We start from the raw sequence: 71410 nt of genomic DNA on the forward strand, positions 1-71410 counted from the left end.
CCTTTGTGAAGACAGAGACAAAGAACTCATTAAGGACCCTGTCACATCATCTTCATTTATGAATAACTTATCTTGATTATTTCTGGTAGGTCCTGATCTTTCCTTCAATATTCTGGTTTTCATGCGCTGATAGAAGACCTTTGGATTTCTTTTCATTTTAACATTCAATATTTTATTTTATCTTCATTCTGTATTCCTAATTTCCTTTCTTGTTTCACTTTTTATACTTGTCCAGGCTTTCTGCACAAAGAACTTCATGTGATAGTCATAAGCTTTCTTTTCTTGCCTTATCTTATCCTGTATATATCTGAAGAGCGGGGGGGGGGGGGGTGAGGTCTCTAGATTTGGCAGTACCACCTTTTTTATTTTGATATGTCTGCACAGGACCAACAGAATCTTGTTTTTGAATATCGCTATTGATTTTGTTTCAAGTAGCTATATCCAGTTCACCTTTGGCAGATTTCTCTGAACGCCATAAAATTTGGAACTTGAGTTTTTTTTTCCCCCATAACAATGCTAAATATAACTTTATCACGGTCTCTAGCCCTAAATGACCACTTACTGCAACTTCATTCACTTGCTCAGTGTCATTTCCGACTGTGTTGCGGCAATACAGGACATTGGTTAGACCACTATTGGAATACTGTGTACAATTCTGGTCTCCCTGTGATAGGAAGGATATTGTGAAACTTGAAAGGGTGCAGAAAAGATTTACAAGGATGTTGCGAGGGTTGGAGGGTTTGAGCTACATGGAGAGGCTGAAGGGAGTGGGGATGTTTTCCTTGTAGCGTCAGAGGCTGAGGGGTGACCTTATAGAGGTTTATAAAATCATGAGGAGCATGGATAGGATAAATAGACAAAGATCTTATGCCCAGGGTAGAGGGCATAGGTTTAAGGTGAAAGGGGAAAGATTTAAAAGGGACCTGAGGGGCAACTGTTGTCTGCAAAGGTGGTGCATGTATGGATTAAGCTACAGAGAAAGTGGAGGATGCTGGTGCAATAACATTTAAAAGGCACCTGGACGGGTATATGAATAGGAAGAGTTTAGAGGTATACGGGCCAAGTGCTGAAAAACGAGACAAGTTTAATTTAAGACATCTGGTTGGCAAGGACACATTGGACTGAAAGGTTTGTTTCTGTGCTGAACATGTCAAAATGTTACATGCCAGTAAAAAAAAATCCCTTGAAAGCAGTTTGACAATATTCTGCCTCCATGTCTTGCATACTGCTTGTATCACAGTTCATTTTAAGGTAGTTAAATCAGCCAGTTGTGACAGCTGAATTGCTTTTGCGGTCATCAATTTGCCTACATACTTGCTTCCCAATGTTCTGTTCATTATTTGGAGGTCTCCAATATGCTCCTAGTTGTGTGACTGCCCTGTTTTAATTTGAATTCAACTTACATTTGAGGATTCATTGAGGGTATCATGCCTCCTGACAGCTGAAATTGATTGTTCAGTCAATAATGCAACACCACCCCATTTTTAAAAAAAAATTAGTATATTCTTTGCGTTTATATACATATTAACACTGTCAAACTCCTCACTGCACATGTTCTAACCTTCGCTTTTCTTGTCTGTCATGGTCACCCAATAATTATCTGTCTCCCAGCCTGGACTCAAAAATTTGTCACAGGGATGTGTCCTCTACACTGCCAACCTAGTTTAAACCCGCTAGCTTGTGAGGATATTCATCCTAGTCCCGCTCTGGGGATAGAATATCCAGGCCATCTTCCCTAGAACACGTCCCAGAACTTGAAAAATCTTGATGCCCTCCTTCTTATATCAGCTTTCCAGCTTGGAATTCAACTGTCCAATTCTCCTATTTCTAGGCTCACGAGCACGTGAAAGTGACAGCAATTCTGAGATTACTGCTTTAGAGGTCTGTTTTTGATTCTCGTGCCTCGCTTCCTAAAACCTGCTTTCAGAACCACTGTGCCCTTTCCTACCTAAATCACTGAGGACCATGATCTCCGGCTGTTCACGTTACCCCAGAAGCAGCTGGGGAAATTAACGAATGACTCTGAAAGACAGAAAAAAGCAAAGGTTAAAAAGTGTACAGCACAGGTGTTTGACAGCATTGAAAGGTGTATACAGGGGGTCCCTAATTTACAAATGCAATCTCATACGAGGCTGAAACTTCAAAGCTCTGACGTACAACCATTTCCTCTATTTATGAATGGCTCCTTTACATCGTTCTGCATTAAGTTCCGACTTGCATACAAACGAACTTGTGAACAGCCTCAAGATTGGAATCCACTCGCAACCCGGGGATTTGTATATATTTATACTCTGCTATTCTGCAGCATCTTTGAGCCTGGCACTATGGAGGCAATATACCATTCTGGAGTTACATCTACAGATACCTGTTTCCACAACCACAAATCCCCTTATCACTACTGCTCTTCTTTTCATCATCTTCTCTGCTGTACAGCAAAGCTGCCACAACCTTGGGTGTGACTACACTTCTCTGAGCAACCAATTCCCTCAATGAAATCCAAAACAGGAAACCAATTAGCAAGCAGGACCTAAGAGAACTCCTACAAGACCTCCCTGATGTTCCCCACTGGTCACCCATTCCCTTTCAACCACCAAGCCACTAAACTCTTGACAATGACTAATTCTCTTAACTTCCTTCCCACATGGCTCCCAGTTTGGTTTATTTTAATAACTCCATTTTGTTTGGTCTTAGCTTAACAATCCTTACAAAAATCAGTAAATCTTACTAAATCCAACTGATAATTAACACACTACACTTGTTGCAATAATCCTTACTCAAAGCAGCTCTTTCCTCCATCCATCAAATTCTCTCATTAACCTAATTCGTTGTTATTCAGGCCTGTGATCTCACTCAGGCCTAGTCTCCTGACCATGTGATTTGAAAAACATCCCCCTTCCTTAAAGCTTAGATGAATCGCCAGTTAGTTTATGTTCCTGCTTCAATAAAAAGCATCGAATGAACAAAATGCTTTCAGCTGATTGACAGGTATCTGCCACTACCAAGCAGTTCCCTATTTAAACAACATATTCCACCTGATTTGAAGGTCATTAGTTTTAAGTCAAGAAAATCCATATTTAATCACTTAAAAGACTTACCTGGACTTATTGGTAAAGAGAGGAAATTGAAATAATGGTTAAACTCAAAATATGATTTGAGAATTACTTTGAGGATAACAAGGTCACACATGCTGAATGAGTTGATCCTGGGTTATGGAGAGAAGGGTGGAAATTGCAGAATGATCACAATCATTCAGTGTTTTTTTACAAATGTGATTAGTGTTATATATATTAAAAGATTGTTATCATGTCTACTGAAAAACAAGAGGTGAGAAGGGATAAACCCTTCTGAGCGGGGCAGTGAAAATAACTCGGGAACATTCTCAAGGTCAAGGTCAATTCTGACTTGGAGAATATGAAGTCCAGGTTTGTTGAGCAATAATCACGTCTGACTCACTTCAGTTGAGATCAAGTAACAGAGTTGACGGAGCAAGTGGGGTAGATACACATGTGGAAGTCACTCAACAGGTGACACTGTGGATTATGGGGTTGGATTACAGATATAATACAACAGAATGGTAGAACAGTACCGTGAAGTTACCTGCCTCCTCCTACTATTTTCACCCATTTCAAGAACTCAATAAAGTTAAAAAACTGAAGATGACTTGGAAGAGTAAACCTCCAATGCTGAACAAAGTACTACAGTTCGAGGTGGGTAACCAGACTTTAACTACATCCTTCCCAAGAACGGATTGCCATACTGGACTTCAGGAATTGCTTACATTGTTTTGAAGTGGTACCTATGCTCCAATTTCAGTCGATTACAGCAGCAATTAATTCAGTTGCACTAGCATTTGATACTGTCATAATTTGTTGTTTGAATGCAAGACACAGCAGACCTATGGTAAATGAGAAATAAAACTGCATCTATACAAATCACCTTTTACAACCTCAGAACATTCCAAAGTCAAATGCAAAACCCACTGCAAAGATCGAGAAAGAGGGAAAGTAGGAGCGGATTGGAAAGTGGCCGGTAACTGACTGCCTTAGAGGTGTGCAGCAAGGGTGGTAGCGTTTAACAATGTATACTTGTGAAAGATGAGCCCCTTCATGACATGTGGAATGAGTGAGAGAGCAGAAAGTCTGCGCAGTATGCAGATTCAAGTATCACTGCCTCCAGAGATCCAACAAAGACCTGGTACAGATATCCCACCCTTAGTAGTCAAACAGATATCCAAGGACAAAATATCTACATCTTAACTGTGCCAACTTACCTTAACTGGCAACAGTGAGATCTACTGCTTGGGTAAGGTGGTCGGAGATCAACCTGCATTTCCATTACTCACTGCTTCTCCCCCCTTCCCCTCCCAAAAGGAAGCAAATTGGTGAACATTCAATATACTCAGTTGTAACAGATGATTTGCCAAATATGGTCAAGTAAATCTGCCTACACATAGGTGTACTCAGATGAGGAAGTAAGAAGCTGCAGTGCTGACACCCATGAAGGCAAGAAATAGGCAAAAACAAGTTAAAAATTATACAATATGCATGCGTGTACATTCAATTCTTAAATGCACCCTTTGACAGCACACAACACAAAGGGCTGGACATAAAAGGATTAAAGAATAAAGCTTCAAACATCAGCCTCAAGAGAAGACAAACTCTCAATCATCGTGCAGTTTTTGAGGGAGGTGAATTCAGACAGCAAGCTGGTGCCGCTGCAGTATACACTGCACTCACTTGGAGGTTTTTAAAAATTTATTAAACTGACCTGCAATCTAACGCAACAGCTCCATCAGTACAATACAACACAATACAGACCCATTTCTCTTAAATATATATCTGCAATATTACAATATAAATGTACATACAAATGAGAGGTACCTTTTAATTGCAATGATTAAAAAATATTTACCTGGAATGTGATTAAAAATATGTACCAGAAGCTACACAATTTTAATACATTTGTTTGTATATAAAACACAAGTGCACAAAGTAACCCTCAAAATCATTTGTCTGAAACCTGATGATTGCTTCTAGATTCAGAACCTCATAGATATACTGGGAAAACAACCGTGTTTTGAACAAGCACAAGTCTGATTTTGGCTGAATTATTGGCACTTACATTTCTTGCTAGACTCTTTGGTAAAACAGAGTTTTTATAAATTACTTCTGATGTAGTTTTAGACAGTGTGCTTTTAAATGCAAGCAACAGTGAAACACTGCAGACTAACAGAAGAGGGAAGGATCAGCAAGAAACAGACAGAATCAGATCAAAAGCAAAGGTGAGATAAGAAAGTAACTGGATGTGCCTCATCACATTCTAGTTCTACTTTCATCTGTGAGAGTCGTGATAGGCTATCATGCAGGATTTGCATTTTTGCATTTTCTTGGTTTCCATCCTTCCTGTCAGTTGCTGAACTCAGCTTCTTGCACCCCATCTGGCTGGCCATTCTTTAGTGAGCGTGGGACTTTACTGCAGAGGTATATCGCATCCTCACACTCACTCAAAGCAGTCAGGAGATGAAACACCCGGGTGAATTTCTGATTCCCCTTCCCAGAGAATTGAGGCTGATTGTAGCAATCCCACCACATAGCCCACCTGAAGCCAGCTTGCACAGGACAAAGTGGAGATGGAACATGCAACTTCTCGGTTTGTGTCAGAACTTCTCTTGGTTGTACCAACACCCACGAAAGACAAGGAGAGCAGGTATGCATGTTTACAATTTGCGTGCTGCAGGTGGACTTGGCACATGCTGCAGAAAATCTGATTAAAAAGATGCAAGATTTGATCATGGTCTACACACCTGCCCTCACCAAGGAGTACACTGCATGCATGACGAAAAGATGGCAAAAGTCTTCAGAGAAACATATCAGACAGCAAGTGACCATCCAAGGTGATTATCAAGTGCTAGTTCCTCACAAACACCCAGGTGCTTTCTCGCACAAGGGTTTAAGTCAGCGATGACTTCAGACAGGAGTTCAAATTTCCCTTGTTGGGAGCAAGAGATGAAGGGACACAAGTCAAGGATCAGTGCAGTATTTTAGCCCTCTCTCTGGCCTGGGTTACAGCAGCAAGGTTGAATCCAGCTTCTCTCCCCTCTCACAAACAATATATTTGCCTCTTTCGAGCTAGCAGTCCACCAAAACCACTCAAATTAAACTGGAGCTCTTACTGCAGCTAGGTTTCCTCTTTCAGAACAGTTCAGTAATGGCAGTCAGAGAAACAACTGTCAAAAGCTCACCAGAAATTAGAAGATCAAATCATTCTGCAAAACAAATGCTCTCCATGACCAGCCTGAGACATTAATGAACTCTGGGTCCATCTCCGGTTATTTCTCATTTAAAAGATTGCACTTTAATTCATGCATCAGGGGCTCTTCTTCTTCAAGCAAGCACACTGTAAGCATTTCAGAGGGGAAGAGTGTCAAACATGACGAAGGCCAGGTAAGGGAGATAGATCCTACCCTGAAGGACATCAGCAAGTCACTTGGGTATTTAACAATAACTCGGCCAATTCCAGGGTTTATTTCACTTGCAAAATACCAAGCCTCTGACCTGCTCTTGTAACCACAATACTTAAATGACGAGCCCAGTTCGGTTTCTGCTCAATAATAACCCACAGGACAACATTTGACAGGATTCCGCGGTGGCAATGGCATGGTAATTGGCTATCACTTGTGTGGTAAAAATACTTTACATTTAGCAACTCAAGCCCAACTTTAACTGAAGCACATGGTAGTGTGTAGGTTTAGGCTTCTCTGAAAGATGAATCAATACGTTGTAGTATTCAGTGATACAAACCAGGTGCATGCCCTTAAGTCCAAATACATCGAGCTGGGTAGTTCCAGGATCTTCTCTCAAAGAAAGTCAAGTACAGGATACAGCATTTGATGAAAACACTTGCTCCAACATCATCGTGTTATACATGCTCTCTGTGTAATGGAAGAGGTGAATGTGAATTTAGGTAGCTTGTCAGTTCATGTGCTACTCTAGAGAACGCAAGCCTGATAATCTCGAACAACATTTCAATGCAGCAGGAAAGGAGTGTTGCACCTTCGCAGTTGTCATCAAACAGAGGTGCCCATCCATTCTCCAAAGTTGATGCAAAAGATCTTGGATGTGGGTTAATTCTGAAGAGCTGTGAGATTGCTCGCTTAGGTTTAGGCCAAGTTTTACCCCTCAAAAAGATATGCTCATAGTCACTTCATGTTTTTAACCAGATATTTCTCCACATGGATCAGCTGGTATTTTTAAAACCGAATCAGTAACTACATTTCAAAGGTGCCTCACAGTCCGTGAAGCTTGTTAATTGCTTCTGAGGTGACAAAATTAATGCAATCTCCTTCCTTCCTAGGGGAACTTCCAAGCCATGTTTATTCACCTTCCCTTTCCAGACACCCATGATGCTGAGAACAGCATCAACTCTGAAGGCTTGCACCAGCCCTGTCAGACAGATCATAAACGAAGATCCAGAGGGTTTGGATCAGGCAGTCTAGCCAATAGAAGTTTGGACACAACAATTTTTAAAGAGTTCTTGTCAAGGGATAATGTGTGCTAATCATTCAGCTCCATCCAAAAGGAACACAAGATACATCTCGGGTCCAGATTACTGAATGTAATGAACTCGTGGCCCAAAGATCCTACCTCATGCTTGACCTTTCCTTATCTCTTAAGAATTGATTGGCAGTCATGCAGAATTTCAAACCAGCTGAATCAGGAATTCAGTTCTGGACAGAAGGTGAATAAATATGAAAGCACTGGTTGGAGTATGAACAGTGCCTGGTCAGTGGCAAAGAGCCTCTCCTGCAAGGGTTGTGCAGAAATCATTACATCTCAAAACTGATTTTTAAAACAATTTCCCCTCTGGTTCCCTGAATGCACTGGTTATTGTGATGTTTGGTTCCCCCATTGTATTTAGTTTAAGAATCCACCAAGCAGCCCTGAAGAGAGCCTCACCAGACCACAAAGGATACTACTGCAGAGCAGATCTCTCCGTCCTTAGCTCAATAATATCTCATGTCCCGAAAGTTAGCAGAGCTGGGGAGTCGACAGTGTCTGTGTTGGTGACTTGCAGTTCAAGCCACATTATTGACATGTGGTCAGGTAAAAACCACAGATCATAAACCACACAACTATCCAGGCTGACAAGCCAGTCCAGTACTGAGGGCATAGCTGCAAAGTTGGACATCCTAGCTTCTGGATGAAACAGTGAACAGCAGCCACATCCTGCTCTCTCAGGTGGGATGTCAAAGGTCTGTCAGCACTACTGCAAAAATAAAAAGGAGATTCCACCCCTGCTTACCACTTGCTGTCCAGACTCAATAATTACTGCCCATCCAACTTCATCAAAGCAGATTATCCAATCCTTCGCACGTTACAGTTTGCAGGATCTTGCTGAGTGAGCATCAGTCTGCTGCGTTGCCAGCCTTACACCACTGACTATGCTTGAAAAGCACTTTAATGGGTGTAAAGTACTTTCATGTATCCTGAGATAGTAAAAATCCCTGCAGAGACACAAGACTTTTCCTCCTTCTTAAATGAAGACTTTGCGTGGACTGAAAGGCTTGCAAGCTAACAACCAGAAACTCAAGAGAATTCATCAATCAGGGCTTTACTATAAATAGCATTCATCTTAGTGTGGGGGTGAAAAACAATTTTAAAAAGAACTGTGGTATATTCACATTCAATATTGCTTTAACACATCTGCATTCTGTAGTCTTCAAGTAACTGCAGTAGACCTCGTTGTCCATGGGAGAGAGTGATAATAAACCTTTTTGTCTATTATACTGCAACTGATTAAAACTGTAACCCTTCCAAGTCTAAAAATCAGAGAAAGAGTTCTATCTGAGAAATTAGTCACGGTTAGTCGTCTTAGCATTACATATGCCAGTCTTTTCCTGGTGCACAAAGTCTACAAAAATAACAAAGTCCTTTCTCCAACCCATCCCAAACCCACTTTGTAACAAATTAGTTTGTCCAGCAAATGGATGGCCATAGCTCCAGCCAGGCACTAGCACAGTACATTCGCAGCTTACTGAAGTGGTGTGGCTTTGGACACACAAGAGCCAAATCCCCTTGCCAATTCTCTTAGGCTAGACACCATCATCCCTCTCAGGACTGTCTTCTTCGCTTTGTGGTTTACTTCTGCTGGTACCTGACAACAACAATTAGGGAAAAAAAAAGTCAACCTTTCATCAAAGATACCCCAAGTGAGTTTTGAGATGTCATGCAGCTTATTTGACAGTGACTCAGAGCCCAGAGGATAAGCATCTCAGATCTTTTCTCTCTTTTGCTCCATTTTTCCTTTCTTTCTTCGAAATCCAACTGGCCTTAGGGGTACGCTACAGTGTTCTCTTAGTGGAGAGCAACGTATAACAGCTTGCCATCATTGACTTTCAGCACTCCCCAGATGCTCAGCCTTCCCCCTCACTAGTTAAATTACAGTGGACAATGAATATGAAGGATGGATCAAGAGAGTACAAATAAGACGGTATTGTTATTTCAGACTAGAATTTGTTCCTCAAATAAGACTGAAAAAAACTGCTCTAATTCTGGTGCCAATGGCTTCACAACTACTTCTAGTATTTACACATGCACTTCCTATAGCGGTCTCTTCCTTTCAACACTGCCTCTAGTGCTTGACAGCCTCTCCACACGTTTCCATTTTCATAGCAATCTTGTGTCAAATAAAGATAGTCATATAGTGTGACAATAGATCTACTTTCTGAAGTGAAAAGCCCCAGTTTTCAATCTTTCCTCGTAAGTCCCAATTCACGAAAGTGGGTTTAGCTTCCCACTCTTTTCTGCACTGACTCCCCAACACCACAATTGTGGCAATGTTACAGCACTTGAGAAGGCCATCAGGTCAGTCACATCTGTGCCAGCTGTCAGCCTTGGGCCACTTCCCTACCTTTTCCTCATGAGATTAAATTCTTTAAATTTTAAACCAATATCCCCTCTTTCTCTAACCATGCCCCTGAGTCTGCCCCCACTCATGGAGGTTTTCTCTCACCACCTATCCAGTCAAGCCCCCTCAGAATCTTCAATGTTTCAATAGGTTCAGCTCTCATTTTTTTAAACTCTAATGAATGAAGGCCTGACCTGTTTAGCCAATCTTCTTAAGTCAACCCTTCATTCCGAATCAGCCTCTTTTGATCAGCCTCCAAACTACGAAGGCCATTGCATCAAAAAAAATCACTCACTTCTGGAGGAGTTTTGGTCTTTGAGCAACTTTGCTTGACTGCTGGGAATCACTTTGAGTTCAAATGTATCTGGCGACAGTGAAGAATTGTGTATTCTCGAGGCCATAATCGCATTTAAATACTGCAGCCGAGTAACCTGAAGGGAAACAAAACAGAGTCTGTCCATGCCCTTTCTTAACAGTGGCAGGTAGAGGTGCAAAGTTAGTACATTGCTCCAATTAATACTTGCAATGCAAACTCCATTCCAAAAAGATGCAGACTTCATACAGAATTCAAAAACAAAGAGCTCCACACTAATGTCCCTGTTTTGAGCCAGAAGACTTGGATACAAGTCCTCACTATTCCTATATAGTGTGTCATAATGTATAAGACGACACCGTTTAAAACCATCTATAACTCTACAAGTGGAATGTATGTAAAATGAGAAAGAACTCCTCAGACAGGGGAGTTTGACCAGAAATCTGACTTGTTTCACTGCTATTAGATGACAACTGACCATCTCCGTCTCTCCATCAAACTCCATTATATAACCACAACATTTTCCACTTTTGTTTCATTCAGTACTTTTCCCTTTTCCTTATCTTTCCTAGCTGCAACATTACCTTGAGAACCTGAAGGTCGTTTAGTGCTCTCACAGTGTAATCAGGGCAGTACATGGAAAGGTTTGCACTTTCCCCAGATTCCAGGAGATCCTTGGAGAACAGGTCTCGCCGACTCCACTTCACATTCGAGACTGGTGACTGGTGGACTGAGAAAAACAGAGTTAAATGAGCACTACAGTTGTGAACAGCAGAGAAGCTAAAGAAGTCCTGTAACAACTTCAACAAGCAGACAAGCCCTTTGCTCTCGACAATGCACAGCAAGTTAAGAAAAGGTGTCATGGAACCAGAGTGCAGAAGTCAAATGGGCCATGCATGCAGACGAAATTTAATTCCACTTTAAAATAAAATATTCAAGATTATCTTTATCTTTCCATTCTAAACAACACTGCATTTATAATTGATGTCGGTCAATTGCAGTGTAAAAATGTCACACACCTGGTGTGCTTAGCTATCAGTGACAGCATTTCATAGACAAGAGATAAAATGTCCACAAGCAATGGATCTGCAGAGTTAAATACAATTATAGTTAGCCAGGAGAATGAGCTCTAAAAACACAGGCACTGGAAATAATGTTGCAGATTATACAGCTCAGACCATCATTCCAACAAACACTCTCAGGACAGGTATACTGCTGAGTTAGATAGAGCAATGAATCCACTGCACCACCCCCATAAAACACACAAAGGACGGGAAGAAACGTTAACTCTGGTTTCCTCTTCACAGGTGCTGCCAGACCTGCGGAGTTTCTCCAGCAATTCCCATTTCTGTTTCAGGTACAACACAGGGTAAGGATTCAGTGTAAACTTTCCTCGACTGTTTAAAACTGAAAAAGTAAAGCTTCCTCGACACTGTCGCAACCAAACACTCCCTCAGTGCTTTTAAACCGCAAGTAAAGCTGCCTCCACAATGTCCCCATTAACAGCTCCCAGGACAGGGACAGCACAGGATTGGACACAGTACATTTCCCTAGACTCTACTAAATTGAAAGTAAAGCTCCCATCAAACACTCCCATACTCGGACAGCATGGGGTTAGGTAGAGTAAAGCTTCCTCTGGTTTTTTAAACTGAAGGTAAAGTTTCCTGAACATTGGCCCGAGCAAACTCTCCATGGTCAGCAAGGAGTTAAGACTCAGTAAGACTTCGTCTACTTTTTTAAAGTTACAGCAAAGGTCCTACTATTTCTTTGAAACTGAAAGTAAAACAGCCTCAAGGCTGACCTCATGAAACATCCATAGGACAGGGACAGCACAGGGTTAGAGACAAAGTTCTCTCTACACTGTTCCCATCAAACACAGGGTGAAGTGGCAAGTCAAGCAACCTCTACTCTTCAGCTGAAATAAAAGCTCTGTCCACATTGTTCCCATCAAACAACCCCAAGGACAGGGACAGCACACGTTTAGATACAGAGTAAAGCTGCCTCTACTCCTTTAATTTGAAACTAAAGCGACTTTGACATTGTTCCCATCAAACACTGCGAAGTCAGGTACAGTGGAAAGCAGTAATGCTGCCTCCACACTGTCCATATCAAACACTCCCAGGACAGGAACCACAGAGAGCTAAATATAGAGTAATACCCCCTCTGCTCCTTTCATCTGCAGGTGAAGCTGCCTCTACACTGACCCCAACACTGCCAGGACATTTGCTATTAGATACAGAGCAAAGCTCTCTCCTTGGTGCCTACATCAAGGACAGGTACACCACAGCACCTTGCACTCCCATTCTTATCCCTTCCAACAACTATCTCCATCCTCTTGCTAACACTGCAAAGAATCAATGTGGATAACAACTCTTAAACACATTCAAGCTGTTTGCATACACATCAGTGAAATGCGAAGTAAAGTTTGCCAGGACTGTGGAGAACAAATAGAAATAAGCAAAGCATAAATTCCTACCAGAGGATGGGGTAGTTAGTGCAGAGACACCATAGTAGGTAAAGGCTCCGTTTTCGAACTTCAAACCCTCTTTACCAATCTCCACCTCCACTCGTCCCTGTTTTCAAGAGCAGATTTACAATGCGTTGTTACTGATTGTAACAAGAATGCAACAACACTTTGCATAACACAGCACTACCTGTCAAGGCAGATGTTGACATAAGACACATCTGAAGAATAAAAGCAAGAGAAATATTGAAAAAGGTTCCATGGTGTTAACAAGTAAAAAGATTGCAATATTACTAACATGAGCCATGTCACAGAACAACCATGCTGAGTCATCAGGATTCAGCTATGTATCTTCACCAACAAAGTCTGTAATATGCTCTACTGTTGACAAATATTTGAGATGTTTTGTTGCGTCAGAACTGCTGCAGCCAATTTACACACAGCACGTTCCCACAATCAGCACTGCAGTAAGAACCATATCAACTCTTTCTAAGTCACATTGTTTTGCATGTGCATATCAACCAGGACACTGGGAGAATGACTTTGTTTTTCTTTGAAATAGTGCCTTGGGACAGAAGCAAATAAGAGCAGGATTCGGCCATTTGGCCCCTCCAGTCCTTTCCAGAACAAGTCAGGATCCTTCAGGGCTGCCTCACCAATCTACCTACAGTGAATGGTTCATGTGAAAGATGGCATCCCCAAAAGGTGAAGCAGTGCATTCAAGTGTCAGGCCAGTTTTTGCACTGACACCTCTGAACAGAGTGGCAGCATGACAGTACAGTAAAGTGGGCAGACAGAGTCTGACTTTATACTTCAGGCAAAGTTCTCCACAGGCATTGTAAATATCAGAGCCCAAAGTTTTCAATGCAGAGTCCCTGCACCTCTGTTGCCCTTCCCCCCAAGTGTTACGAGTCCTCTGATGAACAGTAACATTTTCATTATTATTAACAATAATTTATCACAGTTGTAACGATCGCCATTAGCTTTAGATTTCAGGTTTTGTCAATTCACCAAATTTAAATGTCTGACAAGTCGGATTTGAATCTGTAATCCCAACGCATTCACCTGGGCTTCTGGATCTCGAGTGCAGTGATATTAGTACTACTTCACCATCTGCTCCTTGGGTCTCCTCTTAGCTTTCCTCCCCTCTTCTATTCATGCAACCTTCTATTCCCTTTACTCACAGCTACCTGTCCAGTTTCCCTTGAAATGTATCCAGATGACTCGGGTGAAGGGGCACTCCCAAGTGAAAGTCAAAAGGTAGGGATTTCATGTCCAGGAGAAGCATCAGAATGACACGTACCTGCAACACCAGAATGAAGTAGTCAACTGGCTGATTCCGCTGGTACAGGTAATGCTCCGGAGCCATCTTGTGATTTTCGTTGAACTTCACCTCCTGGTTGACACTGGGGTGTTTGAGTAGATGGAGAAGAACGCTCTCAGAGACCCGCGAGGGGCTGAATAACTCCACTTCTGCAAACACAACCTGCGGTCGTTATAGCAGTATAGCAACAAGCTCAAAAGTAACCCGCTCAGATACGCTATCGTACCGGAGTGATGTAGTTCAGAGTAGCTGAAAGTTAATGTAGTTGGGATTCTTTCCTTGGGGGCAAGGTGGAGAGTGGTGTGAAGAAAACAGACTCTGATTTTATAATCCCACATGAACACCCAAAGGCAGGCCCTGGACTCTTTCTCCATCAGTAAATGGCTCATTACGCATGTTAGTATTTAAATACAAAATCACATTGGCACAGTGTGAATACATCAACGTTGCTGCTATTATTCAGGACTTCTGCATTAACGTGGGAGCAAGATCACACAATATACTTTCTTTAGTACGTACATAATTCATTCCTTACCCCAGTTCCCACTCAGTTATAGCCACCTTCCCTCTAGTACTACACTCTAGGGTTAACCCGTCCCAGTGCTCCCTAGAAACACACAGAGTCCAAATTCAGCCAGGCAAGATTTCAGTCTTAAAACTGTCAGCCAACATTAGATTGTACTCTAAATTTCAGTGCAGCACTGACCTCCCCTAACCACTTTCACCAAGCTAAAAACAAGAGTCTGTCAACTTAGTAGCTTCAAACTCACGGTTTTCTCTCTCTTCAGAAAAACATTGCACATTACAAGACACATTTTGGAGAGGAACCAAAGACACTTAGCCTCTACCATCCCTCTCACAACCCCAGCCTTTTCCCAGCAGTAACTGTCTCCCTACCTCTGGATAAGAAACGCTGAGTTGCTAGTAAAAGCTGGGGTGAAATCTTTCCCTTTAGATCGATATCAGGCACCTTAAAAAACGAGACATCTTCCTTCTTGCGTTCAATAGAAGTGCTGATGGGAGCAGGCTTTTTCTTCACCTTATTCTCCACTGTGAAAGGAACAGGAAATTTGAAAAAACAACTGTCATCTCTGATTGAGATTCTTTGAGTCACTTACAATTGGCTTAAATTCAATCCTCCGCCACCATCTCAGCAAAGTAGCACAGGTCAATCCCCATTTGAAATGTAAATCATTCTTCGAGTGAGACTGCAACGAAAAAAGCATCATGAAGCTCACTTGCATCTTCCAGCATGTGCCGGAAGACTACTCTCCATGACTTAGATGATCAGTACTGAGGACGTTCTGCACTGTTGGAGATGCAATACCTGTACTGCAGAAGTACTGCATCAGAGGGGGAGGACTGAGGGAGCACAACATTCTTGGAAAAGCACAACAGTTGGGAACGAGATATTGTTAAAGAAACAACAAGAGGGATAGTCTTTGTACTCTAAAGGGTCTTTTCTCAGCTTTGATTTCTCATGTCTTTGCTGGGAAGAAATCAATATTACTGCATAGAGTGACAACGCTGTCTAACTGATTTCTGTGCCCTCCCTCAAGAAGTCTGAAGCTAGGTGGCGTTCTCTCAAAAGGCAGAACATTATTGAGCAGGTACAGTGATCAATTGCAAAGGCAAATGGCACTTTAGTCTCAATTGCTAATGGACTGGAATCAACAAAGTCAGGCTGCAAAACTACAGGGCTTTGATGAGACCACATCTGGAACAGCGAGTGCTGTCCACATTTAAGGAATGATAGACTTGCACTGAAATTGGTGTCGATGTTGTAACTATCAGCTATCATTCAAAACCAACGTGGTTCACCTGTCTTTTAAGAAACATTATGCTACCATTAGAAAGACATGACTGGTAGTTATTTAACCTGAGGGTCACAATGCTCAGGCGAGGGGAAGAGGTTGAAAAGGCGAGTCCCTCATGGTAATATCAGCCTGTGCAGGAAATGAAACTACTTTGTCGGCATTGCTCTGTATCACAAAGCAGCCATCCAGCCAACTGAGCTAACCAACTCCTGAGGCAATTAACAAAAATGATCGAGGAAAACCCTTTTTCACAAGTGGCCAGGATCGGAATATGCTACTGCAGAATGCAGGCTCAACTGGGGCTTTCTGGAAGGAACGATACAGTCATTTAGAGAGGAAAACCGTGCAGGATTACAGGGAGAAGACGGGGAATGACACACAGAGACAGGTAGTTTCAGAGAACCAGGGTCGTCATAGTGGGCCAAATGGTCGACCATTGCGCTGTAAAAATTAGGTGAAGAGTCTTCAAGGTAGTGGTTTCCCCTGCACCTTCTCGAGGGGAACGAGAGCAATAAATGGGTCTCTTGCCAGTAGCACCCATCTCCCATGAATGAACATCAATTTTTCTTTTATTTCACAACAAAGTAGCAGAAGGAAATTGATCCACCCTGTGCTTACAGCAAGTCCTTAATGGTGAATCAACACTAGTGTTACATTTTAATCACAGGTAAAGCAGCAAGTCATATTAATCACGTATATAACCTCGGTTAAATGGCACAAGTAGGGTGTGCTATAGAAAAGAATTTGGAAGGCACCAAAAGGCAAAAAATGTACTCTAATAGTCCAAGAACTGAGAAGTCATATACATGAGGAAAAGGTGCACAGAAGGGGGTTCCCGTTTGATTGAGTTCTTTAAGATCGTAGGTGATTTTGAGTGGGCTGATACAGGAAAATTTCCAAAAGCAGGCGATACCAGAATCAGCAGCCTTAAATCAATTATGTTCACAAAGAAATCCAATCGGGATTTCAAGACAAATGGTTGGAATGTGTCAACGCACAGGGAACATTTGAGGTCAACAGCAGAGATGCATTTAAAGGAAAGATAGATCAACAAGACAGACAGAAAAAGGATATGTTGACTGGGTGAGAAAAAGAGAGGGAGGGCATTTATGTGGAGCATAAACATTGGCACCAGGTTGCTAAAACAGAATGGTCAGTCCCTGTACCGAAATGCTGAATAATCCTTCTGAGAAGGGAATTGGTGAGACGACTCCGAATTGTAAAAGCCATCAGGCCTCTGACCAGTGGAGTGCCACAAGGATCGGTGCTGGGTCCTCTACATTTTGTCATTTACATAAATGATTTGGATGCGAGAATAAGTAGCACAGCTACTAAGTTTGCAGATGACACCAAAATTAGAGGTGCAGTGGACAGCGAAGAGGGTTACCTCAGATCAGAACAGGATCTTGACCAACGGACCAAGGGGCTGAGAAGTGGTAGATGGAGTTTAATTTAGATAAATGCAAGGTGCTACATTTTGGGAAAGCAAATCTTAGCAGGACTCATACACTTAATGATAAGGTCCTAGGGAGTGTTGCTGAAGAGAGAGACCAGTTTCATAGCTCCTTGAAAGTGGAGTCGCAGGTAGATAGGATAGTGAAGAAGGCGTTTGGTATGCTTTCCTTTATTGGTCAGAGTATTAAGTACAGGAGTTGGGAGGTCATGTTGCGGCTGTACAGGATGTTGGTTAGGCCACTGTTGGAATATTGTGTGCAATTCTGGTCTCCTTCCTATCGGAAAGATGTTGTGAAACTTGAAAGGGTTCAGAAAAGATATACAAGGATGTTGCCAGGATTGGAGGATTTGAGCTACAGGGAGAGGCTGAACAGGCTGGGGCTGGTTTCCCTGGAGCGTTGGAGGCTGAGGGGTGACCTTATAGAGGATTATAAAATCATTAGGGGGCATGGATACAATAAATAGGCAAAGTCTTTTCCCTGGGTTCAGGGAGTCCAGAACTAGAGGGGCATAGGTTTAGGGTGAGAAGGGAAAGATACAAAAGAGACCTAAGGAGCAACTTTTTCACGCAGAGGGTGGTACGTGTATGGAATGAGCTGTCAGAGGAAGTGAAGGGGGCTGGTATAATTGCAACATTTAAGAGGCATTTGGATGGGTATATGAATAGGAAGGGTTTGGAGGGATATGGGCCGGGTGCTGGCAGGTGGGACTAGGTTGGATTGGGATATCTGGTCAGCGTGGACAGGTTGGACCGAAGGGTCTGTTTCCATGCTGTCCACCTCTATGACTGTAAACTCAAGTTTCAACTTACTATTATCTGATTCGTCGAGGATCTCAGATTTGATGATTTCTTCGATGACATCCCCAAGTGTCACTAAACCGAGTACCTCGTAGAAAGGATCACCATCTCCTTCATTGTTCACCTTCTGGACCATTGCCATTTGGGATTTGCCTCAAAACAACAACATGAACACAACACTGTCATAACCTCTGAACAAGTTTAGGTGATAAAACACAACAACCAAGTAAGCCAAACCAACTTGGATTCAAGCCTTTTTCAGAGGCTTACTTTCCTTGCTGCTTGCCCCCTCCCGCTCTGATGATCTGCAAGCATGAAAAAGCTAAGGGAGAGACTAAAATTAAAGGGCAGCGTTTACAAATTAAAGGTCTCCCATTCAAGAAGAGGGGAGTAAAAGCAGAGTCACTAAATATTTTTAAAGCAGTTTCTGGACTGACAGGGGAGTCAAAGGTATTGGGGAGGAGGTTGCAAAGTGGAGTCAAGGGCACAATCAGATCAACCAACACGTTTACTTTGTTTCTTTATTCTTCAATCAGATGTGGGTGCCGCTGGAAAGGCCAGCATTCGTTGCCCATTCTCCAATTGTCCTTCACCCGAGTGGTTTACTGGACTATTTCAGAAGGCTGTAGAGAGTAAATTCTACTGCTGTGTGCCGGGAGTTGCATTCCCACTACATTTTCTCACTGGCTGCTCAGGCCTCCGAGGCACATGCACGCCACTGACTCCCGGAATTGGAAGTCAAATTGCATTCAGAGCGCCAACTCCAAATGCCGTGCATGGAACATCGGAGCAGCTGGCAGTTTGGAGGAAACACTGTTCTGGAATCATACGAGCCAGACCGATTAAGGGGGGCAAACTTCCCTCCCTAAACGGCATGAGTGATCCAGATGGGCTTTTATGACTACCCACAGTAAGTTGTTGTACCTTCTTCAAGACTAGTTTTATTCATTAAATTAACTAACTGAATTAATTTTCTGCCAGCCTCTGGATTACTCGTTCAGTCACATTACCAGCACTTTCTCTGAGTTTGTTTTATTGAGTGGTGGAACAGGTTCAAAGAGCCAAAAGCTCTACTACTAATTCACATCATCACATGGAAGCGGCGAATCTTACATCCCTGAAGTACAGCATTCAGGCCATCATGCCTGGGAGAGCTCTTCAAAAGAACAATTCTGTTTATCCCACTCATCTGAAGTTCCACCAATAACCTTGCAAACTTTAAGTTGCTTTTCAAGTATCTGACTGCGTTTTCAGAAGTAACAAATAAATCCAGAACCCTCTTAGGCAGTTAATTCTAGATTATAACATCTCACTGTACCACTAACCATGAATCCAAAATGTTACTTTTCAAATTACTCTAAATCTTCATAGAACCATGTGAAATCAACCCTCCTGTCAGTGGGACAACTTTATCCTTTTCTATTTTTATTAAAACTGCTCAGATTTTTGTGCAGGGAGATTGCATAGAGGTGCACAAAAGCAGGGGCCAATGCTGTTTGTCATTTTTATACATGACCTGGATGAGGGTGTAGAAGGAAATTTGCAGAAGACACTAAAGTCAGTAGACTTGTGGATAGTGCGGAAGGATTTTGCAGGTTACAGAGGTACGTAGATAAGCTGCAGGGCTGGGTTGAGAGTTTAATGCAGACAAGTGTGAGATGATTCACTTTGGAAGGAGAAACAGGAATACAGAAATGGGTTCATGGTAAGGTGCTTGGTAGTCTGGATGAGCAGAGAGATTCAGTGTCCAACGTACATAGATCCCTGAAAGTTACCACCCAGGTTGAGAGGGTCGTTATGAAGGCATACGGTGTATTAGCTTTTACTGGTACAGGGATTGAGTTTTGGAGCCATGAGGTCATGTTGCAGCTGTACAAAACTCTGGTGCAGCCACATTTGGAGGATTGCGTACAGTTCAGGTCGCTGCATTATAGCAAGCATTGGAAAGAATGCAGAGGAGATTTACCAGGACGTTGCCTGGTATGGAGGGAAGGTCTTACAAAGAAAGGCTGAGGAATTTGAGGCTGTTTTCATTAGAAAGAAGGTTAAGAGGCAACTTAGAGACATAAAGGATGATCAGAGGATTAGATAGGTTGGACAGTGAGAGCCTTTTTCCTTGGATGGTGATGGCTAGCACAAGGGGGCATAGCTTTAAATTGCAAGGAACAGGAGAATCGACGTTTTGGGCATGAGCCCGAAGGGCTTATGCCCGAAACGTCGATTCTCCTGTTCCTTGGATGCTGCCTGACCTGCTGCGCTTTTCCAGCAACACATTTTCAGCTCTGATAGATATAGGGCAGATATCAGAGATAGGTTCTTTACTCAGAGTGTAGTAGGGGTGTGGAACGCCCTGCCTGGAACAGTTGTGGACTCGCCAACTTTATGGGCATTTAAATGGTCATTGGATAAACATACGATCGATAATGGAATAGTGTCGGTTAGATGGGTTTCACATTTCAGCACAATATTGAGGGTAGAGGGACCTGTACTAGGTAAAGTTCTAAGTTCACCACCTCTGCTCTAAAGAGAGCCCACCATCTCAAGTCTTTCTGCAAAATGAAAGCACCCCCACCATTTCTATCATTCTTGTAAATGTCCTCTGTTCCCTTGCCAAGGCCTAAACGTCTCTCTGAAAATGTGGCACCAAAATCAGACACTATCCAGCTGGGACTTATCGAAGCCACTGCTACAAATTGTTTCTCAGAACTGTAGATTTGATTTAAAATCTACAGAGGTCCAGACAGATCAGGAGGTGTTCCCACTTAAGCAAGGGTCAGAAGGGAGCGACACACATTTAAAGTATTGCAAAAATGATGAGGAAATGTGTGCTCATACAACAAATGATTACCATCTACAATGCAGGGCCTCAGAACACAGTGGAGGTAGGTTCTGTTGAGGTATACTAAAAGGAAATTAGAATTCGACTGAATTTGAAAAAGAATCAAGTGCACCATTATGTGAGGTTGAAAAATGTTAATGAGTGAATTGCTTATACAGAATGGTGCAAACACAGCAGGTTGAATGGTGACTGTGCAGTAAACGTTCTGCTTTTTGTACACCCTCAGTTAGAGTGGTAGCCTTGTTTGCTCTAAGCCTTGAGTTCAAGTTGCTCACTACCCTGCTGGGCATTTTATCCCTTTTTAATTTAACTTGCCAGGTAAAGTCCTGGACTGGTGAGGTGAGGGTTCAGGTGCACGCTTTGGCAGCGGGATGCTTGTGTATTAAGCCAAAAGTGGAATACAACATCCAGCTGGTATTTCAGGCAATCACTGAAGGGAAAGTTTGAAGTTAATGTATCAACATCCTATACTCAAGGTCCTGATAGAAATCTGGATCCTGGCTAATCAGTGAAGAAAGGGGAAAGGGGGCATTAATTCCTGGAAAAATGAAGTAGGCGTCCTCAAAAAAAAATGCTTTTCAGATGGATGATGGAAAGTAAAACCATAATTGTGCTTCTACTCACAATGAATTCAAACAGGATATGCTAGAATGATCCAGAAAGCAAATGTGAGGCCTCTCTATATCTTAAAGCAGAAACAATTCAACGATACACCACACCAAGCTCTGATATTTATAAATACAGACAATTCATTACCAAAAAGCTGTCTGCTAACTCTTGCTGTTATATAGGTATTATTAAATACAATTCAGCTCTCAGATAAGTGCTGTGAAACTACTTCAGTCCTGGTGAACCACTGCAATGGATTTCACAGAATACGTACCAGTAGTCAACTGTGCCCTTGGCTGGGACCTAGCCCCCGAGTGATGAAGCAGGATAAGGCAATTTGTGTCAATGAGTGCTGACAGACACACAGCCAAGTGTTAACAACTGGCACCAAATCTTTTGAGTTATCGAACTTGGTGGCTTCATGTCAACCACCAGAATACGTATCACTGAGCCACCAGATGGAGGTCATTCTGCCCATCATGGTCTTTCAAAGGAATTTCCCCACACTCCACGTCATATACATTTTAAAGTTACCACTGAATCTGCCAACATCACCCTTTCAGGTCCTGCATTCAAAATCACAACCCACTGCATTCAAAACAAACTCTTGTGTTGCCTTTGGTTCGTTTGAAACTGAAATTTTACGCACTGCGATTACTGACCCTCCAGACGCTGAAAACATTTTCTCTGTTTCGTTAAAGACACTGACAATTTGGAGAACAGCAATTGACTCTCCTCCTCTGCGGTGCAAGAATAATTGCAGCTCCTGCACCGAAATGCAAATCATAGGATGGAGGAACGGAATAATCTATTCAGCCAATCAAATCTGCTCTGCCATTGGACAAGATCATTCTGGCTGATTTAATAACCCTATACTCCGCATTTGCTGTCCTTTCCCCGTAACCCTTGATTCCCTCAAATATTAGAAATATGTCTGTTGCAGAATTTGAATGCAACAATAAAGCCATAGTGACCCTTGACAGTTATTATCAATTGATGTAAAAAATGCGTCTGGCTTGCATGCAACTCCAGATCTTCAGCAATGCAATTGACACTGCACAGCTCTTACCTCTCCGCCTCCATCCTACTCCGACCTATCACCCTCACCTTGACCTCTTTCCACCTATCACATTTCCAACGCCCCTCCTCCAAGTTTCAACTTTGATCTCCAGCATCTGCAGTCCTCACTTTCTCCTCTCTGAAATAGTCAGGCAAGTGACTCAGTTCAAGGGAAATTAGGCAAGACTGGAAAGCAAAAAGGCCTCTCCTTCCTTGAGTAGTGTACCCAGAATTGACTATGATTTTTACAGATTCAACACAACATCCCTCGCTTTCCTACTCTATTTCTAAAACCTGAGTTAAAAATCATACAACACCAGCTTGTAGTCCAACAGAGTTATTTGGAAGAACTAGCTTTTGGAACACTGCTCATTCATCAACTCCACAACCACCCAAAGGAGCAGCGCTCTGAAAGCTAGTGCTTCCAAATAAACCAGTTGGACTACAAGCTGGTGTTGTATGATTTTTAAACTTTGTCCAACCCAGTCCAACACCAGCACTTCCAAAGCTAAAACCTGAGACGTTGTGTGCTCTGGTTTTAAAAAAGCCTTGTCAACTTGCCCAGCTGCAGTTTGAGAACTGTGTTGGTGATCCTATTAATGAACAGCAGCACCTGTACTGATAGTGAAACAGGACCAGAGAAGTCAGAATCTGGGAGAGGGACAAAACTTAGGCATGCAATCAAATGGGGCAACGGGCTGAAAAATGGCAGAAGGAGCTCAATCTAGATAGATGCAAGGTATTGCATTTTGGTAAAACAAACAAGGGTAGGGCTTATACAATTAATGGTAGGGCTTTGGGTAATGTTGTAGAATAGAGAGCACTAGGGGTGCAGTTTGTGTCACATATTGACAGGGTAGTGAAAAAGGCATTTGGCATGCTTGCCTCTATTGTTCAGTGCTTTGAGGATAACAGTTGGGAAGTCATGTCGAGGTTCTACACGATATTGGTGAAGCCTCTTCTGGAATATTGTGTCCAGTTCTGGTCGCACAGTTATAGCAAGGATATTATTAAGCTGGAGAAGGTTCAGCAGAAATTTGCCAGGACGATGCTGAGTACGGAAGGGTTGAGTTATAAAGAAAGGCTGGGACATGTTTCACTGGAGCATAGGAGATCAAGAGGCAGCCTAATAGGAGTTTATAAAATAATGTGAAGTAGACATAGAGTTAATGGTAAAGTCTACAGATGTGGAGCTGGAGAAGCACAGCAGGTCAGACAGCAGCAGAGGAGCATGAAAGCCAAAGCTTCAGGCAAGGACCCTTCATCAGGTCTGATAAAGGGTCCCAGCCCAAAACGTTGACTGTCCTGCTCCTCCAACGGTATCTGACCCACTGTGTTCCTCCAGCTCTGTATTTATTGACTCTGGCTTCCAACATCTTCAGTTCTTACTGTCTCCATAGAGCTAACAGTAGTTGTCTTTTCCCTGAGATGCTCAATTTCAAGACCAAGGGGCACATTTTGAAGGTGAGACCAAAGAGATTTAAAAAAGACTAGTCAATTTTTTTCTAACAGAGGATGATTCACATATACATTGAACTTCCTGAGGTAGTGATGGATGCAGACACAGCGGTTAAAAGACATTTGGATAGAACAAAGAACAATGTATATGTGACTCATGTTCTTTGTACATTTGGATAGATACATGAATAGGATAGCTTTGGAAAGATATAGGCCAGGAACAGGCAGGTGGAACTAGTTTTTGGGATTATGTTCACACATTGACTGGTTGGATTAATAGTTCTGTTTCTGTGCTGTATGACTCTATGACTAAAACACATTCTGAGGGGCCTAAATAGTAGGTGCTTTGGATTATCGTGGGAAAGAAAAAATGGTGATGAGAGAAGATCTGCAGGCAAGTCAAAAAAGTTCAGGTCACGATGAGCACACCTCGTTCGAAGGCTCTCCACAAAGCATCGTGCAAATTAACATTTCCTTTTGCACAGTGGAACAGATTCTGCGAGCGACAAACAATCACCTTTCTTAAACTCTTCCAGGACAGCGTCCAACTTGGTGTCATTGAACACAAAATGCAGGGGGTGGTTGTAGAATTTGATGATGGTGTTCAAAGGAGTGCAGTCCTCTGGGTCGACCATGGCCAGGTCTTTGACATAGACCATGTCCACAATGTTGGATCTCTCCTCCTCGTAAACTGGGATCCTGGTGTAGCCACACTGCATAATTTCAGACATGGTGCTGAAGTCGAGCACGGCTTCAGCGCTGAGCATGAAGCAGTCCTTCAAGCTGGTCATGATGTCCTCCACAACTTTGGTCCTCAGCGTGCCGCGGCTGAACTCCTCCTTGACAAACTCGCTGTAGGGGTCGGTGGAGCGCAGCATGTCCAGGATCTTCTCGCGGACGTAGCAGGTGCTGACATCCTGGCGCAGGGCATAGTCCAGGAGCAGGGTGACGGGCAGGGCCAGCGGCGAGGCTAGCACCACGAGCAGGCGGGTCAGCCAGGTGGTGCGGGAGGCCACGGCGAAGCCGTACCGCGAGCAGATGGCATAGGGCACCACCTCACCCAGGAGGAAGAGCAGGCCGGCACAGACCAGCACGGCGGGCAGGAGGGCACCCAGCACCTGGTGCAGCAGCACCGCCAGGCACGAGCTGGCCAGCACGTTGCCCAGCACCAGGGAGCACAGCACCAGGTTGCCCCGCCGCCGCAGGGGCTCCAGCGAGTCGGCCCGCCGCTTCTCCGCCTCGGTGCCGCAGTGGCGGATGATGCGCAGCTCCGGGGGCTCCAGCCACAGCACGCTGAGGCGCAGCAGGTGGAGGAGCGCCGAGGCGAGCAGCAGCAGGGCCAGCACCAGCACCTGGCCCCACACCGAGCGGGGCGACGGCGGAGGCCGGACGTCCAGCGGGGTCTCCCAGCCGCCGGGGGGCCGCCACAGGGGCCCCTCCCGCTGCACCAGGGCGCACAGGTAGTAACGGCCCGCCTGCAGGCCGGCCCGCACGCTCACCAGCACCGAGCCGTCCGATTGGTTGCCGCCCAGGTGCAGCCAGGCGGTCTCGAGGCCCGGGCTGCCGCACTCGGGCTCGCGGCTGTAGGCCAACCAGGGCCAGCTGTCGGCCGCCAGGCGCGCGCCGAACACCCTCAGCTGGAAACGGGCCCCGGCGCCGGCTTCGATCGCGCCGCCCGCCATCCGCACCTGCCCGACTCCGACTCCTCCTCCGCCGCCGCTGCTCTCGAGCCGGACCCCGCGCACCTCCACCTCGCCGCCACCGTCCGGCTGCCCGGCCGCGACAGCCCACAGGGCGGCCAGCGCCAAGCGCAAGCTCCCGTCCACCGCCGCCATCTTCCCGGCAGGCTGGGCGGGCTCGCCTTGACACCCCGCCCTCCTCTCGGGGAGGCGGCGGGGAGGGGGGGGGTGGCCTGGCGGTAAGGAACAACCCGACTCGCTTCGTCAACCAATCCGCGACCCCCGCCGCTGACGGATGGCCGCTGCCGCCCAATTGCAGGGCCGCGGCAGCCGACGGACAGCTTCGACCGCCCCGTCTGCGTTGACCGACGGGCGGACCATCCAATCCAGACGCGAGTCGCTTGACTGACTGGCAGCGGGCTTGGCCACTCAGCGAGCCGCCTTTTCCATCCTGGCCACTGCTGGTCAGAGAGAGGCGGGGATAGCAGCTCGGTTCAAGGGTGGGTGAGTGTGCAGAGTAAACAACTCAGTGGCTCTTAATAGGGGAAAGGGACCAGGATCCTCAACACAAATAAGACACGCCTTCCACCAGACCCCACCCCTTAACATTAAAACAAAAGCTCTATTAGCATAGCATTGTTTTCTTTTAAGGAAAGGCCCACTGTTAAACATTTTGCAGATGAACAAAGACCATAAGCTATAGGTCACACACTCTTCTGCCCGACCTATCTCTCAGCACCATTCTCCTTCTACCCTTGATCCCCCTGCTCAGCCTCTGGCTGAAGAAATTCCCTCTCCCCTCAGTTCTGAAGGGCTTCTCCCACAGGCTAAGCTACTTATGGAAACATCGTCTCCTTGTCCACTTCATTCAGGCCTCTCGCTATTCTGTATATTTCCATCAGCTCCTCCAACATGCTTCTAAACTCCATTGAGTCCAGACCCAAAGTCCTCATAGAACATGACCGTCATTTCCAGGATCACTCTTGTTAACCATCTCTGGGCCCTATCTAAGGCCAGCACCTCCTTCCTGCGATACAAGGCCTAAAACCACTCACAATGTTCCGAATGTAGTCTGACCAAAGCCTTATACAGCCTCAGCCCTGCACTCCTGCTTTTATTTTCTCGCTTTCTTGAAAACAAATGTTAATTCTGCACTTCTAAACTATGAACTGAACAGATATGTAACTAGAAGGAAATCTGGAACTCGCACTCCCAAGTTCCTTTGTGCTTCACATTTCTGGAGCCTTTCCCTATTGAGAAATTAGGCAATGTCTCTTCTTCCTTCCAAACTGCATAACCTCATAATTTCCCACATTGCCCTCCATCTGCCACTTTTTCTGCCCACTCTCCTCACCTGTCCAAGTCCTTCTGCAGCTTCTCTGCTTCCTCAACACTACCTGGCCTTCTACAAGCCTCGCAACAATGCCCTCCATTCTTTCATGTGAATCATTAACATAGAACATGAATAGTTGTGGTCCCAACACTCCACTAGTTCCCAGCCTCTATTCTGAACAAGATACCTTTATGCCCATTCTCTGCCTTCTGCCATTCAGCTAATCAATCATCTGTCCCAGTACCTTACCCCACCACTATGGGTTCTCAGTCAGCAGCTTAATGCTGACTCCACCTTATTTTACCATACACTTAGCAATCTCACCCTTAAGGGACTCTAAAATCTTACTCTCAGGGTAACTGGTTGATAATTTCTGATCTTCTGCCTCTGTTACGTTAGTCATTTGCTCGTCCTCTGGTACCTCCCCTGATTTCAGTGATTCCTGAAAGATCACCACCAAGACCTCCACAATCTCCTTAGCTGCCACCTTCAGAATCCTGCAGTTTGGTCCAACTGATTTATCCATCTTTAGGCCTTTCAGTTTTGTCAGCACTTTACAGGATTGAATAAAAAGTTGGAATAACCATTGGAGAAACGCCTGATTCACTGATGGAAGGTTGCTGTGCTGACCCATTCTTGCCTATTCCAGCCTCACTACCATGAGGTTTACTCTAAACTGCCTTCATATGGTCGAGCTAACCACTTAGATGAAGGGCAATTAAGGACAAGCAACAAATTATTGGTCGTGCAAATGACATCCACAACCTCGGAAAGTTTTTTTTTTACAAAAATACCTATTACCCAGCCTGTGGAACATGATGGCAGATTAATGATCTGCTGAGTGACAGGAAATAGGAGTCAGATTCATGGGCAGGGAAGGTGTCTTCTATAGGTGGGTGTTATGGTCTCCAATAATTATAACTTTAAGCCACATGGGCTCTAGGCTAATAATTTTTTAATGTTGTCATCCAATTGAGAATGGGACCAAAATAAACTGCAGCACAGATGCAGACCATTTGGCCTGTTTATGCCAGTGTTGTTCCCCATACAAGGGTCCAGCTGTTTTTCTTGATAAAGACAAAATAGAAGCTCGAGTAGGCCATTCAGCCCATTGCACTTATTCCACCATTCATTGTGATCATGACTGATCCTTTCCCTTCTCTCCCCTACCTTAAAATACCTTGAGTGACGAGAAATCTGTTTTTTTGGTTGTGGTTCTGTTTGCCGAGCTGGAAATTTGTGTTGCAGACGTCGCGTCCCCTGTCTAGGTGACATCATCAGTGCTTGGGAGCCTCCTGTGAAGCGCTTCTGTGTTGTTTCCTCCGGCATTTATAGTGGTTTGTCTCTGCTGCTTCCAGTTGTCAGTTCCAGCTGTCCGCTGCAATGGCCGGTATATTTGTGTCCAGGTCGATGTGTTTGTTGATAGAATCTGTGGATGCAGCGGACAGCTGGAACTGACAACTGGAAGTGGCAGAGACAAACCACTATAAATGCCGGAGGAAACATCACAGAAGCGCTTCACAGGAGGCTCCCAAGCACTGAGGATGTCACCTAGACAGGGGACGAAACGTCTGCAACACAAATTCCCAGCTCGGCGAACAGAACCACAACAACGAGCACCCGAGCTAAAAATCTTCTCAGACTTTGGATCTGTTTTTTTTTCTCTTAAATATAGGCCTCCACAGCCTTCTGTCGTTGGAAATTCCTTAAGGTTCACCACTGAGCAAAGACATTTCTCCTTATCTCAATGCTAAGCAACCTCCCCATCTCCAGCGATACAATGGAAACATCCTCCTATCCCTTCTCCCTTCAGCACCTCGCGAGCTTTTCATTAAACACAGCTATGTTGATGATCTGTCTCCCTGTGACATTCCAAGCACGCCCTCGGTAACAAAGTGCCTCAGATTTAATTTATGGCTGCCTTCTATTTATGGACATTCATCCCTTCCCCGTCTCTCAAATTCTTTAAGGATTTTACAACTCTGTGGAAGGTGTACCTTTTCTTTTCTAACTCTTGGATACGGTTTCCTCTCATACAAACTTGATTGCCATTCAGAACTACTGCATTGGCTGGAATGAACCTGGGGTATCTGGAGGGTGTAAGATACTACAGATTTCCTTCTCACCAAGGACTTGGCATTGTAGACCACACATTTATATACTGGCTTTAAATGCAGCAAAACATAGTAAAGACTTGAACAGGAGGGCTACAAAGCCAAACTTGACACTGAGCCATGTCAGATATTAGCAGGCCTCTAATTTGCACTAACAGAGGTGCGAGAAACATCAACTCTCCTGCTCCTTAGATGCGGCCTGACCTGCTGCGCTTTTCCAGTGCCACACTTGGGCTCCAATTCCACTCACCGAACAACACTGGGTAGGGATCTCTTATAGATTTAAGAAGCTCTTCAAATTTCTTGTATTGAGCCACATCTTTACTATCCACCACTATACATTTTCCACACTAGTAATTGTCATCATTCACATTCAGTTCCATTATCCTGCTTAAATGGACAGACATCTTTTGCAACTTTTCAAACTACTTGCACAACACCATTTAGAAAGCTGGTACCGAGGTAAAGCCCAACTTGCATGTCAAGAAAAAAAAAATAGGTTCTGAACCTTATGCCTCCCCCATTGTGTAATCCCCTATCGCTGGAATTTGTAAAACAATGCATCGCATTGCAGCAAGTTCACAGGGAATCTGTAACCAGGGCTCCCTCACATGCAATTACATCAGAAACAGAGCACTCTACATTTGGCTCACAGCTTGTGTTTAAACAGCTTACGGATAAGGCTCCTGCACACCTTCAAAACAGAAAGGAAACAGCAAGGAGGATCTAACAACAGATGAAAGAAGAATTTTCTATTCAGCCTCCTCCCTCCAGCTCCATTTAATTAGCACTGAAGCAAAGAGTCAGCCCGACACGTGCCTCAGTATGGAATGACGAGGAGGGAGCCATAAAGACTCCTAACTGATCATTTATTCATTGTGCATCCTGTTAAGACCAACATTTAGTACAGGTTGTTAAGAGCCCTCGAACCACGTGCCCATACTGGGCCGGATAAGAGTCAACCACAGTGCTGTGAGTCTGGAGTCACATCTCACTCAGATTGAGTAAAGGGGAGAGATTTCCTTTCCAAAAGGGCAGTGGTGAACCAGATGGGGTTTACCAAAAATCAATGAGGATGCCACACTGAGACCAGCTTTCAATTCCAGATTTATTCATCGAAACGTAATTTCACCAGCTCACTCTGAAGCCCCAATCCAATAACCTGGACTCAAATTCCAGTACAGTCTTTGGCAAAATTTAAATTTGAATCACAATAACAGTATTGAGAAAGCTAATCTCAGCAGTGACGAGAAAGTGGGAGTATTGTGCATCAGTAAGGGAACAGGATTTTTCGAAACAACAGCCTCAGTTACTGACAACTCTTTCTGCTTGAGATATTAAAAAAAAGCAAAGCCAAGAGATTAAAATCATTTCTTTAATACAGAAATATAGAATACCCTCCCTCAAAATCCAAAGAAATCGCTTTATACATGGCGGCCATGTGCACCATGACAATAAAGAAACTGGACTGACTCTCCTGCTTACAAAGAATCTCCAACATTTTACAGAAATTAAAGCAGTTTTTTGACACCTGTTTTGAAAGTAGGAGAATTGAGTGGGGGAATGAACCTGCTGGCCACGGATACAAAATGAGGTTTAAATTGGCAAAAATCCGCAATGAACCAGTCATGAGAGAAACACGTTCGGCATTTAATAACCTTATTTAAAACATCAGAAAGTGCACGACCCAAATACAGAGTCTGTTCAAAAACACTCAGGAGACAAACACACACACACACACACACAGACATAAACATTTCCAAGTGTTTGGTTGAAAGACAGGATATATTAATGCAAACAGGTCATGGCAGAAAACAAAACAAAGAAATCACATATATAAACAACATCTTATTGCCAAATAAATATGGTCTACACAGAGCGTTACCCATCAGGGTTTAATCAGGTTTCTTAATTCCAATGACTCCTGAAGATGCAGAATTTGAGGAACATTATCCACAATCATGGAAGATGGCCTGGGAAGATTGCAGTATTTTGGAACACCACCTGTTTGCGATATAATTATTGCTGGCATTCGGCACCAAGAGGTAAAATAGTAAAATATTAGTTAAACACATTCCAATCCTGGATTTTTTTTTCCCCTTAAAAAGTTGCTCGGTTTCTGTAAAAGCTGTCAGGGGGCTGAGGATATCAGCCTTCTCTTGCTCCCCCACTTTCCCCTCAATGCAAATGATTGGGAGGTTTGATTCTCATTGCCAACCCCAAAAATACATTTTCATATATAGATTTGCATTTAAAAAAGGGTAGTTAAAAAAAGTACATTCTGGAAAACGGATTGCCATTTCTTAGTGTGTGCTTTAAGAAAATTTAAATATCCTGCATTCTCCTAGGGAAGAACAAATATTAAAGCTGTTTAATATCAACAGGATGTTAAACAATACGAGGAGGGAAACTCCTTACAAAGACTGTTGAGGCTCTCCAAGAGAATGAGATAATCGAAATGAATATACAAGTGATTGCATGCAATGAGGTCAACTCCATGTAGCTTACTGATGGAAATAGTCTTTGTTTCGGTGTTAACCCTCTTAGTTGCCCATTTGACTGCAGCATGCACCTCAGGAGTTCCCAGTCCCACCCTCAGAGTTTGTACCCAAGTCCTTTGCACAAGGGCGAGCCAAAGAGGCACCAGCTGATAAGACTCGTCATTAAACAAAGAACTGCTGGAGATCTGAAACTAACAAACAGAAATAGCTGGAGAAACTCAGCAGGTCTGGCAGCATCCGCGGAGAGGGATAAACAGAGTTAACGTTTTGGGTCCAGTGACTCTTCCTGTGCTCTGCAGAACACATACTAGACTTGAAATGCTAACTCTGTTTCTGCTGCCAGGTTCCTCCAGCAATCTCAGCTTGGGACCAGCAATGTGCACATGCGGCAGTGGATTGACAAACGCAGACAAACTGGGACCCTCAAAGAAAGCAATGGGTAAGTCAAGCAGTTTAAAAAAAAAGTGAAGGAAGTTGTTTAATTCACAGGGAAGACTCTGGGCAAACTAACTTATCAAGCAGCTGCACCTTAACCAGCATATTGCAAAACCAACTGTAAACAATCAAAAAAAAATTGTGTCAGGAAGATAAGAATGATCTTTTAGGCAATTAGAGCCAGTATTTAAAAAAATAAATAAAGCAAGACTAAATCACATTACACATCAATTAGAATAAACTGATAAGCTTTTCTGTGAGGCCCAACAGTCATAGACGTTAGCACACAGGAGGTGTGGCCTGACCGTGTGGAGGTGACCCACAAGTTTGTCCCTTCTTACTGAGATTGAGAAATAAACTGTGATATCAAAAAAAAAGCAGCTGGTGCCAGACATAATGGGAGTTGGTGCAGACTGTTACAACTTCCAGAGTATCCCATTTGATAAACTCTCATTCCTGGCCCTCAAAGATTCACTGATGAATGGATTTACTTCACAATGTACCTTTTGTACCTTCTTAGTTCTGCTTCAACTGCTCTGGCCAACTCGCAAACAGGGCCGTGCACCTTAACAGAGCTACAAGTCGGGATAACTTAAAAAAAAACCCTCCCACCCCTTAAAAAAAAGACACGGGACAAACTTGGTCTGTGGAACAAACTGAACTCCGCCTCTAAACCAGCAAGCCCTTCCTTCAGTGGAAAATTACAGAAAATGAATTGATACCACTTCAAGTCAAGGTTTGGGCTTGAAAACACTTCATATCACTCTCTCTCTCTCTCCTTGCAGCAGATGCAACCTGTTTATTCTCAGACTTTCCACTGGACTGGCCCAAAAAAGTATTTCTGGTTATTGTACGAGTTGTAGAGCATTGTACCTGCCAAAACCACCCAGCCTTGAGGTGACTGCTCTGGGGCTTGCAATTTATGTGCCCACAGTCGGGCCTGAACCTTCCCTGAGGCATGGTTATGCACAGCTATGGGTAACCCGGAATACACCCCCACACAGAATAGACATTCCGTTAATACTTAAAACTTCAATTTCCCAATTTAAACAAACCCCAAATCCAGGAATCGAGTTAGATTAGACATGTAGAAATCCCTATGGCTTTGCCAATGAACCTAAGCTTTCCCTCGTTCCTGGCTATCAATACCTCCATGTTATCGGAGTGCTGTTTGCTCAACCATACCACTTTAGATCAAAGTTGACAAGGATCACAGAAGAACTGACCACAGGGCGAAGGCCCTCAGAGATTCTGAACTCATGTGGTTTCTTCTGGCAATTCTCCATCTTCTGGCTAAACACCGATGGACAATCAGGGAATCAATAACAGGTCAGGATCAGCTGAAGTCTATCGTCAACAGGCACCAACTGTCAGAAGTTGATGTGATGGGTACAGGCTTTAACTGCACAGAAGGACAGACATTGGCAGACCTGAAACATGGAGAGATCTACCTCAGGATGAAAGTAAACTAGTAAGAGAAGCTGTTCCCAAACACTGCTCCTGTCCCCAAGACTGTAAAACTGTTGCACGTTGTTCTAGTGCATAGTGTAAAATGATGTGACTTGTCTGCGCATTGTAATAGGAACAACATTTCCTCTGCCACCTCCCAATACTCGAAATGTGCAAAGGAATGAAGGCTGAAATGCAAGGAAATGACAATCTGGGGATGGTGGGGAGAGGGGAATGGGTGTTCAGCGTACATCAGCCCAGGGCGAGAGCTGAAATGCTACCCAGCAACACACAGCCCCAAGCCATCTGAAGCTGTCCAAGATAGCAGGCAACCAGTCAAAGTCATGTGGTCCTGCCCATGTTAGACACTGGAAGGTTCACTTGCCAGGAGAAGAGGAGATGGCTATAGATGGTTCCTCTTGGGGTTGAGCAGTCTTGTCTTTTTGTCCGCGTGCTGACCCGGCATGTGTGGCTGTAGCAAATCAGTTATTCACCGGGCATGTCTCCTCACTTTCTGCACGAGCTGTCTCATGTCGTACCGTTCCTCGTTCATCCCCACACACACACACTATAAAAAGATTGCACGGTGATTGTTCGCAGGAACTGTTTTAAATGCCCCAGGAGCAGAGCCTCGACCCTCCAAGCGTGGGGTCATATACTGTTTTCCAAAGTGTGGTTCAAAGTACGGTTCAAAGAGTTCTGCTCGTTCAGAAGGTCCGTGGTTTCATCTGCTATAGTCTCAGGTTTCTCTATTTTCATGTCGATCTTCGTGTGGGGGTTGTCCGGAGACTGCGGGGTGCTGTCTATCCTTGACGCCAGTAAGCCATTCTGGTACTGTTGCCTTGTCACCTGATCATTTCAACAGAGAATCAATTAACCGCGGCTGGTCACACAAGAGCCGAATTGGCAGCGCACGAACAAATACACCAGAGATACTGGCACACTATGGTCACCTGACCTGTAACCCAGAGGCTCAGACTGATGCTCTAGAGATACGGGTTCGAATCCCAGACCTGCAGCCTGGGGACAGGGAGGGGAATTTAAATTCCAATCAATAAATTAAAACTGCAGTTGAAAGCTTTTATGATTAAGAAAAACCAGTTCACATATCTTTGAAGATGAGGACGTCTGTCTGGTCTGGCCTACATGTGACTCCACACACACACAGCAACATGGTTGACTCTGACAGCCCTTAAGGGGGGCAAAGGACAGTGGCACCCACCTCTGGAATCAATACAGTGATTGACATACCTCAGAGCTCCTGCATACAATCACAGCAGAGAAGCAACGTTGTCTGCATCTCATTAAATAATCAAGCCAATGCAGAATTTATGCCGTTATGTTGCATGTTTACTGACCTGAAACATTCACTTTTTCTTTCTCGACATTACCCATAGGCTTTTTTCTTAACAAATGCATCTTTCAAGACCATACCCCATCTTAAAATCGTCTGCTGATCATGAAGCTATCTACAGTATATTTGCAGCAATCATCACAACTTACTGGAGAAAGGGAGCAATAGCTGATGATCAACAGCAGCAATACCACCCAAAAACCCAGTGGGGGAGCTGCTGAGTTTCAAAACCAATTGCTGAACAGCAATGCCACAGGCTGGTTTTGAACAGTATTGCAGCCCCAATCTGAAACCACTGAGAAGCAGGATGGTACAGACGTATAGTACAGAAACTGACTCTTCGGTCCAACTCGTCCTTGCCAATCAGATATCCCAACCTAATCTCGTCCATTTGCCAACACTTGGCCCATATCCCTCTTGACCCTTCCTATTCATGTCCCCAACCAGATGCCTTTTAAATGCTGTAATTGTACCAGCCTCCACCACTTCCTCTGGCAGCTCATTCCATACATGTACCGCCCAGTATGAAAAGGTTCGTCTGACAGTTCATTCCATATATGCATTTCCCTCTGTGTAAATGTTGCCCCTTAGGTCCCTTTTATATCTTTCCCCTCTCACCCTCTTGTTCTGGACTCCCCCACCCCAGGGAAAAGACTTTATTTATCCTATCCATGCCCCCTCATGATTTTATAAACCTCGAAATGGTCACCCCGCAGCCTCCGACGCTCCAGGGAAACAGCGCCAGCCGATTCAACCTCTCCCTGTAGCTCAAACCCTCCAATCCTGGGAACATCCTTGTAAATCTTTTCTGAACCCTTTCAAGTTTCACAACATCTTTCCGATAGGAAGGAGACCAGAATCGCACGCAATATTCCAACAGTGACCGAACCAATGTCCTGTACAGCTGCAACATGACCTCCCAACTCCTGTACTCAATACTCTGACCAATAAAGGAAAGCATACCAAACACCTTCATCACTATCCTATCTACCTGCGACTCCACTTTCAAGGAACTGTGAACCTGCACTCCAAGGTCTCTTTGTTCAGCAACTCTCCTTTGGAACTTACCATTAAGTGTATAAGTCCTGCTCTGATTTGCTTTCCGAAAATGCAGCACCTCACATTTATCTAAATTAAACTCCATTTGCCACTACTCAGCCCATTTATTGCCTATTTCTCCTGGAGAAGGAACTTGTGCAGCCTCATCCTGAACCAACAGTCCATATGGTCCAGAGAGACCCACAACGATGTGAGGGAGAGAGATCCAGATTTTGATGCAGCCACACTGAACGAAGAATGATCTATTTCAAAGTCACAATTGTGTGGGGGTCACAAGGAACTTGAAGAGGGTAGTATGCCCATTTATTTGTTAACCTTGCCCTCCCAGCTGGTAATGGCCGTGGGTTTGGAAGGTGCTGTCGAAGACGACAGAGTTTCTTCAGCACATCTTGTATACAGTACACACTGCTGCTGCTGAATGTTGGTACTGGACAGAGTGGATGTTTTTGGATGTGGGGACAATCAAGCGGGGGCTGCTTTGTCCTGGATGGAGTCAAACTTCTTCAGTCTTGTTGCAGCTGCCCCCACCCAGGGCAAGTAGGGAGTATTAAATTACACTATTGATTTATACCTACAAGACTGGAGGAGGCTGGCTGTCAGGAAGGGTCAGCTCTGATTATCCACAAAGCATATGCCAAATTAATCTACATTACTGTATCTTATTCATGGGCCTATTTAAGGGATTAAGAAAAACAAGAGTAAACCCAGTTATACCTCAAATACAAAGCTGCGTGTTAAACTCTGGGCACTACACTGTCAAGGACTTCAAAGCCTTAGAGAAGGTGAGGTGGGGAGTTCCACATGATGTGAGAGAGGAAGGATCTCACGTCGAGACAAGAGAATTTGTCATCATTCTCCTGAGTGGAGATGGCTGGAGGCAAATTTATGACAAAAGTAAGATAATCTAACACATGGGTGCAGATAGTTAGCAATTGTTGGCATTGGCAGGAGAATCAGTCACTCATGAGTAAACAATAGATAATAATAATCTGGTAGCAGGTACAGATTCCAACGTTAACTTGACAAACAGCGATGGATAAACACCTGACAGGGACAAATGTATAGGATCATTGCAAACAGCAATAGGAATGGGTCAAATTGGTTCAGCCTACCAAAACAGCTAGCACAGGCTTGACTGGTTGAATGGCTCCCTTCGTTGCTGCCAAACCCCAAGGCCTCTTACCTTAACATACTGCAGGTCGGTCAGCGCCCTGACGGAGAAATCCGGAACGTAGTGCGTCAAGGGGCTGGGTGAGACGATAGATGGTATCGATTCAGAGCGCTCGGCGTAGCTCAGCGAGACAGAGCGACTCAGCTCACTGGTGCGAGAGGATGGACGCGTTTCTGAGGAGAAGCAGAGGGCCCAAAAACAAACAAACAATCAATCAATCAGTGCCTGAGATGGATGACACAACTCTGGACAGGTCTGGATGGCACAAGGTGGCTCAGCAGTTCACGTGACCCGATCCTGCTCCAGACATGCACAGGAATCACATCCCCCATTGCATGCAGTGCACAACATTAATTAGTGAAAAGCATGCACCAATGCTGCTGCAGATCGAGGTTTTAGGGCAGAGGAAGCCGGTGTGGGATGGTATCTAAAGTGGGCTAGTATATTAAAACTGAACCGCCATCTGCAGCACTGGCTCAGCTCTCCAAGAACTTCAAACTACAGAATTTCCCAACAGTCTTGACCCTTCACACAGAGTTCAATCGACGGTCAAATCCTCCCTCATCCTGATGGTCTTTTGCACAGCAAATACCGCACATTTAAGGGTTGGAGAGAAATCGCAGTTTGGTGACAAAAAGTCAAGTTTATTCAAAAGGATGCCGCATAGCAAGCGTCTGCAGCTCGACTCCCTGAAGACAGCAGCAACAGATTCGTTGCAGGCGCACGCAGAAGTGAAATATAGAGACCACACTCATTGGCTACCCATGGCCACACTGCATTAACAAGATGCTAAATCCTAAACAATTTCAGCCAAGTGTTTTGTTTCAAATCCAGGCTATTTGGAAGCTGAATCTTGTTCACTGTCAGTCTGTTAGCTAAAAGACCAGCAAAAAGTTTGGTGGTTCCAAGGAACTGTGAAGAGGTGCAAGTTTGACGAGAATCAGCTTCCCGAGACACGAATACACAGGGAGTTGGACATGACGACAAGCAATGGCAACAAGGAGTGGAGAAAGAACCAAGATGGCAAATCGGAGTGTCAGTAAGGAATTCATTTTACATTTGATGACAGAGATAGGTTGCAAAAACTGGACATTTTGCACTCGAGACAAAATACAAGAACGCTACTTTTCAAATAATCAACCTTTGCGCCACAAGAGATTGGTTGATAAGTTCACTGCGACTGACTAAGGCATAGCCACGGAAAAAGCATTGGGTCGTTCTCGGATATATATCCCACACCAAGGAATATTTAAAAAAGGAACAAAGCTTAAACGTGGGGTGGCACAATGGCTCAGTGGTTCGCACTGCTGCTTCACAGCACAAGGGACCAAGGTTTGATTCTAGCCTCAGGTCTGTGTGGAGTTTGCACCTTCTCCCCGTATCTGCGTGGGTTTCCTCTGGGTGCTACAGTTTCCTCCCACAATCCAAAGATGTGCAGGTTAGGTGGATTGGCCAGAATAAAATTGCCCTGCAGCGTGCAGGTGAGGTGGGTTAGCCATGGTACAAACATACATTAGGATAGAGCTCTGGGTCTGGATGGGATGTTCTGGACGGGATGCTCTGGACAGTCGGTGTGGACTCTATTCCATTTGTCCTGATGAGTACACGATTCAAACGCCACACAACCAAGTGACAAATTCCAATTTGTTTGTAGCACTCACTCTCTTGCAGCAGTGCACAGATCGAAAGAGTGACAGCTTGCTGCGCATGCACGTATCTTAACAGAAGTGGTGTAGACATTGTTCCCATTGTTGCACCACTCCCATGACTGCAATCATGCAGCTGACAGGGAATATCAGCCATGACTGGTAGCTTCCACACACCCCTTATTCCAAAAGATTTGATGCAGAGGGTTTTTTGCCATATTGGGAACATCTCCTTGCCCTAGAACACAGGCAGGATGGCCCTGATCCTTCACACAATTACAGATGTGAGCAGCACTGGACACCACACCACAGGGATCACAATGTAGATTTACCAAGGTTATACCTGGACATCAAACATTAAATCAATTTACAAAATTTCATGAAAATTTCAAGCTGAAGAGAACAGCCAAAGAAAAACTATTTCCGTTGGTGAGGAATGAGCAGGATTGGGGAAGTGGGGAGGCACAGTTAGAGGCAGACTTGCAGTCGTGCAATGAGGTAACATTCCTTCACAAAAAGGCTCTTATAAGTTATGAACTCTTTTCCTCAAACTTCACTTAGTTATTAAATTTAAAACTCAAGATTGATAATATTTTTGGTTAAAAAATTGGAAAATTACAGACAAAGACAGATACGTACAGTTAGTTCTTTTTTTAAAAAGTGGCGAGGGATTGAGGAAGTGGTGAGGGAACAGAGGTTGAGATGCCTGACTTGGTGGAAAAGTTTCTGTTTTTCAGTGCGGAATCCAGGTAACTCAAGGGAGATGATAGAGTTACCTGGATCAAGGGAGATGATAGAGAAGTCAAGGTGTGTACAACCAGGGCACATGGCACTGTTTGCAGACAATATTATCAAGGGGCAACATGTAGATCAGCAATAGGAGGATATGTCCTCAGGAGCCACCCACATAACTAAACAGGAACAGGACGTGATTCCAGTGCAGGTGATTCCCCAGCTATGACTGAACAGCGAAGAACAAAACCAGGTGAACGCATTGACACCCAGCTGGAAGACCACAAAGAGGTGCCTGAGGAGCATGGTGTGGTCAGTGGATGTGGGGGTAAGGGTGATAGGTCAGAGCAGAAGGTGGAGCAGATCGGTGGGAAGGAAGATGGACAGGTAACAGGGATGGTGCTGAGCTGGAAGGTTGGAACTGGGTAAGGTGGGGCGGGGGGGGGGGGGGTGGGGGGGGAGAGAGGGAGGAAGAGAGGGCAAGTGAGGAAACTGGTCAAATCCACATTGAAGGCATGGGGTTGGAGGCAGAAGATGAGGTGTTCTTCCTCCAGGCATCCGGTGGTAAGGGAGTGACGATGGAGGAGGTCCAGGACCTGTGGGCCCTCGGCAATGTGGGAGGGGGAGGTGAAGTTTTCAGCCACGGGGCGGTGGGGTGGTTCGTGCAGGTGTCCTGGAGGTGTTCTCTGAAGCGCTCTGCAAGTAGGCGCCCTGTCTCCCCAATGTAGAGGAGACCACATCGGGAGCAACAGATCCAGTAAATGATGTGTGGAAATGCAGGTGAGACTTTGATGGATGTGGACAGCTCCTTTGGGGCCTCGGACAGAGGGGAGGGCGCAGGTTTTGCAATTCCTGCGGTGGCAGGGAAAGGTGCCGGGAGGAGAGGGTGGGTTGTTAGGGGGCGTGGACCTGAGGGACCAGTCTTTACGGAAAGCGGAAGAGGGTTTGGGAGGGAAATAGATCGCTGGTGATGGGATGCATTTGTGGGTGGCGGAGGTGGCAGAGGATGACACAACGTTGGTGAGGTGGAAGGTGAAAACCGTGGGGGTTCTGTCCTTGTTGCAGTTGGAGGGTTGGAGTTCAAGGGTGGAGGTGCAGGACGTGGTTGAGCTGCAATGGAAGGCATCATCAACCACGTGGGAAGGGATTCTGCGGTCTTTAAAAGAGGCGGCCATCTGGTGTGTTCTGTGGTGGAACTGGTCCTCCTAGGAGCAGATGCGACGGAGCCAGAAGAATGCACAATAAGGGATAGCATTTTTGCAGAAGGCAGGGTGGGAGGAGGTGTAATCCAGGTAGCTGAGAGTCAGTGAGCTTGTAGAAAATATCAGTGTTGAGTCGGTCACCATTGATGGACATGGAGGGGTCCAGGAAAGGGAGGGCTGGTCCCGGTGAATTTAAGGTGGGGGTGGAATGTGTTGATGAAGTTGATAAACTGCTCAACTACCTCGTGGGAGCATGGGGTGGCGCTGATGCAGTCATCAACGTAGCGGAGGAATAGGTGGGGAGTGGTGCCGGTGTGACTGCAGGGAGAAGTTAGGTTACAGACCAAAAGGTTTATTGCCAGGAGGGCTAGGCACAAAGATAAAGCGACTGTTGATCCCTCAGGTGCATGGGCAGCTGAAAGGCAGCAGTATGTGACAGGACATGAGGCTACGCTCATGATGACACATTCCCCAGGCAGAAAGGGTGACAGAGGAGGTTAACGCTGAAAACTGGGTAAGCCATGCAAGATTTACCTCGGAACCAAGAAATTAGAGAAGGCCGTTTGAGACTGCAAGTACGGAGCCTGGAAGAGAGAGCTAGGAGGTGAACAACAAGGGAGACAGCGAGAGGGGAAAGACAGAGACAAAGACAGAATCAGAGAAAGACAGATTAAAATGAACAAAACCCGAGGGGGGCAACATTACTTGTTTTCAGCAAGGAGAGGATCGAAGCAAACGATCATATTTCTACAGCACCTCTCAATGCTTTGAGACATCATGAAGCATTTTACAACCCAGAAACTACTTTCGAGGCATGGCTACTGCAGCAATAATAGCAGACAATTTGTGCACAGCAGGCTCCCATATGCAAAGTAACAACAGCCGGATCGTAGACTCCGCAGTGTGGAGGCAGGCCATTCGGCTCATCGGGTCCACACCAAACCTCTGAAGAGAATCCTACCCAGACCCATCCCACTAGCCGATCCCTGTAACCCTTGGCACTAGGTAATTTTAGCATGGCCAACCCACCTAACCTGCACATCTCTGAACTGTTGGAGGAAACCCACACACACGGGGAGTCTGTACAAACTCAACACAGATGGTCCCCGGTGCTGAAAGGCAGTAGTGCTAACCACTGAGCCACTGTGTCACCCTAATCTTGAAAGCCTGACTTATTCTTCCCCCAACCCCGGGTTATATTGCAAGGAGAATAAACATTGGCCAAGATACCAGAGTGAACTCCGTTGCCGTACAAAAACTTGGATAAAATAACTGTATTAGCCTCAGCTGGAATACTGCACCCAAATCCGGGCACCACATTTTCACAGCAATGGGATGGCTTCCAATGAGAATGTTCTAAAGTTGAGGAACTTCAGTTATTTGGTAAGATTGGAGAAGTTCAGGCTACTTCCTTGGAGAAGGGATGTCAAGACAAAATCAGAGATTTCAAAAGCAAGGGGCACCTGGGCAAAACAGTCATTTAATACCCAGTGCTAACTGCTCTCAAGATGTTGCTGTAGAGTTCCAGGATTTTGACTTAACTACACTTAAGGAACAGCCAATATATTGCCAAGCCACAGGAGGGGGCTGGTGTTCCATCTGCTGCCCTTGTCCTTTTAAATGGTCGAGGTCATTGATTTGGAAGGTGTTGTTTGAACAGCCTTGACAAATTTCCGCAGTGTACCGTGTAAATGGTATACATTGTTGTTACCGAGCGTCGGTGGTGAAGGGAGTGGATGTGGACTGTTTTGTCCTGGATAGTGTCGAGCTTCTTCAGTTTTGTTGGAGCTGTCCCCATTCATCATATTCCTAACTTGTCCCTTGTCGATGGCAGACAGGTTTTGGGGAGTCAGCAGGTGCATTCCCAGCCTCTGACCTGCTCTTGCAACTGCAATAGGTATTTGGACAGTCCAGTTCGGTTCCTGGTCAATGGATAACCCCCCCCAAGGATGTTGGCACCTCAGGATTCAGCGATGGTACTCAATATCAAGGGGCGATGGTTGAATTGTCATGTTGGATGGTCATTGCCTGGCACTTGGGTCGCAAGAAAATATCAGTGTGACATACCAATCCAAGCCTGAATGATGAGGTGACTCCCTGATGCTGAGAGTCAGCACTGGACACAACGAACCCAAATGGCCGTCTCCTGTGCTGTAGTCAATCATCCTCTGGTGCCATCGATGTGTCAGCCTCTCTTTGTGCTCAGGTTTCTGCAGTGGCACACGACCTTCTGACTCGAGAGGGCGAAACGTACCTGCCCATTGGGCAACCTTGCAGGGGTGAAGTAAGAGAGCCTTCAGCCCTAAAATGGCAATGGCAACCAGGGACCCCCAAGAACAGAACCAAAATGGCTAGGAGGAGTGATCACACAGATCAGCCAAGATTTGTTTGTGCGCACATCCCAAAGATGCGCAGGACAGGTGAAGTGGCCATCCTAAATTGCCCATAGTGTTAGGTGCATTAGTCAGGGGTAAATATAGGGATGGGGGGGGGGGGGGGGATGGATCTATGTGGGTTACTCTTCGAAAGGTTGGTGTGGACTCGTTGGGCCAAAGGGCCTGTTTCCATATTATAAGGAATCTAAATGAAACAGCCAAGACACTGAACCATCTCATGGCTGGATTTCATGATTTTTGATCTTCTGTAAACTATGAAGCTAAACAAAGAAAAAGAAAAAAAGAGAAATCTTACCCAAAATGGGACTGCCAAGGGCCATGGTACCATAGTAAGAAAAGGGTCCCGTCTCAAACTTCATGTCTTCTTTGCCAGCCTCTGCCTCCACTTTACCCTAAGGTATAACAACATTTACTTCATGAGGACATAGACCAGAAGCCACAGGCTTATGAAGTGCGCCATCAGAAACGTCACAAGGACTAATCTTCACTCTTTTCTCCCAGCTCTCTCTAATGCTGTGTGCGCGGCAGGGGGGGTGGGCTGAGCGCATCTGGATGGATACACGAATAGGTGACGTTTAGAGGGAGATAGGCCAAATGCTGGCAAATGGGACGACGTCAGTTTGGAATGGTGGTTGCTTAGGACAGTTTGGACCCAAGGACCTATTTCTGTGCCGAGACACTTTGAGGCAGGATTTAAAATGTAAATGAGAATTTTAAAAGGCAAGGCAAAACTAGACCAACGCAGGTCAGTGAGCAAAGACAGCGATGAGTTCACAAAGTGGCACACAGCGAATAACAGAAAGCACAGGTTTGGATGAACTGAAGCAAACAGAGGGTGGACGATGTGTGTGGGAGTGGGGTGGGGTGGGGGGGGCGGGGAAGAGAGGGGAGAGAAGCGAGATGGTGGAGGGCTGGCCAGGAATGTATGGGAGTCATCACATCTGGGAGGTAAAGGAGCTAAAGCAGGGGACAAAGATGGACAATAGGACAAGTTAGAAGTGGGTGATGGAGCAGAATGGGCCAGAAGGTTAACTCACGGACAAATGACACGGGGAGTCCGATGCAGTCTCGGACATTGACCACGAGAGGCGACGGCACAGGAACAGAGTTTTAGCCAAGGCCAAACAGTACGTCAGCCACACTGGCTTCAATTTAACGTTTCTCACCCAGGGAGAGGCCCAGTGGTGCAGGATCCGATTTCGCACGGGATGGCAAAGTGAACCAGGTAAAGATGCCGCTTACCTGTAAAACAAGGACAAAGTAATCGACCGCCTTCCCCCGCACATACAGATAGTGCTCAGCAGCCAGCTTGTTGCCCTCGTCAAACTTGATCTCGTTGATGACGTCGGGATGTTTGAGGAGCCGCAGCAGAATCTTCTCGGACATGTGGGCAGGGGCAAAAAGAGTGACCTCTGCAAAGGAGAGCGGGAACAGTCAAACAAGAACCTCAGAAAATCACAGCACTGCATCCTCTGCTTAACTTACTCGTCTTATCCACCCCACACCCGTTTGCTCATCGATCTGCACTGGCTCCCAGTTAAGAAACATTTTGAAGTGATCAGCTCACCGACAAACTCCAGGTCACGGCAACCAATATTTTTGCAGTACTCCACTTTTACATATTCTGCTTCGCTCTTCCAATAGCCCCAACTCCCCAATCTTGACAAATCCTCACCAAACCTCACAACAGTATGATTTGTTAATGCTCTCAACACCCACCGTGCCACATAAGTCTGTTGCCCAAACAGTTTGGAGAATTAAGTTTCAGAAGTGACACATCATTTCCTCAGCTTTTATTTGGTGCCATTGGGCTCAACCTCGTCTCCCGCAAGCAGTGCTCGTATTGAGGGCGATCACAGGTCTTCCCATGGTGCCCTCGCCCAATAAGGGTCAAAGTGCGTAGGTCATCAGCGCCCAAAGGACCAGGGCTGGGTGAGTGACATGGAGCCAGAGGTCTCAATGACAGAGCTTCATGTCAAGCTAGCCAGCGTGCTGTCTCAAACATAATGCAAAACAAAAAGGGGAAGAGATTGAGAGGGAGAGAGAGAGAAAAAAAAGGCTGAACTATGGATTTTTCCCAAATCTTTGCCAAGTCATGTGAAATGCAAACAGGTTTCTGTTCCAGCGACCGCATTGTGTTTTTCCCACAGTCCGAGACAGACGAGATGGGTAATTGCCTGGATCCCTGTAATTATGTCATGACTTGCGGCTGACTGTATTCTCTGAGCTCATCTGTCTACACAGCTCAGCTAACACAATGTGCTTTTACAGTCCTGACAATATCTGAGACTCACTCAATCCTAGCAGTGAACAAACATACACGTGCAGACAAGGTTCAATCACCCCTGCACTCACTGAACTATACTGACTGCCGGTGTGAAGTTAAAATTCTCAAGAGGTTCAAATCTGTCCTGCGGTCTCACCTGAGCCTTCCACCTCTAACAGCCAGACGATCCTGAGATACCTTCAAGTCCATCCCCTTGAAAATTCCTGATTGACATGTTATCGGCGGGCCAGCTTTCAGCAGCTCTGCCCCACAGCTGTAATCCCCACCTTTAACCTCCTTCAAGACTCTTAAAAATCTACCTCGAACATCCTCCGTGGCTTGGTCTCAAAACTTGTTTAATCAATCATAAAGGGTGGTACCCTGGGACATTTCACTGCAGTAAAGTACGACAAGCTGCCACTGAGAGGTTTACTTTAAGTCCTGCGGATATTATGGGACACATCCAGCGCAATGATCGCATCAGGATGACTGGAAAACTGGAACAATGTTCTGTGTAAAGTGTTCATTGTATTAGAATTGGGATCCATTCTGTCTACGGCATCCCAGGAAACATTGCTCTGTTCAATTATTTTTGATCCTCAAGCATTCCCTCTTCAAAAAAAAACACATTAGCTCCCACCAGGCTTTCAGTCAGTCAGAGGCCAACACGTGTGTAAAGCAGCTTTCCAGCCCCTGTGCTTTTCCACCCCAAGTTCACAACCTCTGGATGGGCTCAGAAGGCAGAGTGGGGAGGGGGCAGCCACTTACCTGTGGACAGAAAGCGGTGAGCAGCCAGCAGCAGCTGCGGGGACACCTTGACTTTCACCTCATGGACAGTGGGCTTGAAAACCGAGAAGTCCCTCTTCTTGTTGTTGTGAGTCACCTTCTGCTTTGAGCGATTGTCCGCTGGATAAGTAAGCGACAAGAGGGCAGCTTATAAACCAGAGCAAAATCAACATGCCACCGCCCCCCCCAACCCCTCAAAGGTTTCTCCTCACTCCTCGACTCAATGCCTACTGCCAATACGAATAAAAAAAAAAGCGCTCTGGTTCTGACAATTCAGAGGGAAATGGGTCTGGGTGGGTTTGTCTTCAGAGGGTCAGTGTGGACTTGTTGGGCCGAAGGGCCTGTTTTCACACTGTAGGGAACCTAATAATAATAACAACAACAGAAATAAAATGGGGAGCAACCTCCCACCTGGCCAGATGCTCCTCTGAGAACGGTATTTTGGTCTCTGCGAGAGCACCGTCTAAGTTCACTCGGATGCTAACAGAGCCAGATTCAAACAATTCGGCAATTAAAAGGTTTCATAGGATAAAGAGAAACCATTTCTTCTGGCAGGGGCTTGAGAAAAAAGGAAATTAAAATGTGCACAGAGACGAGTGGAAATTGGAGCTCTCCCCACTCACATAAAGCGTGTCAGGACGAGGAATCACAGACTGACAGATGGTTAGATGCTGGCATCATGGGCAGGGAGCCAATGTGTTCCAAATGGAGCTAAGGTACAGATCAGTCTAGTTCAACGATGGATCTAGCTTAAACGCATGACCAATTTCTGTTTGCCCCTGTGTTCTGACCTTCCCGTGTGTTAAAGCGACTCACTGAATATGTCCGATTCGTCAAGAATTTCTGATTTGATGATCTCTTCAATAACATCCTCCAAAGTGATCAGTCCCAGCACCTCGTAGAAAGGATCTCCCTCACCTTCACTGTTCACCTTCTGTACAATTGCCAGGTGTGATTTACCTAACAGCAGTGGAAATTAGAGACAAACATAACATAAACATCGAGCTAACAGACAAAAACTTGCATTCATGCAGTGGGGGGGGGAAATAAAGAAACTAAAAGTTTGTTTGTACCTAGTTCTGGTTCAGCACAGTAAAGCTCCCTTTGCACTGTCCTCATCAGACATTCTCAGGGAAGGGGTAGCCCAGAATTGAATCAGTGATGCTCCCTCTATAAATGTTGTTAAGTTCCGTCATTCCCCCAAAGTTATGTATCACGGGCCTGTGCCCACAGGCAGTAATCAAGCAGGAGTCTGAATTTGTAAAAGCTGTCTGACTAGCTCCACTTATTTGTTTTCCCCCCCCCCCTCCCAGTGCTCAATAACTTTTTATTTTAAATGAATCTACTTCCATTGACTCTTCGAGAAGTACATGTCGGATCATAACAACTTGTGAGAAATATTCTCATCACTGCACCCGTTATCTGTCTCCCGTCTCCTGATTGCTAACTACTTCCGCAAGAACAAACAGTTTCTCTTTATTCGCTCCCTCAAGGCATCTCCATTAAACCCAATTCCCCACTTTATTCCTGGGTGGATAATCTCAGCCTCTGCAGCCTCTAATCTGTCAGCTCTACGGTCAACCGAGGCCCAATCTACTCCCGGCTATGACACGATCGCTATTTTTCGATGATGACGGTCTCGTGGTTACCAATCAAGATGGCTTCACTTCCACAGAACTCTTGAAAAGTGCTCAATTACATACTGCCAGATTAACCCACACCCTGATTCATAATAAGAGGATGGGATCTGCGGGCAGGGGAGGCGAGATTAATGAATGACCTCACAGGCTAGGAGAGCAGGACCAGCACGATGCACAGACCACAGGCTAGCCAAGTGCAGTTTGTCACATGCTTGCAAGGCAGTTCGATACAGGACCTCATTCATTCATTCATGCACCAAATTTCCCATTTAAAATCATAGCGTTTGCCGACATCAAAGGACCAGATGCTTCACTGCACAAAAACAAAACAGGGCCCCGCCTGACAGTCTCTCTGCCACATCTCCTGATCAGCTCACTGCTGCATCTTTCTCACACTCACAACTTTGCAATCGCCTCCCTAAACTGCTCCACGATGTCTTCCTCCATCCGGACAATTCCAGAAAACTTAGCTTTCTGACCAAGCGTTTCAGTACCTTCATCTGCAGTTTCAACATGGAGGGCTGTGGAGCTGCTTACAGCCTCAAAACATTAAAACCTAACCACCACTCGAGGGACGTGAAACCACTAACCTTTCTAGTCCTCATGAGCCTCCAGTCCAACTCTATAGAAATGATGAAAGTTCTCCTACATGTAAGTGACAAGCCATTCAAGTGGCACCCAAGCTCAAGAATAAATATCTGACATAACCAGTTGCCCAAAGATGCACTGTGCAAATACCTTCAAGCACTGGACAACACCACAGCCAGCAATTTGACATGAGGTCCAAGCAAGCAGACCTCTGCCGCTGGGGTTAAGGAGCTACCGCACTCTGTGCGATGGCACACTCGGGGTGTTTCACTATGTGAGCCACAGCTTAAGTGTGCAAGTAGGGAAACAGTCTTGTCGTGGTTGGATTTCGATCCAGTCACCGAATCTCCATGTCACCCCCTAGGTCGGACTTGAAACAAGACATTCAAAAATTCCGAAAAGCCAAGTGAACTTTAACTCCCACCCCGCCACACTCTTGGGGAAACTGATCTGCAGTTTGAGGGAACAGGGCAGTACTCTTTTAAAGCTCGCACATACGTTGCTTATTCAGGCACGGAGCCAAGATTCACATAACTATGTGGCAGGACCAGTAACAAAAGCTGGAATGTCATAAAGGCTCAGGTCCTAAGTACCAATTAGCACAAGCCTATGCTGATCTACACCTCACTATTGTCTGCAAACACAGTTTGGTTGCCCCCAGCATATCTGATGTTGGGGGCTTCCATTTCCTCATGGGAAGTAGGTCTGAAGCAAGCTTCTCTCATCATCCCCACCCTATACTCTTCACAAAACATTCTCAGAGTGGTTATCTATTATCAAACCCTTCCTTTCTCCACTGGACAGTCCCTCATGAAGATCACAGACAATCATTTACATCAGATCCAAATCTAACCACACTCTGCAGTTAAAATAGTCTGGAATTGGCTTTATCTTCTGTTTAAAAAAAAAGAGTTGAGGTAGCTATGCTGCATTTAACCACATGCTATATCTGCCCTGGGCGTGTCTGATGGGGCAGTGTGGATAGATCTTAACTTTCATTTTAAAAGAATACAAGTTGCTTAACTCTGTATTAAACACTGAACTCTACCTGTCCTGGAGCTTTGCGATGGACACAATGTCAGTGTTAAAGGCTAGAGAGAATGTTACAGGCTAGAGAGAATGTTACTTTGTATGGAGTCTGTGCTGCACCTGTCCCAGGAACGTGGAAAACACTAGTTTGAAAACACCGAAGAGGTATTTTGTATCGAGCACTGGAAACATCCTGTAACAGCAGTGAGCCAAATTCTCCCAATGGCAATACGTGATTTAAGATTGAGACATGCACTAGTGGGTCACAGAGAGATACATCGTCCCAGCCTCAGCTAAGATCGGAAACCAAACCCCCTTACTGCAGGACTCCACAAAGTGTCAATGCACAAGAGCTGTGGAGCAGATTAACAGCTGCTCCTGGGGATTCCTCACTGCCTATTCACTTCTCCTGGTCTCCACATTCAAGGCTCCACTTGACTGCAGGATCCTTCTCCACAAGGAAATCTGAAGAAAAATCGCAAATTCAAGACCCACTCTGCAAGGTAGAGCACCAGGCCGAAAAGACCAGTGCGAGACTGCGTCAATGCACCGTCATCTTTCACATAAATGTGTTAAACCGAGGCCAGCAACCACCTCCTCAGGTGTGAGAAGAGAATCCGAACCAATATCCGAACCAATTTGTCTTGGCCAATGCTCAATTCCAGACAAACAAAGTAAGCAGACTCACTGGTCACCATCACACAGACACCAGTGTGCATTAATCTGTTGCTGCAATCTCTGCAACAATGACTCCATTTCCAAGATAATTTGCTGCTTTTATGGTAGACTCAGATTACAAAAAAGGTGACATTAATAAACCAGGGCCCTTTTAACTGCCTCATTAGTATTCACATACGTGACCAAGGTTGGAGCAGCCGGCAGTTACAGCACACTGTTCTTGAAGCAACAGGCATTAAGTGCTGCTCTGGGTTTGCTAAGTCACTGGGACCATTACATAATGCATGAGGGAGGAAAACAAATCCACTCCAAACTGAACCACTTGAACGTGCGTGCTGCACGACCTTCACAATCTGGCAAAGCAACAGGTTTGAGCAGGCATCTCGAGAGGAGGAAAGGACACATTTTTCAGGAATGAATTTCAGGACCTGATAGCCCTTCACCCACAGTCTGGGCTGCCATTGGTGCAGCAGAAGAGACCAGAATGAGACAAGCACGGGGATCTTAAAGGTTGGCAGAAGGTACGGAATCGAGTGGGGGGAAGGTCAAGGCTGGATTTGAAATCAACAACGAAGAGTTTAAAAACAGAGCAGAAAAACAGTCCAAGCGGCAGCGCCCAGAGAAATGCAATCACTATAAAGGGCTAGTGACACCCAGCGGGTAAACAATCTAAATCTGTCCGTGGAATGACTGGATTGCAATTCATGTTGCAATCAGAAGAATCCACGCACAGAGGATACGTAGGATCGGTTGCAGCCTAGACAGAGCCCAAATTTGAGCAGGAAAGTGTGTTTCAGCAGGGAGTTAGGGCAAGTAACCAGCCTGACCCCCTGAGGGGCCCAGGATAGGACCTGAAGAGTTCTGTCAATGCCTGAGCCCACTATTGGTCACATGAAAGCACCCCTGCAGGTGCTGACCAGCCATGGTAACTCCACAATTGACCAGCTGGACAAGACACAGAGGCCTAAATGTTGCCCCACAGGAAACCCCGTGATCTGTACTTCCATGCACCCTCACTCACTGCACTTTGGGGATGGCCAAAGGTTGTGAAATAGGATAGCTTATTTCGTACCTCGCCAAGCGAGCTTCTATCCGCCCAGCTTGAAGCACCGTCAACAAACACTTTCATGACTAACTCAAAAATGATGTTGCAAAACTTGTTGAGCTGTTCAAAAGGGCTGCTTGACACAGCGACGTGAAAAGCAGGGACCCAACAGGAGATTAGAAAGCTAGGGTGTGTTCTCCTGCTAAACCATTGTATAAACAAGGTGAGCAGGGTGCAAACACAGAGAGGGTGCACAAAGGTTCTTTGTCAATCAGAGAGGATCACTGTCAGGAGCACTTCACCTTTATGTCCATTCTAAATAGGAAACGCCAGGCCAGTCAGCCCTTCACATAGCTCAACTACCTTGATAAGACTATAGCTGATATGATTTCTGCCCCAAATCTGCTCTCCCAGACTCACCAGTACATTAACAATCCACTTACCTCAGCTTTGTATATAAGCTATGCTCTTGCCTCCACTGTTGTTGGGAAACTGGGTTAAACAGACTAATGGTCCCGAGGGAATCATCTCCTTCAACGAGAGATGTCTTACTTAAAAACTAGGCTACCCTTTTGAGATAGAATCTCGACCCTTAGTAGTCAGATAACTCCCAAAGACCCTCCCCAAACCCAATTTGAAGGGCACTAAAGAACTAACTTCAATAAGAACTCAATAGCAGACAACAGATTAAATTCAATCCTCCTCATCAAGGTCAGAGTATCAGGTTAAATGTTCATCATATAAACTGCCTTTTTTCACCACTCAAAACACCTTTTCTGTCACCAGGATTCAGAAGGGCTCCAACCTGATGTGTTTGTCAACTAACCTCAGACTACACTCCTGACGCATGACCTACATTTGGACTGTTGTGTGCGCCGTGGTAATTGAACAGCCAAAGTCTTACCTCGGGCAATCAAGCAAAAGGGCCAGTTTGGGGAGAAGGGTAGAGAGAACACATGCACAGACTGCATTCAAACACACCCTGCACACAGCACCCTTTCCCACACTCTCGCGCTAGGGTCTAGAAAAACAAACGGGTGGGGGCGGGGACCTGAGAATGAGATATATCAGACAGCGCTCCTGAGCTGCACATCAATTATGCAGCTTCTTCAAGTCTTCACTGGCTGAAGCTCACCTTCGCCACAATCTGACACAATTGTACAGTTTTCTGTCTTCTGTTGCAGCTGTCCTCTGACACCCCGCAACAGCAGGTTAGAAACCATTGCCTTCCTCACTTCTCTCCCAAGTCTGTGGGAGACAATCCACCACAATTGAAGCCTCCCTTGATACTCGGTAATGACTGATTTATGTCAAAGTAAAGGGAAACTTTGAGAGTACAATTGCGAACTGAGATTCTCTCAGTCACTCTGGACTCCAAGCCCAAAGAGAGGCCCACACACTAACTCTCACACCACCACTCCATCATAAACCACTCCGGTCGAGGCCACAGATCAAGTATGCGCTCCAGCAGACAAATGTCCATCCCAGGTGAGGCAAGGGCAGAGTTGAGCGACAAAACAGAGCAGAGGTCGGTGGACTCAGGAAAGGACGTAGGGTTGGGAGCTCAACTCGAACTCACAGCTGAGAGTGAGACAGTGAAGAGAAGAGGGAAGACTGCAGTCAGCACGTCGAACCAGCAGTCAACAGCTTTTGACATGTGGAGTTATGTCAAGCTCTTAGAATGAATATAGCAAAAACATAACCACTTGGATTGGAGGGAAGGGGTGAGGTAGACTGGAACTACCCAGCAATCTTTTGCAATTACAGACTGTTAAAGGGACATTTAAGACAAGTGCTCAAAATTAAATCACTTGGCAGTACGAGAGAGGTATACACTTCTGAAGGTATGCACAAGAAAGCTAAATTTCAGAACAATCATAAACAGAGTGTAAAACATTGCTATCGTTTGAGATGTGGCTTTTCTGGACTCGTCCTGACAACTCCAGGCAAACTACTGTGGGAGAGTGTCTCTCTTTACACCAAAGCTCACATTGGGTACAAAGGACTTTGCCAGGGTTAAGAAGAAAAAACCATTTCCACTGGCAAACTTTGATCCAGGATCAGTGACTAGACAATCAGGGGATTTATGGGAAGAGTTATTTTATCTCTACACCGAATACCAAATCACAGCTTTGGACATTTAAGAGTTAGGTTATCAGCTCTTTAAGTGATTTATTTAACAATCGCCTCCCTCCTATCCCAGACCATCGCTCCACAAATTGAGGCAGTCTTTGCTGCAAAACCCTTCATCCCTCTAACTAATGCTGCTCCTCGGATGCTGCCTGGCCTGCTGCGCTTTTTCAGAACCACTCGAATCTTCTCCCTCCCTCTAACTGATGGTTCGTCCTCAGGTCAGTGCCAGTCAGTCAACTTACTACCTGCATAGCGGATCCCAATCTCAAATTATAACTAGTTATACCTTTGGCTACAGACTCTTCCAGAAGGCATAATGAGTGCCAGCAATAAAGACTGTTGGTCCACTCATCAACAATGAGGGCACCAACAGGAGGCGCAGGATAAGGGAAGCCATTGAGCTCTTGCAGCTGGAGCCCCAATGAACTGAAAGGGAGCCCCAGCCCCAGTGACACTCACCCTGCTTGAACTCCTCCAGCATCGTGTCCAGCCGGGTGTCGTAGAACACAAAGTGCAGCGGGTGGCTGTAGAACTTGGTGATCGTTTTGAGGGGGACGCAGTCGTCTGGGTCGACGAAGGCCAGATCCTTGACGTACAGGATGTCGACGATGTTAGACTTCTCCTGCTCGTAGACGGGGATGCGGGTGTAGCCCGTCTCCATGATCTCGGACATGGTGCTGAAGTCAAGGATGGCGTCGCTGGACACCATGAAGCAGTCGTGGATGGGCGTCATGACGTCCTCGACGGTCTTGCTGCGGAGCTCCAGGGCACCCTGGATCATGTTGAGCTCGTCGGCCTCCAGGCCGTTGTAGGGGCCCGTCACCTTGAGCATCTCCAGGATCTTCTCGCGGCTGTAGACCTTGCCGATCTCCTGGCCCAGCACGCAGTCCAGCACCTTGCTGATGGGGAAGGCCAGCGGGAAGGTCAGCACCATGAAGAACTTGGTCAGCAGCACCGTGCGGGCGCCCACCGCCAGCCCGTGCCGGGAGCACAGCGCCTGGGGCACGATCTCACCCAGGATGACGATGCCCACCGTGGAAGCCACCACGGTGACCCAGCCGGTGCCCAGGAGCCCGTCCAGCAGCACGGTCAGGGTGGTGTTCACCAGGACGTTGCCCAGCAGCAGGGAGCACAGCAGGTAGTTGCCCTGGCGGCGGACGGGCTCGATGCTGCGGGCGTACCTCCTCTCGCTCTCGGTGCCGCAGTTCTGCACGATCCGCAGCTCCATGGGGTCCAGGGCCATCAGGCCCAGGTTGAGGCCCGAGAACATGCCGGAGAGCACCAGCAGCAGCGCCGTCAGGATCACCTGCAGCCAGAAGGGCAGCAGCGGCGGCGCCTCCTCCTGCACCCGCAGGCGGCTGTCGGGCTCCGGGTGCAGCAGCCAGGCCGAGCTGGCCTCGCCGCCGGGCGGGCGGCTGCACAGGCCGAAGAGCCGGGCCTTCTCCTGCTTGCGGAGCGGCTGCACCCGCACGGTGAGCAGGCCCGAGGTCTCCCGCCGCTCCTCCACGCCGGGCTTCACCTCCAGGTCGCGGCTGCGGGACGGGCACGCCCGCCTCGCGCTGCCGTTGGCCGAGCCCTCCTCGGGGCCCAGCTCGGCGAAGCCCACCCGCCTCCAGGCGCCCGCGTCGATGCCCCGGCCGAAGATCCGCAGCTTGACCGTCTGGCCCTCCAGCACCCGCAGCGCCTCGCCGGCCTGGCCGCCGCCCACCGCCGCCTCCTCCTCCTCCAGGATCGGCCTCTCCACCGCCACCAGCCGCAGCCCGTAAATGCCCGTCTCCAGCCCGGTCTCGTTCGACGCCCCGGCCCCGGCCCCGCCGCAGGCGTGCAGCAGCGTCGCCAGGGCCAGGGCCAGCGCCGCCAGGCTCCAGCCGCAGCGCCACCGCCGCCCCGCCATCTTGACTGACACTGTCCCTGGCTCAGCCCCCCCGCCTCCAGGAACCCTCACCTCGAGACCCCGACGGTGCCGCCCCCACGGCCAATCCCCGGACTCCTCCCGCCCTATCCCCCGCTCTGGTTGGCCACTACGCGCGTCGGTCAGGGCGCCCGCGCTCCTATTGGTCGCGTGTCGCGCCCGGTTTCCTTCCCATTGGTTAACCTCCGCTTAACAGCCACGCCCCGCCGGTCGTCCTTTACGGCCAATCGTGAATCGTCTCCCGCCCTCGCCCCTCTGGCATTGGTCTGCATCCGCGTTATTTCCTGCCGTCAAACGCCTATTGGTTAATGTTTACACAGCCACCGCATTCCTATTGGTGGTCCTCCCACACGCAGCTCCGCCCTTCTGCGACACCTCCTCGGGGCCTCCACCAATCGAACCGTCGTCGTTCCCCATCCCCTCTCCCATTGGCCCTCCTGCACGTTGTTGGGCGGCCCTCCACGACCATCTCCTTTCCCATTGGCTATTTCGGCGGACCCACCCAGCCACACCTCCTCTGCTCCATAGGCTGGCCTGACGCCAATCATTTTGTCCCCGGTGCCATTGGTCGGCTGCTCTTGTCGCGTCCCCAGCCCCGGAACCTATTGGCTCGAATGGTATCAATCAAATCCTGGAGGGACAAAGTCCCACTGCTGGAAAAACCCAGTTAAAAATCACCAACACCAGGTTATCGTCCAACAGGTTTATTTGGAAGCACAAGCTTTCGGAGCGCTGCTCCTTCATCAGGTGGTTGTGGAGAATAAGATCATAAGACACCGTGGCACAGTGGTTAGCACTGCTGCCTCACAGCGCCAGAGACCCGGGTTCAATTCCCGCCTCAGGCAACTCTCTGTGTGGAGTTTGCACGTTCTCCCCGTGTCTGCGTGGGTTTCCTCTGGGTGCTCCGGTTTCCTCCCACAGTCCAAAAATGTGCAGGTTAGGTGAATTGGCCGAGCTAAATTGCCCGTAGTGTTAAGTGTAAGGGGTAATCTAGATTAGATTACTTACAGTGTGGAAACAGGCCCTTCGGCCCAACAAGTCCACACTGACCCGCCGAAGCACAACCCACCCACTGTAAGTAATCTAATCTAGACACAGAATTTATCGCAAAAGTTCCCAGTGTGATGTAACTGAAATTATATCTTGAAAATGGCCTGGATTGTTTGTTGAGTCTCTCATCTTTGAGAGTGAACATGTCGGTTTCAGTTCTTTCACGTGTAAATCGCAGAACTTTTTTTTTAAAAAGTACATTCTCAAGTGAACCTTTAACGCTTGGTGTCATGTCGGCCCAGATAATGCATTGAAGGTGTGAGCTTCCCTGTGCGAGTCTGTCTGTCTCACTGTGTCACAGTGGTCAGACTGATTCTAATCTAAAAAAATTGATTTACAGAATCTCGTGCAGTTTCTTGAGCAAAGTAAAATGTAGTTCTTCAAGCACAAATTCACCCCACAAACGTATATGTGTATGTGTGCATGTGAGTATGTGTGGAAAGTGGTTATGAGTGTCTGTGAGAGAGTGTGTGTGAGCGTGGGAGTGAATGCATGAGCATATGGGTCTGTGAGAGAAAGAGAAGAGAGTGTGTGTGTGTGTAGGAATGTGTGTGCCTATGTCTGTCTGTGTGTGTGCGTCTGTCTGTGTGTACAGTACAATGGGGTCACCTGTCATGTGACATGACCCCAAGGCCCTGGTTGAGGACATTCCCATGGGTACCAAATCATGAAAAAGCTCACCAAGTGTGATGGTACAGTTTCTTCTTCTTAGAGTTCAAAACCATAGACAGAAGTAGAAAGGGACAATCTCAGAAGGCCCTCCCCAAATGGGTGAGTCTCTACCCTGTTTTTTATTATTTCATGGGATGTGGGGCAACGTTTGTTGTTCATTCCTAATTGGTCTTTCTCAGTCTGGGTCTCTTAGACAGTTGAGAGTCAACCAACTTGGTGTGGGTCTGGAGACATGTAGATTAGCCCAACAAAGTACAGCAGATTTCTTTCGCATGAAACCTCAGGTGGGTTTTTACAGTAGACAATTATTCCATGGGCACAGTGAAACTACCATTCAATTCCAGCTTTTATTAATTTAAGGGTGGAGATGGAGAGGAATTTGTTAAGTGTGTACAGGAAAATTTTCTGATTCAAAATGTGGATGTATACTGAAGAAGGTGCAAAACTTGACCTACGCTTAGGAAATAAGGCAGGGCAGGTGACTGAGGTGTCAGTGAAGGAGCATTTTGGGGCCAGTGACCATCATTCTAATGGTTTTAAAGTAGTGATGGAAAAGGACAGACCAGATCTAGATGTTGAAGTTCTAAATTGGAGGGAGGCAAATTTTGACAGTATTAGGCAAGAACTTTCAAAGCTGATTGGGGGCAGATGTTCGCAGGTAAAGGGCGGCTGGAAAATGGGAAGCCTTCAAAAATGACATGTTGAGAGTCCAGAGACAGTATGTTCCTGTTAAGGTGAGAGGAAAGGCTGGTAGATGTAGGGAATGATGGATGACTAAACAAATTGAGGGTTTGGTTAAGAAAAAGAAGAAAGCATATGTCAGGTATAGACAAGACAAATCGAATGAATCCTTAGAAGAGTATAAAGGCAGTAAGAGCATACTTAAGAGGGAAATCAGGAGGGTAAAAAGGGGATATGAGATAGCTTTGGCAAATAGAATGAAAGAGAATCCAGAGGGTTTTTATAAATACATTAAGGACAAAACAGTAACTAGGGAGAGAATAGGACCCCTCAAAGATCAGCAAGGCGGCCTTTGTGTGGAGCCGCAAAAGATGGGGGAGATACTAAACAAGTATTGTGCATCAGTATTTACTGTGGAAAAGGACGTGGAAGATATAGAATGTCGGGAAATAGATGGTGACATCTTGAAAAATGTTCATATTACAGAGGAGGAAGTGCTGGATGTCTTGAAACACATAAAAGTGGATAAATCCCCAAGATCTCATCAGGTGTACCCTAGAACTCTGTGGGATGCTCAGGAGGTGATTGCTGCATCACTTGATGAGATATTTGTACTGTTGCTAGTCACAGGTGAGGTGCCATAAGACTTGAGGTTAGTTAACATGATGCCACTGTTTAAGAAGGGTGGTAAGGACAAGCCAGGGAATTATAGACCAGTGAGCCTGATGTCGGTGGTGGGCAAGTTGTTGGAGGGAATACTGAGGGACAGGATGTACATGTATTTGGAAAGACAAGGACTGATTAGGGATAGTCAACATGGCTTTGTGCATGGGAAGTCATGTATCACAAACTTGATTGAGTTTTTTTGAAGAAGTAACAAATAGGATTGATGAGGGCAGAGTGGTAGATGTGATCTATATGGGCTTCAGTAAGGCATTCGACAAGGTTCCCCAAGGGAGACTGATTAGCAAGGTTGGATCTCATGAAATACAGGGAGAACTAACCATCTGGATACAGAACTGGCTCAAAGGTAGAAGACAGAGGGCGGTGATGGAGGGTTGTTTTTCAGACTGGAGGCCTGCAACCAGTGGAGTGCCACAAGGATCAGTGTTGGGTCCACTACTTTTTGTCATTTATATAAACGATTTGGATGTGAACAGAAGAGGTACAGTTTATAAGTTTGCAGATGACACCAAAATTGGAGGTGTAGTGGACAGCGAAGGTTATCTTAGATTACAATGGGATTTTGATCAGATGAGCCAATGGGCTGAGACGTGGCAGATGGAGTTTAGATAGATGTGAGGTGCTGCATTTTGGGAAAGCAAGTCTTAGCAGGACTTACACACTTAATGCTAAGGTCCTAGGGAGTGTTGCTGAACAAAGAGACCTTGGAGTGCAGGTTCATAGCTCCATGAAAGTGGAGTCGCAGGTTGATAGGATAGTGAAGAAGGCATTTGGTATGCTTTTCTTTGCCAGTCAGAGTGTTGAGTACAGGAGATGGGAGGTCATGTTGTGGCTGTACAGGACATTGGCTAGGCTGTTGGAATATTGCGTGCAATTCTGGTCTCCTTCCTATCGGAAGGATGATGTGAAACTTGAAAGGATTCAGAAAAGATTTACAAGGATGTTGCCAGGGTTGGAGGATTTGAGCTCTTGGGAGAGCCTGGGGCTGTTTTCCCTGAAATGTAGGAGGCTCTATATACCTTATAGAGGTTTATAAAATCATGAGGAGCATGGATAGGATAAATAGACAAAGTCTCTTCCCTGGGGCCGGGGAGTCCAGAACTAAAGGGCATAGGTTTAAGGTGAGAGGGGAAAGATATAAAAGAGACCTAAGGGGCAACTTTTTTACACAGAGGGTGGCACATGTATGGAATGAGCTGCCAGAGGAAGTGGTGGAGGCTGGTACAATTGCAACATTTAAAAGGTATCTGGATGGGTATATGAATAGGAAGGGTTTGGAGGGATATGGGCTGGATGCTAGCAGGGGGGACTAGATTCGGCATGGAGGGGTTGGATCGAAGGGTCTGTTTCCGTGCTGTACATCTCCATGGCTCTATGACTCTATAACTGTCAGACTGGGACTCAGGATTAGAGTCCAGGGATACAGCCACAACTTCAATGTCACACCATGCAGCTAAATATCTTCCTCCATTTAGAAAAATGCACGGCCAATACTGGTGACTGCCTCAGATGTGACTTGTCATTGGCGAGCTGTGACCTAATTCTGCTTTGCCGATAAACCAGTCATTCCCACCCTGGCATGCAAATTAAAGGTGTGCTGCAGAGGCGTGTCAATACTGAGGGAAAAAGAATGATGAATTCCACCTCAACAAATTTGAGGAACTGGTTTGGTTGGTTTTATAGCTCTCCACTTACATTTAGAGTCAAAGAGTCTAAATGTAAACATGCATGGAAACAGAGCCTTCAATCCAACTAGACCACACTAACCATGTTCCCAAACTAAACCAGTCCCACTTGCCTGTGTTGGATCCATATGCCTCCAAACCTTTCCTAATCATGTCTTTTAAATATTCTAACTGTACCTTCATCCATTATGTCTTTGGCAGTTCATTCCACATACGTTCCACTCTCTGTGTCAGAAAGTTGCCCCTTATGTCCTTTTTAAGAATTTCTCCTCTCACCTGAAAAAAACATGGCTCCTCCACCTTAGGAAAAAGACCCTTGCTATTCACCTGATCTAATTCCCTTGTGACTTTATAAACCGCTGAAAGGTCTCCCCCTCAACCTCCTGTGCTGCAGTGGTTCTGTTCGCCGAGCTGGAAGTTTTTGTTGCAAACGTTTCGTCCCCTGTCTCGGTGGCATCCTCAGTGCTTGGGAGCCTCCTGTGAAGCGCTCCTGTGCTGCACTGAAAAAATTCGCATTCTAGTTTTGAACTCCTGCACCCTGGAGAAAAGACCCTCGCTATTTCCCTCGCGATTTTATAAACCTTTGTAAGGTGACCCCTCAACCTCCTATGCTCCAGTGAAAAAAGTCGCAGCCTATCCCAGCCTATTTTTATAACTCACACCCTCCATTTCCACCAACATCCTGGAAATCTGTTCTGGACCCTCTCCAATGTAGCAGGGTGACCAGAACTGCACACAGTACTCCAGAAGAGGCCTCACCAACATCCTATATGTGATGTCCTAATTCCTACACTGAGCAATGAAGGCAAGGGTGCTAAATGCCTTCTTAATCACCTTGTCTACCTGTGGCACAGATTTCGAAGAACTGTGCACCTGTACCCATTACCCAAAGCCCTACCATTAATTGTAAGTCCTACCCTTGTTTGTTTTACCAAAATGCAATACCTCACATTTATTCAAATTAAACTCCATCTGTTACTCCTCAGCATATTGACCCAATTGATCAAGATTTCTTTCTAATCTTATCTAACCTTCTTCACTCTAACACCAATTTTTAGTGTCATCTGCAAACTTACCAACCGTGCTTCCTATGCAAGTGAATTCTCCTACACCACATGTTTCTACAACACGAATTGGCCTCAGCCACTCCAATTGGCCGAATTTAGACCAATACTTGTAGAACACAAACTTTCCTTACCTGTATTGGCTGGAACTGGATTCTGGCCCCATTTGTTTAAACGGTGCTGGCATTGCGCACTTTTCTTCTAAAGCAAGATCGCACGGGAACTGAACTATGGTTTTACAAAGGAATCTACCGATATTCTCATCCAAATCCTTCAGATAAATGACAAGCAAGGGTGGACCCAGTACCGATCCCTGTGGAACCCCACTGGTCACAGGCCTTCCGTCCGAGAAACAACCCTCCACCAGCACCCTCTGTCTTCTACCATCAAGCCAATTTTGTATCCAGTTGGCAAGTTATCCATGAATCCCAGGTGATCTAACTTTACAAATTAGTCTGGCCCTGCCAAACTTTGTCAAAGGCTTTATTAAAGTCCATGCAAACAACGTCTACTGCTCGACGCTCATCAATCGTTTTCGTTACTTCCTCAAAGAATACAATGAAGTTTGTGAGACATGATTTCCCTCGCACAAAACCATGCTGACTATCCCTAATCAGTCCTTGCCTCTCCAAATGCACGTAAATCCTATCTTTCAGAATCACCTCCAACAAATTACCCACCACCGATATCAGACGCATAGGTGTAGAGTTCCCACACTTCTCCCCACAGCATTTCTTAAATAAAGGTATGACATTAGCCACCCTCCAGTCATCTGCCAACTCACCTGTGTTATAGATCTTAGAATCTCTACAGTGTGGAAACAGGCCATTAGGCTCAACAAGTCCACACCAACCCTCTGAGGAGTAACCCGTTCCCCAACCCTGTTACTCTACATTACCCCTGACTAATGCACCTAACCTACACATTCCGAGACACTAAGGGCAATTTAGCATGGCCAATTCACCTAACCTGCATAACTTTGGACTGTGGGAAGAAACCAGAGCACACAGAGGAAAGCCATGCAGACTCGAGGAGAATGTACAAACACCTCACAGAAAATCGCCCGAGGCTGGAATCGAACCTGGGTCCCTGGCGCTGCGAGGCAGCAGTGCTAACTGCAGGGCCACTGGGTAGCCCCCACCACAAGTATTTCTGCTAGGGGCCCTGCAATTACTTCCCCAACTTCCCACAACATCGTGGAACAGACTTGATCAGGTCCCGGAGATTTATCCATCTTTGTGTTTTCTAAGACCTCTAGCACTTCCACTTCTGTAATGTGACTGTTTTCAAAGCATCATTATTATTTCCCCCGGGTTTCTTTCTCTACACTAAAAACTGTTGTAAAACATTCATTTAATATCTCTCCCATCACCTGTGGTTCCACATATATTGATCTTTAAGGGGCCCTCATCCCTCTCTGGTTGCTCTTCTGTTTTTAATGTAGTTGTTGATTCTCTTTGGATTTTCCTGAACCATATCTGCCAAAGCTATCCCCTATCGCCTCTTTGCCCTCCTGATTTCCCTGTTAAGAATACCTCTCTACTCTTTACACTCTTCAAGGGATTAATTTGATCCCCATTGTCTATATCTAATAAATGATTCTTTCTTATTCTTGACTACAACTGGAACCATTGTTCTCTACTCTCGCCAGCCTTACCCTTCACTCTATCGGAAACATAATGCCTCTGAATTGTCGTTATCACACTTTTGAAAGCCTCCCGCTTGTCACTCATCCCTTTCCCTGCTAACAGTCCACTTCAAGTTCTTGTCTCATACCATTAAAAATTTGCCTCACTCCAATTAAGCACTTTCACTTTAATGGAAGGCTTATCCTTTTCCATAACTATTTTAAAATGAATAGAATTATGATCACTCATCCCAAAGTATTCGCCTACCAACACTTCAATCACTTGCCCTGCTTTATTTCCCAAGAGAAAGTCAAGTTTTGTTCCTTCTCTAGTAGGTACATTGACATATTGATAAACACCATTTTCTTGAACGCATTGAATAAACTCCTCACTCGCCAAACGTTTAACAATGTGGTAGTCCCAGCCAATGTTTGGAAAATTAAAATCCCCAAATAATTCAACCTTACTACTCTTAGATATATCTGAGATTTCTCTACATGTTCGCTCTTCAATTTCTCCCCGAATATTGGGGAGCCAACAGTGCAATCCCATCAAGATGGTCACCCCTTTCTTCCGTCTAACTTCTACCCACATCGATTCACTAGACAATCCCTCTGAAAAATCCTTTCTGATTCAAGTAATAATGTTTTCCCTTAATCAAAAAAAACTCTCATCTCTTGCCTCCATTTCTATCCTTCCTATCGCATCTAAAACCTTATTGAGCTGCCAGTCCTGTCCTTCCCACAGCCAAGTCTCTGCAGGAACTATAATGTCCCAGTCCCATGTTCCCATACATGTTTGACTTCATCAGCCTCCCCTGAAAGACCCCTTGCAATGAAATAAATGCAGTTTAATTCTTCAGCGTTACCTCATTCTCTGGCCCTCTTGTCTGCCTTTTCTAATTAACTTGCTCTCTTCTGATTCGGAACCATCCTCAACTGTCTTTCAACTTTTACTCCTACTTCGGAACCCCTCCATCTCCCCCTCTCGACCAGTTTAAAAGCTCCCGAAATAGAAATAGGAAATCTCCCCGCTGGGATCTTGGTCCCTTTCCAGATCAGGTGGAATCCATCCCTTTTGAACAGGTCGGTCTTTTCTGCCCTCGAAGGTATCCCAATGATCTAACAATCTGAATCCTCACACACTGCACCATCTCTTCAGCCACTCATTTATCAGTCCTGTCTTTTTTTTTCCCTGCTCTCAAAGAATGGGACACTGGGAGTAAACCAGAGATTTACTATCTTTGAGGTTCTGCATTTTAACCTTCTACATGTGAAAATAGAAATAGAACTGCCCTCCTGAATGATGAGGTCGCACATCTTTGAGAAAAAACATGCATTCCCAACCATTCCTGCCACAGGGTCCCGGGACAGTCCAAGGGGCTTCAATAATTAATGATATTCTTTCTGAATTGTACTAATTTGCGTGTAATAAACCCCCATTAGCAGCGAGGTAAGTGATCGACTAATCTACGATACTTACCCAAAGTTTTTAGGCAAAGTTTCAAATGCATTGAGTACAGGAGTTGGGAGGTCATGTTGCTGCTGTACAGGACATTGGTTCGGCCATGTTTGGAATACTGCGTGTAATTCTGGTCTCCTTCCTGTTGGAAAGATGTTGTAAAACTTGAAAGGGTTCAGAAAAGATTTACAAGGATGTTGCCAAGGTTGAAGGGTTAGAGCTATAGGGAGAGGCTGAACAGGCTGGGACTGTTTTCCTTGGAGCATCAGAGGCTGAGGGGGAGCCTTCTCAAGGTTTATGACATCATCAGGGGCATGAATAGGGTAAATAAACAAGGTCTTTTCCCTGGCGCGGATAGTCCAGAATTAGAGGATCTAGATTTTGAGTGAGAGGGGAAAACATTTAAAAGACATCTAAGGGGCAAACCTTTCATGCAGACAGTGGTGCGTGTATGGACTGAGTTACCAGAGGAAGTGGTGGAGGCTGGTACAATTATAACATTGAAAAGGCATCTGGATGGGGACATAAATAGGAAGGGTTTAGAGGGATATGAGCCAAATGGGACTCGATTAATTTAGGATATCCAGTCGGCATGGACGAGTTCCACGGTAGGGTCTGTTTCCATGCTGTACAGCTGTATCTCCTTTGAAACTTCACATTCCCCAGCCATGTGCCTGCCTGCTCTAAGCAAATTTATATGAAAATGAAAAGCACAAGATCAAGATTCCAACACAGCAAAGACTGTCTGTTAAGTGTCTGGAATCTAGTTAAAACAATCTACGGAATTCACAGGAACATTCCCAAACAGAATTTGATGCTGAGCCACATACCCAAAACCTGGCCCTGTTTCTCATCTACCTGATACCATTAGTTGAAAGCGCATGTTGGTTCTTACTGCACACCTCTCTCGACCCACATTCACTGTACCTATATTGTCAGACTGCCTATGGTACTGGATAAGCTGAAATTTCTCCTGAATAATCATTGCAATGACCAAAGTCGATTGATTTCCAATCCCACCACAAACTCCCTTTCATAGCGACTAACTTTGTACCTCTCCATTGCAACATTGTGACATGGAACTCAATTGTTTTCAAACGTGTTGCCATAATTGATCCCTAGATTTGTTTCCAATGTTGCCATTCGCGAGACCAACTACTTTCACTTCCTTAAGATGCCAAAAGGCTGAGGCAGAAAGAGGCGAGCCAGTTAACAGAGGTGGAAAATCGATGGTCTTCCCACTACTTAGTTTTGGATTGTTGCCAGGCAACAATCTGGATGTAGTGAAGAAGTCAAGAGATGTGGTGGTGATACAAACTGTGTGCTGTTTGAGGGCATATAGATCGTGGCTTTTTTTTGGTATTGGGCAGCTTGTAGGTGAAGATGGAGGCCAAAGATCAATATTTACAGAACTCCTGAGCAAACCACGCGGGGCTGGGAAATGAAGCCAATAGCAGGAAATTCCATAGTGACTGTTGCTTGAGTAAGGATGGACTTCGGCAACTTCACTCCTATCCAGAGGGGCTCAGTGGTTAGCAATGCTGTCTCACAATGCCAGGTGCCTGGGTTTGATTCCACTCTTGGGCAATTTTCTGTGTGGAGTTTGTATGTTTTTCCTGTCTTTCTTCCAGATGCTCAGTTTCCTCTCACAGTCCAAAGATATGCAGGTTAGGTGGATTGGCGATGCTAAATTGCCTATAGTGTCCAAGGATGTGCAGGCCAGGTGGGTTAGTCATGGGAAATGCAGGGTGACGGGGATAGGGTCGGGGGGTGGGTTGGGTGGGATAGTCTTCAGAGGGTCGTTATGGACTCGACAAACTGAATGAACTGCTTCCACACTGTTGGGATTCTATGTGAAAGGTCGCGGGATTGTTGCCAGCATTCTCCACTCCATTTGTGGGCGGCACCGTGATTCAGTGGTTCGCACTGCTGCCTCACAGTGCAGGGGCCTGGGTTTGATTCCCGCGTCAGGTGACTGTCTGTGTTGAGTTTACACATTCTCCCCGTGTCTGCGTGGGTTTCCTCTGGGTGCTCCGGTTTCCTGCCACAATCCAAAATGTGCAGGTCAGCTGAATGTGGAATTTGCTCATTCTCCCCGTATCTGCGTGGGGTTTCCTCTGAGTGCCCCGGTTTCCTCCCAGAGTTCAAAGATTTGTAGGTTAAGTGAATTGGCCGTGCTAAATTTCCCATTGTGTTCAGGGGTTTGTAGGTTCGGTGCATTAATTGGGGGTAAATGTAGAATAATGGGGATTGGGTTTGGGTGGAATACTCTTCGGAGGGTCGGTGTGGACTTGTTGGGCTGAAGGGCCTGTTCCCACACTGTTGGGATTCTAAGATTAAAAAAAAGAAAAATTTCCCATAGTGCATTAGTCAGGGGTAAATCTTGAGATGAGAAATGGGTCGGGGTGGATTGCTCTTCATAGGGTTGGTGTGGACTTGTTGGGCCAAATGGCCAGTTTCCATACTGTAGGGAATCTAATCTAAAATCATGATTTGGACTTCAGTCGAGACATTCTTGGAGGAAAATAATGTGGTCAACCATGTGAAAGGCTGCAGATAGGTCTCAAGGGTTGGGGGTACAGTTTTCCATTGTTACAGCCACATATGAAAGCATTTGCAACTTTGTAAAAGTCTCCTGGAGTACTGGGGCTGAACCTTGGAGGAATTCAAATATGGCATCCTGTGCAAAGAAGAGCTCAGATTAGGTAGGGAACAGGATTTGGAGGAGGAAGTGGCAGTTGGAGAAATTGACTGTTAATCTTACTCCAAAGAAAACCTTCAAAGAAAATTGCCACCATTCAAAATAGGCTCATAATACCCATGCATATCAAAATTAGGCTCTAACTGGGAATGCATAAAAAAAGGTCTTGCAACATCTTCAAAACTCTTCAATTAGTGCCTTCCGATTGACCGATAACCAGCTATTGCTTTCTCTGTAATTCTACATAAATATATTTGGCCAGACAACTTTATTATAGTGCAGTTTACTGAAAACCGACAGATAGCTCAAGTTTAAATTTAGAAAGGCATGCTTCTGGCAAGACGTGATGTTCCTCGTGGTTATTAAGTGGAGATGAATTAAAGGAAAAATGTTCACTGATGACTAGAATTTGCCGGATCCTTGTATTTGAGACTCTCTCGTTCAGATCTTGTGGTGTCAGAATGGAAAGGAATATCTGATTAAATTTGGAAACTTTAAGAAACAAGGGTCAATCAATTGACTTTGTTTCAGCTCACGACATTTCAAGTTGTTTTTACTTTGAATGCCAGTGTCCTAATGATAACTGACAAGTCTTTGCCAACCCATTCATTTCGTTGCTGCTTCTCGGCTAAAATTAGCACCAAGAAAGGTGTAACCAAATTTTGTTCAAAACTTCGGGTCCAATTGTTGGAGAGGAAAGAAAAAGTTAGCGTTTCCAGTCTTTGGAAGAAGTCATGTGGGAGAGGAAACGTAAACTGTGTTTCTCTCCACAGATGCTGCAGCACCTGTTGAGTTTCTCCAGCACTTCCAGTTAATTTTGTTTCAAGATTCCCAGCAATTGCAGTATTTTTGTTCCTTAATCGCAAAGAGTTGTATGCCCAAACATCGTGGGCAGCAAAGGTTGGGGCATTTCATAACAATGGACTCTCTCAAGCTGCAGGGGAGGCAGAGCAAAACCAGATTCTGGGTTAGTGGTGCTGGAAGAGCACAGCAGTTCAGGCAGCATCCAAGGACCTTCGAAATCGACGTTTCGGGCTAAAGCCCTTCATCAGGAATAAAGGCAGTGAGCCTGAAGCGTGGAGAGAAAAGCTAGAGGAGGGTGGGGGTGGGGAGAAAGTAGCATAAAGTACAATGGGTGAGAGGGGGAGGGGATGAAGGTGATAGGTCAGGGAGGAGAGGGTGGAGTGGATAGAAGGAAAAGGAGATAGGCAGGTAGGACAAGTCATGGGGACAGTACTGAGCTGGAAAATCAGTGTCTTTTTGGGAAAATTAAGAATCATGCAGCACCAGGTTATCGTCCAGCGGGTTTATTTGGAAGCACTAGCTTTCGGAGCGCTGCTCCTTCATCAGGTGGTTGCGGAGAATAAGATTGGAAGACATAGAATTTATCACGTCTATTTGGGAAGGCAGTCAGGGCAGGGATGAGGGTTGCTGAGGGACAGAGTGGAGCCCAGGTCTGGATAGGTATCCATTCCAGCAGCCAATTGGCGGCGGGGTCCCCCAAAGGGCAACGTTCCAAAATGGAACGCGGCCCAGAGCCCGCGCCATGATCGACAGCGGCAGCAGCCAATCCCGGAGCGGCGGTCGCGGTCAGAGGTGGGGGAGGGGACGGGGACTGGGACTGGGACTCGGACTCGCTCTCGCTCAGCTGTTGCGGCAATGGCGCTGCCCTGGGTACTGTGTTCTCTGCTTGCGGCTCTGCTCAGCCCGGGCCAGGCGGACTCCGGCACCGAGGAGTATCTGAAGCGAGAGCACAGCTTGGTGAAACCCTACCAGGGTAAGGGCTGCCTTTACTTTCCCTTCCTTCCTTCCTTCTGCTGCAAACGTTCGAACGGATTGCATCGAATTGCCTGGAAGCCACTTCCCCCACCCACTTCATCCAATCTCTTACGAGCAAAGCCTCTCGAACCCTTGGGGGTAAAATGCAGGGATGGCAATCACCACATTCAGAGAGAATAGACTTTATTGGTATCCTGTGCACTGTTTGGTCGCCATGTTATGCAGTGAGGGATAGAGAGGCGCTGTGTAAATGTATGCAGGCACAAGCATAAATTAGAAAAGCTAACGACCTTATTGGTTATGGACAGGAGATAACTACAAAAGTAGGAGATTGTAGTCCAGTTACATAGAAAATTAGAGAGACGAGATCTGCACAGTGTAAAGAGAGATATAAGGAACTTCACGAACAGAGAGCAGGATCTTGGGGTGTTTGTCCAAAGATCCCTAAAGGGGGCAGGCCAGGTTAAGAGAGGCAGGATAAACTCAAGTTTTGAAGCGGACAAGATTGAAGGGGTCCGATTTGAGGTGTACAAGATTGAGGAAGCATGAATAGGTTGGTTAGAAATCAGCTGTTCTCCTTAGTTGAAGGGCCAATGACAAGGGCCATCACTTTAAGGAAGTTCCCTCTTTAGAAGGAATTTGGGGAAAAAGAAAACACAGAGTGGTGGGAATCTGAAATGCACTCCCTAGGGAGGATAGATTAGATTAATAGGGAAACAGGCCATTTGGCCCAACAAGTCCACACTGACCTACCGAAGAATAACCCAAAGACCCATTCCCCTACCCTATATTTACCCCTGACTAATGCACCTAACACTGTGGGCAATTAGCGTGGAGAAAGCTGGAGCACCTGGAGGAAACCCACACCGATGTGGGGACAATGCGCAAACTCCACACAGCGAGTTGCCTGAGGCAGGAATTGAACCTGGGTCCCTAGTGCTGTGAGGCAGCGGTGCTAACCACTGAGTCACTGTGCCACCCTGTCTCCTCACAACTTTTAAAAAGTACTTGAATGAGGACTTGAAATGTGACCACATTCAAGGCTATGGGCTAGTGCTGGAAAGTGGAAGGAGTGCAGATTTACACTAATTTTCTTTTTGTCAGTGCAGACTTGATGGGCTGAAGGACCTCCTCCGTATAGTATGATTAAATGGAACTAGAAGCAGTTCAGGGAAGGGTTACCAGACGAATACTGGTAAAAGGCAAGGTGTCTTGGGAGCAAAGGTTGGGGTCAGACTAGGTTTGTCCCTGCTGGAATTTAGAAGATAAAGAGGTGATTTGATTGAAAGATGTAAGGTCCTGCTCGGGTGCATGTGGATTCTCCTCATGTGGGAGAATCTCGGATCAGGGGTCGCTGATTATAAATCGGGGGTTATCCACTGAAAGGTGATTCTTTCCTCTGAGGCTGATGAGCCTTTGCAATGCTCCTCCTGAAAAGGCAGAATTTGCAGAGTCCTTTGATTGTAGTCCATGTGGAAATAGATTCTTGATAAGCAAGGGAGTGGGTGAAAAGTTATCGGGCAGTTGGGAGTGCAGATTTGAAGATGTAATCAGGTCGGCCAAGTTCTTATTGAATGGGAGAAGCAGGATCAAAGGGCTGAATGGCCTACATCTTCTTCCACTCACGTTTTTGAGAGTGACAAAGTTGCAGGATTTTGACCCAGTGCCGGGAAAGTAATGATCTAGTTGAAGAGCCCACTCTTGGTTTTTTTTGGCTCTCTTCCCGGCTAAGTGCTGCTTGTTTCTTTCTCTCTTGTAGGTGTGGGAGCCACAGGTTCTAACACTCACTGGGACCTCCAGGGAAACACAATGGTGACCTCCCATTTTATACGACTGACCCCCGATCTTCAGAGCAAACAGGGAGCCATCTGGAATCGTGTAGTAAGGGTTCATTCCACGTTTTGATGTATTTGTAGGTCTTGGAATAAGCTTGTTAGCACAGGGAAATAAATGCTTTCCACACAAGTGTCAGCATCAATGTGGTGAGTACAAAATGGACTGGGTACAGTGTAAAGCGCTCCCCACATTTTTCCCATCAAACACTCCCAGGACAAAAAACAGCACGGCGAAAGATACAGAGTAAAGCTTGTGCCCATCAAATGGACTGAGGACAGGGACAATGCAGGGTTAGATATAGTCTGCAGCTCTCTTTATTCTTAAACAGAAAGTAAAGCTCCTTCAATGTTGTACACATCCCTCCCAGGAGAGGGACAGCACCCTCTAAGTTTTTGGCAGAAAGTAAAGCCTACTCAACACTGTCCCAATGAACACTCTCCAGACAAGTACAGCAAAGTTATAGGAAAGCCAAGGCTATGTTTTGTTTGTAACTTGTGCATTAACTATCTATCTTGGTCAGTACAAAGCTACATGAAAAGGCATGGTTAAGCAATAAAAATAATCATTTGAAGGACCCGGGCATTACGTCACTGGGCAGATACAGCAGTGACTTGCACACAGAAAAACTCCCTCTACACTCACCCCATCAAACACTTGCAGGACAGGTTAAGTAGAGGGTAGATACAGATTAGATTTCTCTCTACTCTTAGCTGAAAGTCAAGCTTTCTCTATACTATTCCCTCCAAACACTCCTAGGATAGGGAGAACATGGGATTGGATGCAGAGATTGGAGGCAACCTTTAGGATGCATAGGATAGGGAAGGAAACAGCAGGGGATGGGCACCATTGAAATGTGGAGCTTATTTAAGGACCAGCTAGTGTGGGTCTTTGATAAGTATGCACTGGTGAGGCAGGGAGGAAGTTGTCGAGCGTGGGAGCTGTGGTTTACTAAGGACGTTGAATCTCTTGTCAAGAGGA

The 71410-nt window shown here is 45.8% G+C and overlaps 3 protein-coding genes across 6 annotated transcripts in view; 1 reads left to right on the forward strand and 2 right to left on the reverse strand.

The window, feature by feature from the left end:
- LOC122543177 (metal transporter CNNM3) overlaps positions 1-25912 on the reverse strand; it is an 87305-nt gene extending 61393 nt beyond the window's left edge. Inside the window, exons 1-10 of one of the 2 annotated variants that reach the window (XR_006309941.1) lie at positions 24561-25912; positions 18091-18231; positions 14905-15057; positions 13987-14156; positions 12696-12792; positions 10804-10949; positions 10202-10337; positions 9035-9153; positions 1949-2022; position 1 (exon numbers count right to left, since the gene is read on the reverse strand). The exon at position 1 is cut by the window's left edge and continues 56 nt beyond it. Coding sequence is in view for 1 of the 2 variants with exons in the window: in XM_043681599.1 (XP_043537534.1) it covers positions 9092-9153; positions 10202-10337; positions 10804-10949; positions 12696-12792; positions 13987-14156; positions 14905-15057; positions 18091-18231; positions 24561-25878 (2223 nt within the window). In the remaining variant the exon portion in view is untranslated. Of the gene's footprint in view, positions 2-1948; positions 2023-4736; positions 9154-10201; positions 10338-10803; positions 10950-12695; positions 12793-13986; positions 14157-14904; positions 15058-18090; positions 18232-24560 lie in introns of those variants that run through there. The other variant, XM_043681599.1, reaches the window with a different exon arrangement.
- Positions 25913-30530: 4618 nt separating this feature from the next.
- On the reverse strand, positions 30531-55188 carry LOC122543178 (metal transporter CNNM2-like). 2 transcript variants are annotated; one of them, XM_043681600.1, is made up of 8 exons: positions 53739-55188; positions 46983-47126; positions 46149-46286; positions 44357-44526; positions 43410-43506; positions 41253-41315; positions 37151-37311; positions 30531-34403 (listed from the first exon to the last, which is right to left on the reverse strand). In XM_043681600.1, the coding sequence occupies exons 1-8, from the start codon at positions 55171-55173 to the stop codon at positions 34206-34208; spliced, it is 2406 nt and encodes an 801-aa protein (XP_043537535.1). In that variant the 5' UTR covers positions 55174-55188; the 3' UTR covers positions 30531-34205. The 2 variants fall into 2 exon arrangements, with proteins under 2 accessions (XP_043537535.1, XP_043537536.1); XM_043681601.1 differs by lacking the exon at positions 41253-41315.
- Positions 55189-68428: 13240 nt separating this feature from the next.
- Positions 68429-71410, forward strand: part of LOC122543180 (VIP36-like protein) — a 20041-nt gene continuing 17059 nt past the window's right edge. For both annotated transcript variants that reach the window (XM_043681602.1, XM_043681603.1), the window contains exons 1-2: positions 68429-68594; positions 70356-70477. In XM_043681602.1, the coding sequence (XP_043537537.1) occupies positions 68477-68594; positions 70356-70477 (240 nt within the window). In that variant the 5' untranslated portion in view covers positions 68429-68476. The remainder of the gene's footprint in view (positions 68595-70355; positions 70478-71410) is intronic.

This window comes from Chiloscyllium plagiosum, chromosome 42, assembly GCF_004010195.1.
Source record: "Chiloscyllium plagiosum isolate BGI_BamShark_2017 chromosome 42, ASM401019v2, whole genome shotgun sequence".
Taxonomy (NCBI): Eukaryota; Metazoa; Chordata; class Chondrichthyes; order Orectolobiformes; family Hemiscylliidae; genus Chiloscyllium; species Chiloscyllium plagiosum.

Bases quoted from the DNA above. Each gene is read 5' to 3' on its own strand.
- LOC122543178 (XM_043681600.1), bottom strand. From the start codon at position 55,173: ATGGCGGGGCGGCGGTGGCGCTGCGGCTGGAGCCTGGCGGCGCTGGCC. The intron at 46,287-46,982 runs GTGAGTCGCTTT...TTACTTATCCAG, and splicing joins TGACGAATCGGACATATTCA to CGGACAATCGCTCAAAGCAG. The intron at 41,316-43,409 runs GTAAGATTTCTC...TTCACCTCCTAG, and splicing joins CCTTGGCAGTCCCATTTTGG to CTCTCTCTTCCAGGCTCCGT.